This window comes from Cricetulus griseus, chromosome 5 (assembly GCF_003668045.3).
Source record: "Cricetulus griseus strain 17A/GY chromosome 5, alternate assembly CriGri-PICRH-1.0, whole genome shotgun sequence".
NCBI classification, from domain to species: domain Eukaryota; kingdom Metazoa; phylum Chordata; class Mammalia; order Rodentia; family Cricetidae; genus Cricetulus; species Cricetulus griseus.
The window spans coordinates 122,078,399-122,139,346 of record NC_048598.1 but is presented as its reverse complement, the minus strand read 5'-3'; the positions used below and the strand labels follow the sequence as shown (position 1 = coordinate 122,139,346).

At 39.5% G+C, this 60,948-nt stretch overlaps 2 protein-coding genes and 1 pseudogene across 2 annotated transcripts; 2 read left to right on the top strand and 1 right to left on the bottom strand.

Annotated features, from left to right (window-relative positions):
* The first annotated feature begins 8,737 nt into the window (after positions 1–8,737).
* Positions 8,738–11,126, top strand: LOC100763794 (disintegrin and metalloproteinase domain-containing protein 21). The gene has a single exon (XM_027418666.2). The coding sequence runs from the start codon at positions 8,738–8,740 to the stop codon at positions 10,973–10,975; it is 2,238 nt and encodes a 745-aa protein (XP_027274467.1). The 3' UTR covers positions 10,976–11,126.
* A 5,274-nt stretch (positions 11,127–16,400) lies between these two features.
* LOC100763508 lies at positions 16,401–17,356 on the top strand (annotated as a pseudogene).
* Positions 17,357–34,850: 17,494 nt separating this feature from the next.
* Med6 (mediator complex subunit 6) lies at positions 34,851–54,118 on the bottom strand. The gene is made up of 8 exons (XM_027418422.2): positions 53,977–54,118; positions 49,997–50,156; positions 49,259–49,350; positions 47,457–47,539; positions 46,469–46,577; positions 43,981–44,096; positions 35,677–35,704; positions 34,851–35,131 (listed from the first exon to the last, which is right to left on the bottom strand). The coding sequence occupies exons 1-8, from the start codon at positions 53,996–53,998 to the stop codon at positions 35,001–35,003; spliced, it is 741 nt and encodes a 246-aa protein (XP_027274223.1). The 5' UTR covers positions 53,999–54,118; the 3' UTR covers positions 34,851–35,000.
* Between the last annotated feature and the right edge of the window lie 6,830 nt (positions 54,119–60,948).

Sequence of the window (60,948 nt, the reverse complement as noted above, 5' to 3'; positions counted from 1 at the left end):
AAATAAATCCAAAACAAACAAGAATCAACAATCAATGGTCATTAACATCCCTCAATATCAATGGTCTTAACTTACCTATAAAAAGACACAAGCTAACAGAACAGATACAAAGACAGAATCCATCCTTCTGCTGAATACAAGAAACATACCTCACCTTCAAAGGCAGTCATTACCTCAGAGTTAAGGGTTGGGAAAAGATTTTCCAATCAAATGGCCCTAAGAAGCAAGCAGGTGTAGCTATCCTAATATCTAACAAATTAGACTTCAAACTAAAATTAATCAAAAGAGATGAAGAAGGTCATTTCATATTCACCACAGGAAAAATCCATCAGGATGAAGTCTCAATTCTGAACATCTATGCACCAAATACAAAGGCACCCACATTCATAAAAGAAACATTACTAAAACTCAAATCACACATTAAACCTCACACACTTACAGTGGTAGACTTCAACACCCCACTTTCACCACTAGACAGGACCACCAGATAGAAACTTAACAGATAAACAAAGGAACTAACAGAAGTTATGAACCAACTGGGTTTCACAGACATGTATAGAACATTCCATCCAAACACAAAAGAATATACCTTTTTCTCGGTGCCACATGGAACCTTCTCTAAAATTGACCACATACTGGGCAATAAAGCAAACCTCAACAGATACAAAAAATTGGAATAACCCCCTGTATCTTATCAGACAATCATGGCTTAAAATTAGAATTCAGCAACAACACAAATTGCAGAACTACAAACTACAAACTCATGGAAATTGAACAATGCTCAACTGCATCACTCCTGGGTAATGAAAGAAATAAAGAAAAAAATCAAAGATTTCCTAGAATTCAATTCAAATGAAGGGACAACATATGCAAACCTATGGGACACTCTGAAAGCAGTGCTAAGAGGAAAGTTCATAGCATTAAGTGCTCACATGAAAAATAGCCACACTAGAGAATTGACAGAACACCTGAAAGCTCTCAAACAAAAGAAAGCAAACTCACCCAGGAGGTGTAGATGCCAGGAAATAATCAAATTGGGAGCTGAAATCAATAAAGTAGAAACAAAGAAAACAATACAAAGAATTAATGAAACAAAGAGTTGGTTCTTTGAGAAAATCAAAGACAAACCTTTATCCAATCTAACCAAAAGACAGAGAGAGAGCATGCAAATTAACAAAATCAGAAATGAAAAGAGGGACATAACAACAGATACTAAGGAAATCCAGAGAATCATCAGGTCATACTTTGAAAACCTGTACTCCACAAAATTGGAAAACTTAAAGGAAGTGAACAATTTTCTGGATAGATTATCACTTACCAAAATTAAACCAAAAAAGATAAGCAATTTAAATAGACTCATAACTCCTAACAAAATAGAAGTAGTCATCAAAAGTCTCCCAAACAAATAAACAAACAAAAAAAGCCCAGGGCCAGATGTTTTCAGTGCAGAATTCTACCAGAAATTTAAAAAAGAGCTAATAACCAATACTCCTCAAATTGTTCCACACAATAGAAGCAGAAGGAACATTCCCAAACACTTTAAGAGGCTACAATTACCTTGACACAACTTGACAATTACAAAGACACAACTAAGATAGAGAACTGCAGATCAATAGCCTTCATGAACATTGATACAAAAATACTCGGAGAAATACTGGCAAACCGAATCCAAGAACACATCAGAATAATCATCCACCATGATCAACTAGGGTTCATCCCAGAGATGCAGGGATGGTTCAACATATGAAAATCCATCAGTGTAATCCACCACATAAGCAAACTGAAAAAAGAAAAAGAAAACCCACATGATCATCTCACTAGATGCTGAAAAAGCCTTCAACAAAATTCAACACACCTTCATGGACTTCATGATAAAGGTCTTGGAGAGATCAGAGATAACATGAACATACCTAAACATAATAAAGACAATATACATCAACCTGACAGCCAACATCTAACTAAATGGAGAGAAACCCCATGCAATTCCTCTAAAATCAGGAACAAGACAAGGTTGTCCACTCTCTCCATATATCTTCCATATTGGACTTGAAGTTCTTGTTAGAGCAATAAGACAACAGAAGGAGATCAAGGGGATAAAAATTGGAAAAGAAGAAGACCAACTTTCACTATTTGCAGATGATATGATAGTTTACATAAGTAACCCGAAGAATTCTACCAGGGAACTCCTACAGCTGATAAACACCTTCCTTCAGCAAAGTGGCAGGATACAAGATTAATTAAAAAAAATCAGTAGCATACCAGGCGTTTGTGGCGCACACATTTAATCCCAGCACAGGCAGAGGCAGGTGGATCTCTGTGAGTTCAAGGCCAGCCTGGTCTCCAGAGCGAGTGTCAGGATAGGCTCCAAAGCTACACAGAGAAACCCTGTCTCGAACCCCCCCCCAAAAAAAAAAAATCAGTAGCGCTACTATATATAGACAATAAAGGGGCTGAGAAAGAAATCAGAGAAATATCACCCTTCACAATAACCACAAACAACAAAAAATATCTTGGGGTAACTCTAACCAAACAGATGAAAGACCTGTATGATAAGAACTTTGAGTCAATAAAGAAAGAAATTAAAGAAGATATCAGAAAATTGAAAGATCTCCCATGCTCTTGGATAGGTAGGATCAACATGGTAAAAATGGCAATTTTACCAAAAGCAACCTACAGATTCAATGCAATCCCCATCAAAATCCCAGAACAATTCTTCACAGACCTTGAAAGGACAATATTCAAGTTTATATGAAAAAAAAAACAGGATAGCCAAAACAACACTGTACAATAAAGGAACTTCCACAGGTATCACCCTTGTGGAGACATCACCATCCCAGACTTGAAGCTTTACTATAGAGCTCTAGTGATGAAAACAGCTTGGTATTGTCACAAAAACAGACAGGTAGAGAAATTGAATTGAAATGAAGATCCTGATATTAGCCCACACATCTATGAACATCTGATCTTTGTTTGACAAAGAAGCTAAAAGTATACAATGGAAAAAAGAAAGCATCTTCAACAAATGGAGCTGGCATAACTGGATTCGGACATGTAGAAGATTGCAGATAGATCCTTGTCTATAGCCATGCACAAAACTTACGTCCAAATGGATCAAAGACCTCAACATAAATCCAGCCACACTGAACCTCTTAGAAAAGAAAGTAGGAGGTACCCTTTAATGAATTGGTACAGGAGAGCACTTCCTGAACATAATGTCAGCAGCACAGACACTGAGATAGACATTTAATAAATGGGACCTCTTGAAATTGAGAAGCTTCTGTAAGGCAAAATACATAGTCAACAAGACAAAACGGCAGCCCACAAAATGGGAAAAGATCTTCACCGACCCCACATCTGACAGAGGGCTGATTTCCAAAATATACAATGAACTCAAGAAGTTAGTCACCAAGACACCAAATAATTCAATTAAAGAGTGGGGTACAGAACTAAATAGAGAATTCACAATAGAGGAATCTAAAATGGCTGAAAGACACTTAAGAAATTGCTCAACATCCTTAGCCATCAGGGAAATGCAAATCAAAACAACTCTGAGATACCATCTTATACCCATCAGAATGGCTAAAATCAAAAACATCAATGACATTTTATGCTGGAAAGGATGTGGAGAAAGAGGAATGCTTCTCCATTGCTGGTGGGAGTACAAACTTGTACTGGAAGTTTGGAAATCAGTATGGTGGTTTCTCAGGAAAATAATAACCAGTCTACCTCAACATTCAGCAATTCTACTCTTAGGCATATAGCCAAAGGATGCACATTCACACAACAAGGACATCTGTTCAACTATGTTCATAGCAGCATTATCTGTAATAGCTGGAACCTGGAAGCAACATAGATGCCTCTCAACCGAAGAATAGATATAGAAAATGTGGTACATTTACACAATGGAGTACTACTCAGTGGATAAAAAGGAATGGAATATTGAAAATTGCAGGAAAATGGATGTAACTAGAAGAAACCATTCTATATGAGGTAACCCAGCCACAGAAAGATACACATGGTAGGTACTCACTCATATATGGATACTAGAAATAGAGAAAAGGATTACCAGCATACAATTCACACCTCCAGAGAAGCTAGGAAACAAGGAGGACTGTAAGAGAGACATACATGGTCTCCCAGTGAAGGGGAAAAGGACAAGAGCCCCTGAACAAATTGGGAGTGTGGTGGGGGGAATGCGGTACGAGAAAGAGGAGGGGAGAAGAGGAGGAGAGAGGAGAACATGAGAGATCAGGAAGATTGAGTGGGGAGAGGAATAGAGGAGAGCAAGAAAAGAGACACATCAATAGAGGGAACCACTATAGGTTTAAAGAGAAATTTGGCAAAAGAGAATTGTACAAAGCTCCACAAGGATGACCCGAACTAGGAATCTAAGGAATAGTGGAGAGGCTACCTTAAATGCTCTTCCCCTATAATGAGAATGATGACTACCTTAAATGCCATCCTAGAGCCTTCATCTAATAGTTGAGGGAAGCAGAAGCAGAGATCCACAGCTAAACATTGAACTGTACTCCTGGAATCCAGTTGCAGAGAGGGAGGAGTGATGAACAAAGGGGTCAAGACCATTCTGGGGAAACCCACAGAAATAACTGACCTGAGGAAGTGTAAACTCATTGTCCCCAGTCTGGCAGCTTGGGAACCAATATAGGACCAAACCAGGCCCACTGAATGTGGGTGTCAGCTAGGAGCACTAGGAAGTCTATGGGGCCTCTGACAGTGGAACCAGGATGAACCCCTAGTACACAAATGGATTGTGGGAGCCCATTTCCCATGGAGGGATACTCTCTTAGCCTAGATACACAGGAGAGGGCCTAGGCCACACTCCCAAGTGACTTGACAGATTTTGATGATCCTTTATGGAAGGCCCCACCCTCCCTGGGGTGTCTATGGAGGATGAGATGGAGGGTTTGTCGGAGGCATGGAAGGATGGGAGGGAGAGGGAACTGGGATTGATATGTAAAATAAGATTGGGATGAGATTTGTTGCAACAATGTAAAACAGAGGCTAAGATTCCTCCAATCTCAGAAACAAATGATAAAATGAAGAATGCTTCTGCAGAGATCTACAGCTAAGCTAAGCACTGAGCCAAACTTCTGGAATCCTCTAGTAGAGAGGGAGGAGTGATGAGGCCTCCTGGGATCAAGGCCATGCTGGGGAAACCTACAGAAACAGCTGACCCGAGCTAGTGGGAACTCATTGACTCCAGACTGACACCTGGGGAAGCTGCATAAGACTGAACTAGGCCCCCTGAATGTAGGTGTCAGCTAGGGGACTTGGGCAGTTTATGGGTCACTGGAAGTGGAATCAGTATTTATCCCTAGTATATGAAGTGGCTTTTTGGAGCCCATTCCTTATGGAGGGATACTCTCTCAGCCTGCATACAGGGGTGAGGGCCTCAGTTCTACCCCAAATGATGTGACAGACTTTGATGATCCCTCATGGAAGGCCTTATCTTCTCTGAAGAGAGTATGAAGGGAGATGGTGAGGGGAATGGTGGGACAGGAAGGAGAGGGAACTGGGATTGGTCTATAAAAAAACATTGTTTTAAAAAGAAAAAAAAAACAGCTATAAATAAGGCGAATCAGCCAATGGGCTCTTTACAGCCTGGAATTCCCCTGCCTTCTTTATTAGCTAATGAATGGTCTAGTAAAGTGATTTATTTAAAAAGCTGCTGTTTTACTATACCTTTACATGGACGGAATAAAGAAAAATTTGCCTTCAAACTGTCTAATTATAATAATGCTAAACCTGTTCAAAGGTATCACTGGAAAATTCTTCCACAATCAATGTTAAACAACCCCACCCTGTGTCAATGCTGTACAACAGCTGTTAGAAATAATTTTTAAGCAGTTTCCTCCATCTAAAATTTATTATATAGATGACATCTTACTGGCTAATTTACCTTAGGAAAAATATTTGATGAAATAAAGAGAATTTTGGGTTGCTGGGAATTAGAAATTGCTCATAAAAATACAAAGAGGAGATTCTATCAATTATCTAGAACATAAGATAGGTTTACAGAAAATCTGACCACAGAAATCAGGACCACAAATAAGGAGAGATCAATTACAAACTCTTAATGATTTTCAAAAAATGCTGGGAGATATTAACGAGCTATGGCTCACAATTAATTTAACTATTCAAGAGTTAAATAATTTATTTAAAAACTTTACAAGGTGACAAGGGCTTAAATAGTCCAAGAATATTATCAACTAAGCGTCAGAGGCCTATAAAGATGGCTCTACTTCATCCTGACTAAAGAAAGGTCAGAGAGTTCAAAACTGTCCTTAGTAAGTAATAAGACCCAAAGGACAAAAGTGTGGCTACAGTAGGGTGTTTGATCTTGGCCTTGAGTGTATGAACCCAAGTTTGAACCATGGGCAAGCTGGCTGGCTACAACTGCAGCCCCAAAAAGACAGCTTCCCACAACTAAGGCTGAGAGACAATTGGCTCTGGTAGAAAAAATTACACGACGCACATGTGGATTGTTTGGGTCCAAAGTTTGACTATATTTTAGTTATTTTGCCTCCACTCATTATCCCACAGTATTCTTTTCAAGAAAATACTGTTTTTATTTTAAATTTTTTGTTCATGTTGCATACCAACCACAGTTCCCCTTCTCTCCCCTTATCCCATTTCTTACCCCACTTCTCCTCTATCCCCTCCACAGAAAGGGTAAGGCCTCCCAGGTGAAGTCAATGATGTTTGGTACATCAAATAGAGGCAGGACCAAGCCCCTGCTCCCTTGCATCAAGGCTGAGCAAGGCACTCCACTTTGAGTTTTGTTCATGGCAACAGATAGAGACATATTTGCGTTCTTCTACATGTTGACATCCAGTTATGACAGCTCCTATATTTTATAATGATGCAAATGAATCAAGAAAGGCAGGTTATAAGTCAGGAAAAATAAGTAAATTAGTTCAAAACCCTTATGATTCAGTTCAATAATCAGAATTATATGCTATTCCCATGGCATTATTAGATTTTCCAGAACCCCTTAAAATTTTTACTGAGTCTAAATATGTAGAAAGAGTTGTTTTACATATTGAAACCACTGGACTTGTTCCAGATGATTCAGAATTAATGTCATTGTTTTCAACTATAACAAGTAATCAGAAATAGAAATCATGCATTGTATATAACACATTATCAGATCCTACCCCCATCTACTGGGCCCTCTATCACAAGGTAATGATGAAATTGATCAGCTATTAATACAAAATGTTCTAAAAGACCCAGATTTTCACTTACAAAAAAAAAACCCAGTGTGTTCATAGCAAAATTTGAAGAAAGATACTTCATTCACTTGTCAACTTACAAGGAATTGTCCTGCTTGTTCCTTGTATAATAAAATCCCATTGCCTATAGGAAGTCACCCAAAAGGTATTCAAAGAAAGGACATTGGGTAAATGGATGTGTTTCATTTGCAGTTTGGGAAATTAAAGTATTTGTATCATACCATAGATATATATTTGGGATTTCAATGGGCAACTGCTTTAAGTTCTGAAAAGGCTGATTCTGCAATTACATATTTATTAGGCTATTAAGGGAAGACCTGTATAAATTAAGACTGACAATTCTCTGGTATATGTCCCTAGAAAAATCAAACCATTTTTTGAATATTACAACAAAAAGCATATTGCAGGTATACCACAAAATAGTACAGAAACAGCAGTGATAGAGAGATCTAATCACACTTTAGAAGTCTTGCTTAATGAACAAAAAGGGGTAATAAATATCACAAGAGATAAATTACACAGTGCTTTTTTAACTTTACATTTTTTAATGGTAAAGAGAAATGAACAACCTGAAAGAGTAAGAGGGAGATAGAAAAATGGATAGAGACACACACAGGAAGTAAAAAGAACGGACATTTCAGTTTGAAGAGACTTGTTTGAGATGGTAAGAAAGAACAGAAGCTTTGGAGAGGGCTGAAAAGACAAAGGTCAGCCGGGGACTTTCTCTGCCCCTCTGAGCTGGCAGGCTTCACCTCAGCATATGGCTCCCGAGTCTTTTTTGGTAAAATGGAACAATTGAGATTTTGATAAAAAAAAAAAATTTGACACTCCAATGCATGGCACAACCACATGGACAGAGAAATCATGCCAGCTGTAGACAAACTGAGAAGCCATCAGATTTGGTAAGACACCTTGAATGTCCTCACCAAGAGAGTTAAGTAATAGTAAAAGGAAAAGTCTTCCCTGTGTTAAGGATGGAAAATATAATACAAGGTGTAAGGGCCCAGTATAGTGCTGCTTTAAATGAAGATAGAAGCAGAGAATGAAATGATAAATGACTTAACAGAGAATGACACAATACCAATTATAATTACTATCAGTCTGGTAATTCATATTTTTATCTTTAATAGACAGAGTGGTTTTTGGACCAAATATGAAAAGTTGATTGATAATTGTGCCAAATATGAAAAATGGATAGGTAAGATACAAGCCTTAGAAAGACTTATAAATGTTTTACCATAAATACATAGTAATTTCTCCAAGTGCCTCCCACTTTTTGCTCTTCCCTAGGGCTTCTACCACAGGCTCTCCAGATCACTGAGCACACAATGCTTGGATGGGCACAGCATTGTTATGTAACAGCCTCTCCCTTTGCTTATCAGAGGTTGTGAGCCTCTTGCCTCACTCTGCTCTCATGCCATGGTGTGAACTTTGAGGTCTTAGTCTTGTCTACCTCCCGGTGGACTAGTTTGCTGTGGTCCATGGCCCCCTTCCTCCGGGCATCTACATGGACTCAGGTCCTCCTGGGAGGTTCTCTCTGGCTATCTGTGCTCTGGGTACTGTTGTGCCCTGTCTGCTGTTCCCGTGGTCCACCAAAATGGCGCTTTGCTACCTCTGAAGTTGTGATTCCCAGGAAGGTTCCTCAGAGAATGGGTGGAAGCGATATGCCGGACCAGATGACCTACAGCATGCGCTTCAGGGGACAAAGACACGTGGTCCATATGAAACTCAAGAAGAATATGATTCCTGAAAACGTTCCTGTGTACACTACTAATGACCAAGGAGCCGAGCAGGAAGACTACCCATTTGTTCCCCGAGACTGTTACTTCTACAGCTACCTGGAAGGGGTCCCTGGGTCCCAAGCTACACTAGACACCTGCCATGGAGGTCTGAATGGCATGCTGCAGGTAGATGACTTCACTTATGAAATCAAACCATTGGCATCTTCTTCCAAATTTGAGCATGTAATTTCTCTGCTTGTGATGGAAATGTCACATAAGTCTAAAAAGTGTAGAAATGAAGAGAATGTGGCGGAGGCAGATGAATCCCTTGAAGAGACGAGGCTTTCTGGAAGTCCCAGAGCAGCTCCAGTGTATTTGTGGCGTGTGCACGTGAAATTACTCCGAGTGCACTATACGATGAGTTCTTCATTAGCTAAAAGCATCAACAACTTTACCGCCTCACTTGAGATGATATTGATCATAAACAGCATAACAGATAGCATTTATAAACTATCTGGATTGACTATCTTTACAAGTGCTATATGGATTTGGGAAAATTCAGACTTGGTGAACTTACACGATGATTTCGGAAGGATTTCGGAAAATTTTTCCGTACATAGACTCCGACTATATAATTCAATCAAGGTTTCCAGTTCAGTTCTTTTAACAGGACATATAATTGGAGATTTGGATTACTCAGCCCCTCAGCATGGAGTGTGCAAACACAAATTGGGAATAGTATATGTACATGTTGCAAATCGTCATGCATTTCTGGGGGCAACTCTTCTGGCTCATGTGCTAGGTCACAGTCTGGGTTTAGACCATGATCAACCGGGCTGTGTTTGTTTCAGAAGAAGCAGTTGTGTCATGAACGAATTTCCCTCTCTTATGGATATGATGAGCAATTGTTCCCAAGCTGGGATACATGATAGGATCCATGGATGGGACGAATGCCTGAGTTTCGATCGTCAGCAGTATGACAACTTTAAATACATAGTTCCTCGGTGTGGAGATAAGAGGGTGGATGAAAATGAGCAGTGTGACTGTGGCTCCTTTAAAGAGTGTTTCCTTAACAAGTGTTGCGGCATCAATTGTGAGTTTTCTCAGGACAGTGATTGCGATACAGGAGGTTGCTGTAGGGACTGTTTATTTATAACTGCTGGATCTGTGTGCAGACACAAACTTGGTATTTGTGATCTGCCAGAATACTGTGATGGGACCTCAGAGAAGTGCCCAGAAGATATGCACATCCAGGATGGAACTCCTTGCTCACCACTAGCAGTTTGCATGTCAGGAAACTGCAGTGATCGCAATATGCAGTGTCAAGCTCTTTTTGGATATGAAGTAAAGGATGCTTCGCCAATATGCTATAAAGAATTAAATCCCAAAGGTGACCGATTTGGAAACTGTGGGATGAAGTTACAAAGAGGAGGAAGCCAACCTCTCGCATGTCAAGACGACGGTATTTTTTGTGGACTGCTGCATTGTGATGGTGTCATTCGTATTCCTGGTGGAGGTGAGCACACTACATTTCATCACATAAAGGTACAAGGTATTAAAGAAGAACAGTGCTTTGGGTATGATGCACACCATGGGACAGAAATTCCATACATGGGGCTTGTAGTGGATGGTGCAACCTGTGGCCCAGGGAAATACTGTAAACAACAATCCTGTGTTTTTCATCAACATTTGAATTTTAAATGCAACGTCAGCCATTGTAATTTCAGAGGGGTATGTAACAACAAAGGCAATTGTCACTGTGTGCAAGGCTGGCAACCACCATATTGTGAAAAGAAAGGACAAGGTGGTAGTACAGACAGTGGCCCTACGACTTTGACTAAGGATATGTTTCGAGCCAAAATACGTGTGCATATAAACAAGGTACTACTTGTTTTATTTACTCGTATTGCTCTTATCTTGGTTTCACTTATTTTGGGTGCATTTACAAAAGCAATAATGATTGTAGACCTCAGACATGAACATTCTATGATAAGATAGAATTGATTCCATTCCATACTAACTGGAGCCACACAATGAACAACCCATGTCAATCACTACAAGAAATTTCCATTGATTTCCCCTGACAGCTGTGTAACCTGTCCAAGTCTGAGATTTCCATCTTGAAATAAAATCACTGGGGAATTAAAATTGTGCCTCTATGTTTAAATTTGCTTTTATAATTATTTCTTGAAATCTCTCTTTCTTATCTTATCTGTCTCATCTTCTCTCCCTCCCTCCCGCTGTCCTTTCCCTTCCCCCTTCTCTCACTCCATTTGTAAATGTGAGAGCAGATGCTGGTGAAGGCCAGCATCAGAGTCCCTGGAGCTGGAGTTACAGGTGGTTGTGGGGCGTCCATCATGGATGCTGAGATCTGATGATTCTCTGGATATCCTCAGTGTCTGTTGTTATGTTCCCCTTTTTGTTTCTGATTTGTTAATTTGGATTAGATCATACTTCATAAACCTGTTCTCCATAAAATTTGAATATCTAAAAGAAATGAACAATTTTCTGGGTAGGTACCAAATACCAAAATTAAATCAAGAACAGATAAGCAATTTAAATAGACCTATAACCCCCTAAGGAAATAGAGGCAGACATTAAGTCTCCCATCCCCTCAAAAAAAAAAAAAAAGCCCCAGGCTAGATGGTCTCAGTGCAAAATTCTACCAGAATTACAAAGAGGAGCCAATATCAATACTCCTCAAATTGTTCCATACAATAGAAACAGAAGGAATATTGCCAAACTTTTTATGAGGTTACCGTTACTCTGATACCCAAACATTCAAAGATGCAACAAAGAGAATTACAGACCAAACTCCCTCATGAACATTGATGCAAAAATACTCAATAAAATACTGGAAAACCAAATCCAAGAACACATCAAAGTAATCATCCATCATAACTAAGTAGACTTCATCCCAGAGATGTAGGGATGGTTTAACATATGAAAATCAGTCAATGTAATGCACTATATAAACAAAATGAAAGGAAAACCATATTATTATGTATAGGTGTGTGTATGAGTATGTGAGTACATCCAAGGGAGTACAAGTGACCTAGAGGTCACAGGCATTAGATTCTTTAGAGATGGAGTTACAGACGATTGTGAACAGCCTGATGTGGGTGTTGGGAACTGAACTCTGGTCCTCTGGGAGAGTAGCCTGTGTTCTTATCCACTGAGCCAGCTCTCCAGGGCCCATACCAACTATTCATAACTTGTTCCACAAACTAGAAAGCAAAGGAATACTACCAAAATCATCCTATGAAGCCAGGATTATTCTGATACTCAAACTAGGTAAAGGCATAGCAAAAATAAAACTGTGAATCAAGTTCTTTGATGAACATAAACCAAAAAAAAAATCCCAATGAAGTACTTGTGAACTGAATTCAGGAATACATTAACAAGATTATGCTTTACAACCAAGGGAACTTAAACCCAGAAAGGCAAGGGTGACTCAACATATGTGAACCAATAGTTTGTAATATTACATATTTAAGGACAGAACCACATAACCATTTTGATCGATGCTCAAAATGCAGTGGTGATGCACACCTTTAATCCCTGCACTCAGGAGGCAGAGGTGGGCAGATCTCTGTAAGTTTGAGACCAGCCTGGGAGGCCCAGAACAGCCAAGGCTAAATAGAGAACCCCTCTCTTGAGAACAAATAAATAAACAAAAGCACTTGACAAAGTTCTGGAGAACTAAGGAATGATACTCAACACTTGAAATTGAACATTTTGGTGTGAAGTTTTGTGGTTATTGCAATTCTAAGACTGCCTTTTGGAAATTTAGATTGATAACCCATTGGTCACCCTAGACAAAGAGCCATTAGGATAAATCATTGGCAAGAAAGTGTTCCCCCATCCATAACAATTTTTTTAAGACAGATTGCCCAACTAGACAATTTCTAAGTTGATTGGTAACTCTAACTTGCCAGACCTGGGACTGGCAAGAAGACTCAGTGGATAAGTATATTTGTTGAGGACCCAGGTTCAGTTTCCAGCACCTAGATGGTAGCTCACAACCATCCAGATTCCAGTTCAAAGAGACTTGACACCTTTTGACCTCCAAGGGCACCAGACATGAATGTGGTGCTCATATGTACACACAAGCAAAACACTGATATACATAAAATAACAAATCTATGATCTAAGAAACAGAATCCAGATTCCACACCTCAATTACACTATCTCCACAAGCATGTAAGCTTCTCATGTGCCTGTTTGTCACCTTACTATGAGAAAATGATTGCCACATCTCCCAGGTCTTTTTTTTTTAAGATTTTATTAATTTGTTATGTATAAAACATTCTGCTTCCATGTATATCTGCACACCAGAAGAGGGCACCAGATCTCATTACAGATGGTGTGAGCCACCATGTAGTTGCTGGGAATTGAACTCAGGACCTCTGGAAGAGCAGTCAGTGCTCTGAACCTCTGAGCCATCTCTCCAGCCCCACAGTTCTAGGTCTTAAGACTTCACATGACATTCCACAAAGAAAGGGAGGCAATGGAAAACTTTCATGTTCATCAGGAAAGGAAAAAACCCTTGGATTTTCCTTATGCTCATGGCAGAAACTGAATGTCACAACCATGCCTAAATGTGAGATGAAAAGGCAAACATCCAGCCAAGGGGGCAGAGTGTAGGCTTTCACAACTACCTTAGGCAAATCACAGTTTATGTTCATTCCTACCATTTTGACGTCATTTTGAAACATACCCTCTTAAGCACATGCAAAAGAAAGGGGAAGTGTTTATCTGGCAAGTACCATTTCCTGTCACTCATGTGATGTGGTGTGTCATCTTCAGAGCTCTGACGAGCACTAACAGGCAATAAACTTCTGGTGCACTGTAATTAGGGCTGGCCAAGAAGTGGGTGAGGTCTGTATGTAGCTCCTGTTTTTGTCTTGGTCACAGAATGAAACAGATAACAAAGATACCCAAGCTATAGGACTATAGAAAGCTGATAAAAATTTTCTATAGGATGATTCATTACAAACACCATTACGATGATGAGACTGGCTAAAAATAGAGAGACAGAAAATATCACATTTCTGATAAGCTCTTTGGGTGAAAGAAGTTACCCTTACCCTTTAAGACAAACAAGCAAAAACAAATCAACCAAGTCCCTCTAGGAAGACTAATGTAATAGGTCAAAGGTCAGGAAGCATGTCCTTTTTAAAAAAATTTCCTGTACGTGTGTTCCTTAACATGCACCAGGCATGAGAGTAAGTCTGACCACTGCATGCCAAAATTAATAATTTACTTTAAATCCAGACTCTGACAGCTCCTGCCCCATCCTTATGGTTGAGATCTTATGAATTGGGGAGGGAAATGAAGAAACTGACTTAACTGTAGCACAGTGGTGTTTAATCTGGAAAACAGCCAAAGAGGACCTAATGTGAGTCTTTTATGATCACAGTTCCTCTCTGGGCTCAATTCTTTGGTGCCACTGAAGCCTAGAGGCCAATTGGTGACATTACAAAGTAGGTCAGTGTGAAGACAATTCCTACGTGTGTACTAGTCAATATAAAGAAATACTCCACAGAGCCTACTTATGAAGTAAAGAACTCCACCTAGTGTGCAGGTGACTGGACTCCCTGGAGACAGGGAGTCCAGGGGCTGTAGTGTTATGGCTTGGATGTGGTTTGTGTCAGAGTTAAAGAGTCACATAGTGGATGCTTGGTCTTTAGTAGGTATGACTGGGAACCGTTGAGAGGTGGGGCCTAGTGAGAGTGCCATAACACTGTGAAATGCTGAATTGAAAATAAAGACACAAAGTGATTGCCTGTGAATGGTATCAGGCACACTAAATTTATTTATGCATAATTAACTGAACTTAGAAGCCCCAATAATAATTTTCTCCCAGGTGGTAGTATTTGGATTTTTTTAAATGAATTTTATTTAAATTAGAAATGATCTTATTATACATATCAATCCCAGTCCCCTCTCGCCGGCATCCTCCCACGCCCCCACTGACCTCCCATCCCATCCCCCATTCATGCCCCAGGGAGGGTGAGGCCTTCCATGAGGGATCATAAAAATCTGTCAAGTCATTTGGGGCAGAGCCTAGACCCTCCCCTGTGTATCTAAGCTAAAAGAGGATCCATCCATGGGAAATGGGCTCCCAGAGTTCATTTGTGCACTAGGGATACATCCTGGTTCCACTGCCAGAGGCCCCATAGACTGCCCAGCGCTCCTAGCTGACACCCACATTCAGGGGGCCTGGTTTTATGTTGGTTCCCCAGCTGTCAGACTGGGGTCCATGAATTCCCAATAACAGGAGCCCCCAAATTCTATAATGATGCAAATAAATCAGGAAAGGCAGGTTACAAATCAGAAAATTTAAGTAGAATGGATAAAAGCCCATATGATGCTGTCAAAAAGTCTGGAATTGTATGCTAGGCTCATTGGTATTAATGGATTTTATAAAACCTCTCATCATAGTGATTCAAAATACGGAGAAAGTTATTTTGCATATCGAAACTGCTGAATTTATATATGAGATCCTATGATTTCAAACATGAGAAGGTTCATGAAGTACTTAAATAATTGAAAATTATAGCTGCTGATTCCTCGGGTGCTGTCTTAACAGTAAAGATATCAAAGAGTGAGCATGAAATAGCCCACATTTAGCACAATCCAAGAATGAGAATGAGAAGGTAGACTAGAAGCTAGTTTGTATCCAGTCGCTAGAATGTTCCATCATTTTCTTATGCACTGTCTTCAATTTTAGAACATGTAACCAAAGTATATTTCATCTAGGAATAATGGATATAGTCCCTCAAAGGCCTGAAAATATGACTATAGATAGTTACACAGCAAGGTTAAGAACTACTATGGAAATTCCAGATGCCTAGAACACAAAAGCATTTATGCAAAAGCGTTTATGCGTCTACCTACATCGCTGGCATGTGTCCTTTTTTTTTTTTTTTTTTTCTTTTCAATGCTTGGCACTTCTTTACAACAGTAAAATGGGCAAGTATGAAATTCTAATAAAGTCAATTTTAAAAACACCATGACAATATTAATATTGGTGCATGTTAATACTTTTGAAATTTAGGGCAGGAATATTTGGAAACCGGGAGTGCTGGCCTCTTAGAATGTTTTCAGTTCCTCTTGTGACTTTGAAAGCCCTGTTTCATATATAGGCACATAGAGAGCACGGCCAGGCATTGGAGTACAGCCCAGGGCAGTACAATAGAAGACAAGCAACCAGAACAAAGAAAACAGAATAACCTTCAGAAACTATGCTTTAGAAGAGTTTAAACATAGAAGCCCATTTTAAAATTCTGTCATGAATTTGCTTCAAGATGAAAACCTCAGGCTTCCTGGAGAATATAAAATTGTCCGAGGGATCACATATGACTCCTTCCTGTAGTTGAGTGATTTCCTTCATGTAAAAAGAATTACAACGTTCGAAATGCAAGAGGAACCGCGGAGGGAAGGCCAGCATCGCATCACGATCCGGGATGTCGAAGAACATGGTGTCTCGGCCTGCTTCCGGAAGGTGGACGTGGACGAATATGATGAGAACAAGTTCGTGGACGAGGAGGATGGCGGCGATGGCCAGGCCGGGCCCGACAAGGGCGAGGTGGACTCAGGCCTGCGGCAAGGAAACATGACAGCTGCACTCCGGGCGGCTCTGAAGAACCCCCATCAACACAAAGAGTCAGGCAGTGAAGGACCGGACAGGCAGCATTGTTTTGAAAGTGCTCATCTCTTAAAGCTAATGATATTGAAAAGGCTGTTCAGTCTCTGGATAAGAATGGTGTGGACCTCCTAATGAAGTATATTTATGAAGGCTTTGAGAGCCCCTCTGACAATAGCAGTGCAATGTTACTATAGTGGCATAAAAAGGCACTTGCTGCTGGAGGGGTAGGGTCCATTGTTTGTGTTTTGACTGCAAGAAAAACTGTGTAGTCCAGCTGGAACTGGACATCACTCACAGAAGTGGGAGTTGCTGGTACAAAGACCAAAACAACCAAATGGCACCGCTGCCCTGTGGGTAGCAGCTGTTTCTCTCAGCTTTGCCTTGCTTCCTTTTTCATACTTATAAAGAAGAAAATTACATATTAGTTTCCTTAATAAAAATTGAGATAATGTGGAGAAAATTTTGTTTCAATGGGGGTGTTTGATCCTTTCATAACCATGTCAATAATATGTATACCATTCTGTAATTTATATTCAAGTTTGATTGTGCAATTTTTACTCTTTGGCTGGTTTAAGGGTTTTACTTTATTTTTAACCAATAGTGAGAGATCTGATCAAATTTGAGGCCAGTTTCCTAACTCATTGCTAGTCAGGAAGTGATCTTTATTTTTAAAAATGAGAGACTGGCAGCTATTAACATTGCAAAACTGGACCACACTTCCCTTATTTATGCAAAATGTTTTTCCAGAGCTAGTAGTGGGTGAGCCCCACTACCGATTTCCAGCTTTATTTCTGCTTGCCTCCAGATAATGGTGTGAGTGTAAGTGTGCTACTTGCTGTTAGCATCCAGTTATCATGGCCTCAATCTCTTTGTGGTGACCCAGGGTCCAGAGCAAGGAGTCTTGCTCTATATAAATGTATTTACAAAATACAAGCACCTCTTTGGCACAAACATCACATTTTCCTTCTGATAATAAGGCTGTCTGGGGAAACTAACCCAATTCAGAGAAAAGTCATTGAAACTGATGTAATTCAAACTCTAGCAGCCTCTGAATGAAATACTGCTTTCTTCCGAAATAAGGTAGCTGCCTTAGACATTTACGAAAGTATTCACTGTAACATTTCATATGCCCAATGAAGTCTTCAGTGTTCTTCGGGTAATGGGGATCTCAGAAAATTTGGTTCTGATCCAAACAAATACATATTCTGTGTTTCAGCTCAGTGTTTTTTAAGAAAGAAAATGTCACACAGTGAAAAAAAAATGTGTTTACTTTGTTGGACGAACCAAATTGGTTCTCAAAAAAATGACCGGTGCTTGTAAAAAATTATTATTATGAAGTAGTTCCAAAACAATCACGTGAATGCACAAAGCCAAGAGGGAATCAGCCTGGTTAGTCTTTGCATAAGATGCCAGTTCCAGAGTCACTGACTGAGGTGAGAACCAGTGCAGAAATTCTGTAAACTGCTGTTTTTGATACCTGCATTTTGATTTGTTCTGTTTTGTAAAATTATGATAAACTTCAGAAAATAAAAAAAAAGAATTACAACTTTCAAGTTCTCCTTTAGATGTTTTGCCCTCCTGGCAAAGCCCCCTTTCCCTGAGTCTGGAAACACCTCACTCTTCCTTCCTCCTCTGACAGCCCAACCTCTACTTAGTGAGGAGACTACCAGGAGAGGCAAGACCATCCAAAGCTACAGACACTGAAGTCTTGGCCCACACACACCAATGAGTGACAAGAGGAGATAGAGAGACGCCACCTGCACCCACTGGAAGAAGAAGTGGGAAGACGACAGAATAAGAACACACTCAACCACAGAAAGACAAATATGACATCACCAGAATCTAGGGACTCCACAGCAGCAAGATCTGAAAAGCCCAACACAGAGGATGAAGAAGAGATGGACCTCAAAAATTATCTTAGGAAGATGATAGAGACCTTTAAAGAGGAAACGAGAAAATCCCTTAAATAGAAGAAAAAACAAGCAAAAATTACATGAAATGGAGGAAAAGACAAACCAAAACATTCAAGAAATAAACTAATCTCTTAAAGAATCTAAAGAAAGCCAAGAAAAAAACAACCAAACAAGTGAAGGAAGCACTCGAAACAGTTCAAGGCATGCAAGCTGAAATAGAAACAATAAAGAAAACGCAGAATGAGGGGATGGTGGAAATAGAAAGGCTGGATAAACATCAGGAACTAAAAATGTGAGTATAACCAATAGAATTCAAGAGATGGAAGAGAGAATCTCAGTTGTTGAAGACTTGCTCTAGAGGATATAGAGTCATCGACCAAAGAAAATCTCAAGTCCAAAAAATCCCTAACACAAAGTATCCAGGAAATATGGGACACCGTGAAAAGGCCAAACCTAAGAATAATAGTTATAGAAGAAGGTGGAGAAATACAGCTCAAAGGTACAGAAAACATATTCAGCAAAATTATAGAAGAAAACTTCCCCAACCTAGCGAAGGATAGGTCTATGAAAGTACAAGAAGCTTACAAGAACACCAAACAGACTGGACCACAAAAATGTCCCCTCACCACATAATAATCAAAACACCAAACTTACAGAATAAAGAGAGAATATTAAGAGCAGCATAGGAAAAAGGCTAAGTAACATATAAAGGCAGACCTATCAGAATCACACCCGAATTCTAAATGGAAACTTTGAAAGCCAGAAGATCCTGGATAGATATCCTACAAACACTAGGGGAGCATGGATGCCAACCCAGACTACTGCACCCAGCAAAACTTTCAATCACTATAGATGGAGAAAACAAGATATTCCATGACAAAACCAGACTTAAACAATACATATCCACAAATCCAGCACTACAGAAAGTTCTGGAAGAAAAACTCCAACCCAACGAAGATAACTACACTCACAAAAACACAGGCAATAGATAATCCAAACATGAAAAGAAACAGGAGGGCAAAATGCACACACAATGACACCACCAACAATAAATCCAAAGCAAACAAGAACCAACAATCAATGGACGTTAATATCCCTCAACGTCAATGGTCTTAACCTGACTATAAAAAGATACAGGCTAACAGAATGGATACAAAGACAGAATCCATCCTGCTGTATACAAGAAACACACCTCAACTTCAAAGACAGGCGATACCTTAGAGTAAAGGGTTGGGGAAAGATTTTCCAATCAAATGGGCCCAAGAAACAAGCTGGTGTAGCAATCCTAATATCTAATAAATTAGACTTCAAACTAAAATTAATCAAAAGAGATGAAGAAGGGCATTTCATACTCATCACAGGAAAAGTCCATCAAGATGAAGTCTCAGTCCTGAACATCTATGCTCCAAATACAAAGGCACCTACATTTGTAAAAGAAACATTACTAAAGCTCAAACCACACATAAAACCACACACACTTATAGTAGGAGACTTCAACACACCACTTTCACCACTAGACAGGACCACCAGACAGAAACGTAACAAAGAAACAAAGGGTCTGACAGAAGTTATGACCCAACTGGGTTTAAAATATCTATAGAACATTCCATCCAAACACAAAAGAATATACCTTCTTCTCAGCACCACATGGAACCTTCTCAAAAACTGACCACATAGTTGACAGCAAAGCAAACTTCCACAGTTACAAAAGAATTGAAATAACCCCCTGTATCTTACCAGACCACCATGCATTAAAGCTAGAATTCAATAGCAATACGAATTGCAGAAAACCTACATTCTCGTGGAAAATGAGTAACACCCAATTGCACCATTCCTGGTTGAGGAAGAAATAAAAAAAGAAATTAAAGACTTCCTAGAATTTAATGAGAATGTAGATACAACATACCCAAACTTATGGGAAACTCTGAAAGCAGTGCTAAGAGGAAAGTTCCTAGCACTAAATGCCCACATGAAGAAACTGGAGAATAGTCACACTAGAGAATTGACAGAACAACTGAAAGCTTTAGAGCAAAAAGAAGCAAATTCACCATGGAGGAGTAGACACCAGGAAATAATCAGAGGGCTGAAATCAATAAAGTAGAAACTAGGAAAACATTACAAAGAATCACTGAAACAAAGAGTTGGTTCTTTGAGAAGATCAACAAGATAGACAAACCTCTATCCAAACTAACCAAAAGGCAGAGAGAGAGCATACTAATTAACAAAATCAGAAATGAAAAGTGGGATATAAAAACAGACACTGTGGAAACCCAGAGAATCATCAGGTCATACTTTGAAAACCTGTACTACACAAAATTTGAAAATCTAAAGAAAATGGATGATTTTCTGGATAGATATCACTTACAAAAATTAAACCAAGAACAGATAAGCAGTTTAAATTGACCTGTAACCCCTAATGAAATAGAAGAAGTCATCAAAAGTCTCCCAACCAAAAAAAGCCCAGGGCCAGACAGCTTCACTGCAGAATTCTACCAGAAATTCAAACAAGACATAATACCAGTACTCCTCAAATTGTTCCACACAATAGAAGCAGAAGGAACTTTGTCAAACTCTTTTTACGAGGCTACAATCACTTTGATACCCATGCCACACAAAGATACAACTAAAAAAGAGAACTACAGACCAATATCCCTCATGAACATCAATGCAAAAATACTCAACAAAATATTGGCCAATCGAATCCAAGAACACATCAGTAAAATCATCCACCATGATCAAGTAGGCTTCATCCCTGGGATGCAAGGATGGTTCAACATACAAAAATCCATCAATGTAATCCACCATATAAACAAACTGAAAAAGAAAAACCACAAGATCATCTCACTAGATGCTGAAAAAGCCTTTGACAAAATCCAACATCACTTCATGACAAAGATCTTGGAGAGAACAGGAATAACAGGAACATATCTAAACATGATAAAAGCAATATACACCAAACCAACAGCCAACCTCAAACTAAATGGAGAGAAACTCAAAGCGATTCCTCTAAAATCAGGAACAAGTCAAGGCTTTCCACTCTCTCTAGCTTATAGCTAGAATAATAAGACAAGAAAAAGGGGATCAAAGGGATACAAATTGGAAAGGAAGAAGTTAAACTTTCACTATTTGCAGATGATATGATAGTCTACATTAGTGACCCGAAAAATTCTACCAGGGAACTCCTACAGCTGATAAACACCTTCAGCAAAGTAGCAGGTTACAAAATTAACTCAAAAAAATCAGTAGTCCTACTATATACAGATGATAAATGCAATGAGAAAGACATCAGAGAAACATCACCCTTCACAATATCCACAAGCAACATAAAGTATCTTGGGGTAACGCTAAGCAAAAAAGTGAAAGACCTGTACAGTAAAAACTTTGAGTCTTTAAAGAAAGAAATTAAAGAAGATACCAGAAAATGGAAAGATCTCCCATGCTCTTGGATAGGTAGAATCATCATAGTAAAAAGGCAATCTTGCCAAAAGCAATCTACAGATTCAATGCAATCCCCATCAAAATCCCAACACAGTTCTTCAAAGACCTTGAAAGAAAAATACTCAACTTTATATGGAAAAACAAAAACAGCACAGGTTAGCCAAAACAACTCTGTACAATAAAGGATCTTCTGGAGGCACCACCATCCCTGACTTCAAGCTCTATTATAGAGCCATAGTTCTGAAAACAGTTTGGTATTGGCACAAAAATAGGCAGATAGACCAATGGAATCAAATTAAAAACCTGATATTAACCCACACATGTATGAACACCTGATTTTTGACAAAGAAGCTAAATCTATACAATGGGAAAAAAGAAAGCATCTTCAACAAATGGTGCTGGTACAACTGGATTGTGACATGCAGACGATTGCAGATAGGTCCATTTCTGTCACTATGCACAAAACCTAAGTCCAAATGGATCAAAGATCTCAACATAAATCCAGCCACACTGAATCTTCTAGAAGAGAAAGTGGGAGATACCCTTGAACGAATTGGTACAGGAGACTGCTTCCTTACACCAGTAGCACAGACACTGAGATCCGCAATTAATAAATGGGACCTCCTGAAACTGAGAAGCTTCTGTAAGGCAAAGGACACAGTCAGTAAGACAAATCGACAGCCCACAGAATGGGAAAAGATCTTCACCAACCCCACATCTGACAGAGGGCTGATTTCCAAAATATACAATGAACTCAAGAAGCTAGCCACCAAAACACCAAACAATGAAATTAAAAAGTGGGGTATAGAACTAAATAGAGAATTCTCAACAGAGGACTCTGAAATGGCTGAAAGACACTTAAGAAAGTGCTCAAAATCCTTGGCCATCAGAGAAATGCAACTCAAAACAACTCTGAGATACCATCTTACACCGGCCAGAATGGCTAAAATCAAAAACACCAATGACAATCTATGCTGGAGAGGATGTGGAGAAAAAGGAACACTCCTCCATTGCTGGTGGGAGTGTGAACTTGTAAGACCACTCTGGAAATCAGTATGGCGGTTGCTCAGAAAAATGGGAATCAGTTTACCTCAAGATCCAGCCATTCCTCTTTTGGGCATGTACCCAAATAATGCACATTCATACAACAAGGACATATGTTCAACCATGTTCATAGCAGCATTATTTGTAATAGCCAGAACCTGGAAGCAACCTAGATGCCCCTCAACTGAAGAATGGATAGAGAAAATGTGGTACATTTATACAATCTACTCAGTAGAAAAAAGCAATGGAATCTTGAAATTCTCAGGCAAATGGATGGAACTAGAAGAAACCATCCTGAGTGAGGTAGCCCAGTCACAAAAAGACAAACATGGTATGTACTCACTCATATATGAATTTTAGACATAGAGCAAAGGATTACCAGCCTACAATGGAGTCTTCTCTCCACCTGGAAGGACTCTAAGAGAAAAATGCATGGACCCTGGAGAATAGGAAGGGCAGGAACTCCTGACCTAACTGGGAGCATGAGGGTAGGGGAGAGGGAGCTGGCAAAATGAGAGCAGAAGAAGAGGAGGGGAGAGGAGGAAATAGAGTAGCAGAAATGTTGAGTTGGGGGAAGAATAGAGGAGATCAGAATGAGAGATACCACAACAGAGGGAGCCATTATAGGTCCGAGGAGAGATCTGGCACCAGTGAGATTTCCAGAGATCTACAAGGATGACATGAGCTGACAATGTAGGCAATGGTGGAAAGGATACCCTAAATGCCCTTCCCCTATAATGAAACTGATGACTACTTTATATGCCTTCCTAGAGCCCTCATCCAGTGGCTGATGGAAGCAGAGGCAGACACCCATAGATATACACTGAACTGAACTCTGGAACCCAGTTGCAGAGAGAGAGGAAAGAAGATCAAAGGGGTTGGGACCAGGCTGGTGAAACCCACAGAAACAGCTGGCCTGAACAAAGGGGAGCACATGGACCCCAGACTGCTGTCTGGGAGGCCAGCATGGGACTGATCTAGACCCCTGAACATGGATGTCATTTAGGAGGCCTCTGCACTCTATGGGGCCCCTTGTAGTGGATCAGTCGTTTTCCCTGGTGTAAGAAGGGACTTTGAGAGCCTATCCTACATGAAGGGATGCTCTCTCAGCCTGGACACAGGGGGGAGGGCCTAGGCCTAGCCCAGGATGATATGGTGGACTTTGGGGAGCCCTCCCCATTGAGGGCCCTGCCCTCCCTGGAGAGTGGAGGAGGAATGGAGTGGGAGGCAGGTGGGGGGTTGGGGAGAGGGGAGGGGGAGGGAGAAGGGATTGACATGAGAAGCAAGCTTATTCCTAATTTGAACTAATAAAAAATGAAAAATAAAAAAACATAATAAACATAATCTTTATGTACAGCTCAAAAAAAGTATCAGAGTAAGTGCCTGATTGACATGCATGGATAGCCTGGCTCACAGACCTTTAGTCTATAAGGGGAGGGCCTCCATCTTCACTACTACCCCCTCCTCTCTGATCACATGTTGGTGGTTTCCAACCACACATACAATGACAATGCCTGTTCTTGTTACACACTCCCCCGCAACTACAGTTCTTGTACATTGTACAACCAAAGATAATGGTAGAAGCTAGTGTGTGTATTCAGCACCTAAAACACTCCAGAATTATTGTAGGCACTTGCATCGATTTCGATACTTTTGGAGAAGTATAACTCATCTTGGCACGCTGAGTGTAATCACTGGTATTTGAAAAAACAAAAACAAAGAGTTTTCCCATTGTCACATAGTAAAGTTCAACACCACTACTGAAACTCTGATATCTATGACATGAATGTTCCTTTCATTCATGTATCCATATAATTCACAAATGTTCCCTACTGATGCTAAGTTTACATTAACAGTAAAATAGACGACAATCTAATACAATTGCAAACAGACCATGGCAAAAGTTAACAGTAGAATATACTAATGCAGCCCAAATTTGATACAGATGTATCTAGAGAACACAGACATCATAAATATGTTTTGTTTTCATGAAAAAAAGATCTGAAAGATGGATTTGCACATAGGAATATAAAGAATGTGACCAAATGTTGGGGTACAGTAGAGTGTTGGGGCTGGGTTCTTGGCTATGCTGCTTAGCACCACAAAACAGAGCAAGAAAAAAACTGAAATCAAAACAAAACCTCAGACGTGATAAATTATGTGATATTAAGACACCGAAGTCAAGAGTGTTTGCTGCTCTTGCAGAGACCGGGGTTAGGTTCTCAGCATCCATGATGGATGCCCCACAACCACCTGTAACTCCAGCTCCAGGGACTCTGATGCTGGCCTTCACCAGCATCTGCTCTCACATTTACAAATGGAGAGAGAGAAGGGGGAAGGGAAAGGACAGCGGGAGGGAGGGAGAGAAGATGAGACAGATAAGAAAGAGAGATTTCAAGAAATAATTATAAAAGCAAATTTAAACATAGAGGCACAATTTTAATTCCCCAGTGATTTTATTTCAAGATGGAAATCTCAGACTTGGACAGGTTACACAGCTGTCAGGGGAAATCAATGGAAATTTCTTGTAGTGATTGACATGGGTTGTTCATTGTGTGGCTCCAGTTAGTATGGAATGGAATCAATTCTATCTTATCATAGAATGTTCATGTCTGAGGTCTACAATCATTATTGCTTTTGTAAATGCACCCAAAATAAGTGAAACCAAGATAAGAGCAATACGAGTAAATAAAACAAGTAGTATCCTGTTTATATGCACATGTATTTTGGCTTGAAACATATCCTTAGTCAAAGTCATAGGGCCACTGTCTGTACTACCACCTAGTCCTTTCTTTTCACAGTATGGTGGTTGCCAGCCTTGCACACAGTGACAATTGCCTTTGTTGTTACATACCCCTCTGAAATTACAATGGCTGACGTTGCATTTAAAATTCAAATGTTGATGAAAAACACAGGATTGCTGTTTACAGTATTTCCCTAGGCCACAGGTTGCACCATCCACTACAAGCCCCATGTATGGAATTTCTGTCCCATGGTGTACATCATACCCAAAGCACTGCCCATTATGATAACTACCATCACCTTGCCTCTGGTAATTCAGTGCTGCCACCTAGCCCCTGCTACCTCGGGACCCAATTAAACACATTGCATTTAATTCATCCAATTGAGCAGCAGCATCTCCAACCCTAAGGTCAGTCACAAGGAAAAGGGCAACAACAAAACTCTTCGAATGTGCTGTGGTCCCTCTTACCATTTTGCACCTTATAAGATTAGTGTAGGGCATAGCTCCTGGGTCTTCCCATTGTGGAGGATTAGGTTTTACACAGCATACCCACTCTAGCATTGCAGTTTCCCTGAGCCTTAAAATCCCTTCATCAGCACTAAGCCAAGGAATATCAGGCATCTCAAACTCCTTTTCAGTAGGCCCATCTTTTGATAAACACTTCAGCTAATCATTCAAGCAAACTTTAACACGTTTTTAAACTATGTGAGCTTCCATATTAAACCTAGAATCTCCACTCAGGGTGTCCATATCAATAAACTCAGCCTGATATAGTTCTACGTTCCTTCCACCATTATCCCACACCCTTAAAATCCATTCCCACACATATTCCCCAGACTTCTATTTGAATGAATTAGCAAAACCATTAATCTCCTTAGCAGTGTAGTACTGTAATTCAACCAACCTTATAATGAGGGCTTCAGTCTGATTTTCCACAACCAAGCTCTGCTGGATACCATGGCCTAATGCAGCCTCTGGACCTAAACCACATAAAAGTTTCAAAATATTAAGTTCCAGTTTGGCAAACAAAGCTATAAAACAAAGCCTTGGAGCATAATGGTCATGAGCCAGGGAAACTAGAACAAAAAGGGGTTAGGCTTCTAAGCAATCTCCCTGCTTTGACTTTTCCACCCTGCCAAGCTTCCTGGTGGCTAACATGCTATGTTCTCAGACTCCCTCCCTACATTCTGCCCCGAGAACTATATAACTGCCTGAGAGAACAAATAAAATGTGTCACCTTGATCAGAAAGCCTGTCTTGCTGTCCGTTCCTTGTGCCTCTTTGTCTCTTCATTCTAGGTCCTTTGTTGCTGCAGCATTTTGGGGTCTTGAGCTCGTGTTCTCGCCCCGCAGGCTGGGGCAGACCTCTGCAGCTGCTAGAGAGAAGATTCTCTTCTGGGGCACACTTAGAAACTTTTAGGTTGTTTATTTGCATCTGGAGATAGTTTTTCAGTAAGTTCATTGTTGTCTGTCACTGTATTCTGAAGTTAGTAATTTTATCATAGAGCTCATTTCTTTCCTTTATCAATTTATCCAGAGATATCAACAGTAACCAACCAAAGTTTCACTAAATCCATTGCTACTCAATATTGATAAATCAAGATAACCAAAGGCATTTATCTTTTTAGGTTTGAAATATAGTTTTCACCATGGACTTCCAGTGCTTTCCAAGCTCCCAGTAGGAAAGTGACTGGAAAGGCTTCAGAGGCAGAAGGTGCTGGTGAATTTGAAGGTGTTGGTAAATTATAAAGCTAGTTCCAGACACTTCAAAGATTCATCCTTATACTTCTGTTTCTCTGGTACCAAAATCTTAGTCAGGGTTCTCTAGAGTCACAGAACCTATAGCTTATAGACTGAATTTCTCTCTCTCTCTCTCTCTCCCTCTCTCTCTCTCTCTCTATATATATATATATATATATATATGTATACATATGCATATATATGTATATGGGAAGTATATAGGAACTCATTGGAATGACATATAGGCTGCAGTCCAACAATGACTAGCTGTGAATGGAAAGTCCAATAATTTAGAGTTGCTCAGACCCCCAAGTCTGTGTGTCTCAGCTGATCTTCCATATGTGCTGGAATCCCAAAGAAGTAGGTTCCAATGCCAGTGAAGCAATGGATGGATGTGCTGACAAGGTATGAGCAAGCAGGTGAAAAACAAAGGAAGCTCTCCTTCTTCCATTGTCCTTATATAGGCTTCCAGCAGAAGATGTGGCCCAGATGAAAGGTGTGCCGTCTAGCCTCAAGATTCAGATCGCAAGTGTCTCCTTCATTTCTGGATTATAGTTCATTCCAGATAGAGTCAAGTTGACAACCAAGAGTAGCCATCACATCTCCAAACTAAAACACCAAAACCAGCTTAACCAAGTTGGACTATGATATAAATAAATAAATAAATAAATAAATAAACAAACAAACAAATGACACGCTCAAGGAATGGAGGCTGAATCTGCGAGAACACACATGGCTTCTCAAAGTGCTGAGAATAAATGACAGCATCCATCAACACATTTAAACTGTTCCCTCTAAGGCTACGGAAACATCACAGAAGATGAGAAGGGCAGTAAAACACTATTTTCTGGGCATGATGCAACCATGATTTCATAGCATCTGTGGCTGCCTGCAATGGGTCTACATAAGACTGTGTCTGCCAACAGTCAATTATAGATCTGGAAGGGGCTCCCAAGGCCCTACCCCTATCTGCTGAAGGATTGGGTATTATTGGATTCTGGGGCAAGCAAAGATATTTTCTTCAGTCACACACCCACCCATAGGCCTACCAGGTTTTTAAAAAATGACTAGTTAAAAACCTATTCTCAGAAAGGGCCCTGGTTGAATTCAGCAAGTCCCAAAGCAGAAGTCATAAATGTGGGAAAGGGAAATGTGAAGGAGGAGAAAGTAGACAGGTCAGAAAGGGTAGTGGGTGGCAGTAATTAGAATGCACTATATACTTGGATGAAATTGCCAACAAACAATAAAAATGAAAAAGAAACTATGATATCTAATTAAACTATAAGACAGCTAATTAAACTTTAAGAGTGAAAGAAAAAACAAATAGAACAAAATATATAAAAACCTAATTTTAAGGCTGGGCTCATGATGTTACACCTTTAATCCCAGCAGGAGATCTCTGAGTTCCAGGACAGCCTGGTCTTCATAATGAGACCCTGTCTCAAAAAACAAACACATTTAAAGAAAATCATAAAAGAAAATAATCATGGCCCATCATAAAGAAAACAATTGAAAACACCAAAACTACTTACCAAAAACTAAATTCAGGCGCTGGAGATGAGGCTCAGTGGTAAAGTTCTTGCTTGCTTTTGCTTAGCATGCATAAGGCCCTAGGTTTAATCACAAGTTAAATTAATAAATAATTTAATTAATCAACAAGAATTAAAATCATAAGGTATCACAGAGAAAGAGAAGAGAAAAATATAAAAATTAATTCAATAATTAATTAAAACAATGACTGAGTACTTCCCTAATCTTGAAAATGGTACTGACATGCAGGTCCACCAAACCCAGGTTGATGTGACCAGAGCCTCAACCTATGGAGCCATAGCAAACCAGCTGAACATGTACAACAGAGAGACAGAGAATTCTTACAACAAGGATGCCACCCACATTTAAGGCAATTGCCACTACACTAACAGCAAATCTCTCAGCAGACACTTGGACCATGGAGGAATGGATGACATATGTAAAACTCTGAAACAACTAAGTAAAAACCTGACTAATCCAAAATATTGTACACCTAACAACTATTGTAAAGAACTGAAGAAACATTTTCAAAATAGCCTTTCTGCATCTAATAAGATGATCCATTGGTTTCTGTTTAATCTGTTTATGTGGTGGAATACATTTCTTGACTTATGTATGCTGACCCATATCTTCATCATTGGAATGAAGCTGAGTTGATCATGGTGAATCTTGTTGATGTGTTCTTGGATTCTGTTGGCAAACATTTTATTGAGATTTTTGTATCTATGTTCATTGGAGATATTGGTGTATAATTTTCTTGAGTTGGGATGAGAGCAGGTCTTTTTCTGGTTTTGCTATCAGGCTAACACTATTGGCCAAGCCTTTACATATAGGACTTTGGGAGAACATGCATCCTGATATGGTTGGTTTTAATATCAAGTCATCAAAAATTAGCATCACCTGAGTAGGGAGCCTCACCTGAAGAACTGTCCTGGATACTTAGATTGACCTGGGGAGGTTCACCTTCTGGTAGCAGCCCAGATCAAAAGGGTGTGTCAGGAGACTGACCATCTTTTATTCATGTGGCTTTCCTACTTGCTATGAAGTTAATTTGTCTTGTTGCTATGCTGCTGCTCATTCCATCACTGACAGAGCAGGCACTTCCAAGCTTTCATCATGGACTATCGATCAGCAGCTCTCCAGGAAGCTTCCAGGCTCTGATGCCAGATTAGGACTACTGAAGCACCCCACCTTGTGGATTGAGTCACCTATTGTCACCCCCAACCCCCAGTGAGACACAGGTAGTCTGGGACTACTCTGACTGTGGATGCACCAACCTCAAGGACCAAGTAACTAACTACAGGTTTCTGCTTTCTCAATGATTTAGCTGTGATCATTTTAAAGCAGACAATACATATATGTGTGTGTATAGTATATATATATATATATATATATATATATATATATATATATATCCTCTAGAGAACCCTGACTAAAAACACGCTAATTACAAGAAATTACAAGATTTACTCTTAGGTCAGTAGGGCTGAGGTAGAAGGACAGAAATGAATGCATGAGAAAGGAAACAAGTGTGGTAAAATCTCTTCTGGACAGTTCTGACATTTAGAACTATGTTGATATTCCACACACAAACTCCAAAACAAAACAAGATAGAAATCTGTAAGAATGAATGAGAGAAGGGGAAAAACTAACCCAGTGTTTTAAGTCTCTGTACTTGACCAGCTGTGGGTCTTTGTATGCATCTCCATCTACTATAAAAAGAAGCTTCATTGTTGAGGGTTGGGACATCCACTAATCTATGGACAAAGAAAAAAATTATAGGAAAGTTTATTACTATGTCCACTTAGTAGAATAATAGTATTCGGTTCTTCTCTAGGGCCTATGGCCTAGCTAGTCATGGGTTTTGACCCAATTAGTGGTTCCAGGCATGAGTTCTATCTTGTGGAGTAGGTTTTAAATCCACATATGAAATTGTGAAGCAAAAGAGGAGGGGGATGGGGAGTAGGGGAGGACTTGGAAGGAAGAAATGAAGGGTGCATTTGATCAAAACATGCAGGTATGGAATTCTTAAACAAAAAAAATTTAAAAAATTTGGGCAATTAATTAACCCAGATAGATTTCTTCACACAGCACTGAACTATGCTAAAGAACAAAATCACCTTAAACCAACAGTGAATTCCAGTTAGAGGCTTTTTACAGAGGTACAGGTTACTGGCTGTAAAAACCTCCTAGGGTTAAGCAAATAAACATATCATACTTCAAGACAGCCAGAGCTCTCATCAATACAAAAGAGAGGCAGGGACAGGGCAGACTCATTTAGTGTGTTTGCCTAACATCACAGCCCAGGGTGCAATCTGCAGCACCACATACACTGGCTGTGGTGTAATCCCAACACCTAGGAGGTACAGGGAGGAGGACCAAAAACTTGAGGTCATCTTTAGCTAGTCTGAAGCCAGCCTGTTATGCATGAGGCATTGTTTCAAAAAACAAAAACAGAATACAAGAGAGCAGAGAAAGCCTTGAGACAATGTACTAAATCTGGGAGTTGTCAGTGTGAACTGGTGAAAGTTAATACACACTGAATAGACAGATACCAATGTATGTGGAAATATGCTTTTTAAAAAACGTGTCTCATATTGTGGGCATGTGTTGTCATCTGTCAGTTGATGCATAAAAGCAGTGACACCCCAGTAGCAACAAACATACATTGTGATCTCCAAATGCTATTCTCCAAACAGAATATATATCCTTAGAGAAATGAATGTTCTCCAGGTTGGGATAAATCAAAAATAAACATCTTACTGTTCTAAAATTTGAAGTTCCCAGTGGGAACTTGCACAGCAAAAATATCAGGGATCAACTCCCAGTGGCTAAACTGATGCAACTTTAGCAGCAATGTATGGGCTCCAAAAGATCCCCAATGATAAAATAGCACAGAGCTGAAGGAGCTACTTATAGCAGAAAATCAATAAAGAACAACAGAAATACAAAGTCATTTAGGTACCATCCTAGTAACACAGATAAGAACTTCCATTGGAAGCTATCTAGTGGCTAAATGTTTGAGGAATAGCAAGAATTATTTACAAAACCTTTCAATATAATTTAAAGGGGTTGGAAAGATGGCTCTGTGGATAGAACACTTGTTTAGCAACTATGAGGCCTGAGTTCAAACCCCTAGCACCCACATAAAAGTTAGGTTATGGCTGTACATGCTGGACCTGTAACCCCCATCATTGAGGGAAAAGGGTAGGGGTGGTGTAGGGGACAGTAAGCCTCGCCTGTTAGAGGCTGGCTACAGGTGTGCCTGACCACGACTATCAGGGCATGGTCAAGGTGAAGTCAGGATAGGTTCTTAAGGGACAGCAAGCACATGGGAGGCCCCTTCACTCTGGCCTCCCTGCCTTGCTGCTCCTCGAATGCTCTGGCTTGTATTTGGCTGGTGTTTATCTGAATAAAAATATCTTGACCTTACGGACTACGGATCATTTTTGTTCTTGTTATAGGGTGGTAGTTCCTGAAGCTTGAGGTCAGTCAGTCTAGCCAGAACGGCCAGCAAGCTTTCAGTTCAGTGAGAGACCATGACGAAGAACAGTAGAGAAGACAGCCTGTTTTGCACATGGGTGCACTTACTTTAACACACAAGTACAGACACCAACAAACTACACACAAATTCAAACATAAACAATGTATACATGGTAACATTGTTTCTGATCTAATAAAGCCACTGGAGATCAGTTTGCAAAGCCAGCCTATAGAAACTATGCAGTGGTGGCACACACCTTTAATCCCAGGACTCAGGATTAAGATGAAGACGGATCTCTGTTAGTTCAAGGCCACCCAGGGCTACATTAGATTGAATCAGTCTAAAAGAGTAACAGAGCTCATGCCTTTAATCCCAGCACTAGGGAGGTATACAAAACAGGGACAGGATCTCAGAGAAGGCATTCAGTCTGAGAGTTAGTCTCTAGCCACATTGAGGAGAGCATAGCAGTCTGAGTGAATCTGAGGAGCAGTGAAGTCGGGAGCATTCTGAGGAGCATCCTTTGATCTGAGCTGAGGTAGAGGTAAGAGCTAGTGGCTAGCTGCTTTTTCTGATCCACAGCTTGAAATTTGAACCCCAATATCAGTCTCTGAGTCTTTTATTGTGCTATATGTATAAATGGAGTGGAGTAACCTGATTAGCACACCCTTATATAAGTGATCAACATTATTATGAAACAGATTGGTGGCATATGGCATAAAGCATCCTTCCTGTGGAATTTCTATAAACCAGGCATGAACAATAGGAATATACTAAACATAGTGACATTCACCAAAATAATTGGCCTGTACTCTTTAAATATCGAGCTCATGAAAAACGAAACTTAGGACTGGGAAGTAGACAGTGGCAGAGTGCTTATCCACCCTTCAGGAGATTCTAGGCCCAATCCCCTCACCACTGATTTATAGTAAAGGAAGAAAAGTAAAGCTTAAAAGATGAGTCAAGGTGGAAGGAGTAGGCAATTAAAGAGCTATGGTAATTAAATCAGGATTTTGTTTTGCTGTAAATAGCATTACTGGTGCTGTGGGCAAGATCAAAATAAGATCTACAGACCAGAGAGCTGAATTTGTTAACATTAATTTAATTTTCATAATTTTGTACTATTGCCACATAAAATATTGATTTTAAGAAACATAGAGTACTTATAGAAATGGGCATATATGTTTGCACTAGCTATCACTCTACCTCAGATTGAAAGGTGATCCTGGCTCCACCAAACCTCAGGCTGTAACCTCTCCTCATCATGGCTGGAGAATCCTGAGACTTCAATGTCTTCCTATCCTCAATGTGGCTAGAGAATGAATGTCTGAGACTGAGACCTTGCTCCTGTCTTATATACCTCTCATGAGTCCTGGGAGTAAAAGTGTGAGCCCTAATTCTCTTTTAGACTGATTCACTCTAATGTATCCCTGGATGGCCTTGGACTCACAGAGACTTGTGTGCCTTTTTCTCCTGAGTGCTAGGATTAAAAGTGTATGTAATCACCTCCTGGCCTCTACAGCTTGTGGCTGACTTAACTTTCTGAATCCTCAGGCAAGCTTTAATAAATCATAAATAACATATCACCACAAAATTTGTCTTGCCATTTTAAATAATAAAACACTTTCTGCTGCTTAACTAACAGTAGTAGAACATAGAAGTGACAAACTTGGTGACAGAGATTCTGAAGAAAACAGTACTTCACACTTTGCACTTAAATGATGAACTAGAGTCCCACCGTTGGAGGAAACAACCTGACAATACAGAGTAGGAGCCCTAAGGATGTGGAGGCTACAGTGACCCAGCCCTACAGACCATGCATATGGCACTATACAAAAATGAGATCACTGCAGCCTTATTTAAAATACAGCAAGCTGGGAAAATTCCAAAATAACATAGGCAGTATTTAAGAAAACTGAGCTAAAAATCTCTGTAATTATATTCCATACACTAGTAAACGCCAGCAAGTTCTCACAACAGACTAACATGATAAAAGAAAAAAATGTGGGAAGAATTACTTCAAAAAGAAAACAAAGCAAACTGACAAGAGTCCATAGGATGATGATATCAATGAGAGTTTTCCTTTACCTTTCAATTATTCAATAAATGTATTATTATAATACAGAGGAATATCCAAATACTACAAGGCATGCTTAGTTACTGCATTAACATTTACCCTCTCAGAGACAAGGAAAAGACATGATGAGTAATATATACAAATAACTTTATTGTTTTTAAAGATATATACTAGTGTATCTGTGAGTTAGGTGCACTACCCATGTCCAGTAGAGGAAAGGTTACAAAAGATATGTAAGAAATATGCACACAGAAATTATGGTAGGGAGAATGTCCTTTTGTAAATAACAAGTGCATTCCATATAAATGAGAGGGCTTCCATAGTATTTTAAGATTCAAGAACCTCCCATGGTGCTGAGGTATAGTGACGGACAAGGAATGTGCCAGCTTCTTTCTTGTCCACTATTCACTGAAGTCTCATTCGTTTTTCAGGGGGACCTTTGGTGCTCACAGTCTGCTGAACATTCTTTGCACTCTCCTTCTCCTCAGATTTCACAGTTTCTGGGAGAGGTTCTGCCTCTTTCTTTGTCTGATCCACTAGACATCAAAAGCAGGTATTTTGACAAAACAAATGAAGGTGGAAGGAAGACATAAATTTAAACAGTGGTTAGTATCAATGGTTTACTATTTAAATTCATTTTTAATTGTTTATCAAGTTGAATAGTTACTTGTTTCACCACACAAACATATTTTAAAATTCATTTATAAACCTAAAAATTCATTAGCTCAAAGACATTTATAATGCTAGGCTAACATGTGGTATTAAAATAAGACATCAAGTGTGAACAAGCCACAAAAATTGATTCTATGGCAACTTACCAGACAGTTAACATTAAGTCACTGTGGCTTCTTTGCTCTTCCCATTATTTCTACCTAAACTCTACTTTTTAATGCTAGTCTTGATACCACAAAAACACTAAGTGTTGGCAATTCAAGAGTTCAAAGGTTAGGGGTGACAAACTATAATGGGACAGCCTAAAAGAATAAAATAACCACAGCTCATTTCACATGCCGCTGCTGTTAGGACATTACAAGCTGCTTGATCTTACTTCAAGTTTACTAAGAACAGCAGATGACCATACCTGGGACAGGCTTTTCTCCAGACTTTTGCTAGGATTTGAAAAATAAAAAATGGGGGAGGGAAAAGGAAAAGTCAAGTTAATAGTGTTTCTTCTGGATCTTATAGTTTTAAATGACACACTTATGTAACTGCATTGTAAAATGACTTCATAAAGGCCAATTACCATTCATGTACCATAAAAAGTAAGTTTGTCATTTTTTATTCTTTATACCCTTCATTTCAGAAAAGACACAAATCTAAAACCAGAAGTCAGCCATAAAAATGATGTGAACCTAACAAGCTGTGTGCCCTCCCAAAAAGACTAGAGTAAAAAGAGTAGTCACATAGAATCCAATGAAAAGAAATAAAAGAGCCACCAAACCTTCTGAGACTTACCTGCTCAGAGGATATGAACTAAAAGAAAGGATAATGAAGCCAGGAGTGGTTTAATCCCAACACTTGGGAGGCAGAGGCAGGTGAACCTCTGTGAGTTTGAGGCCAGCCTGGTTTACAGAGTGAGTTCTGTAGATAAAGTCTTTGATTTTTTAAGTATGGCAGGCATGGAAACAAAGACAGGAAAAGATTTCTCTCCCCCAAAGATTTATTTTTATATGTATGGGTATTTTGCTGCATATTTGTCTAAGTACCTTGTGTATGCCTGGTGCCCACGGAGCCAGAAGAGGAGGTCAAACCCTTTGGAACTAGAGTTACAGATGGTTGTGAGCTGTTTTAAGTGGGTGATGGGAACAAAACCTAGATCCTCTAAAAAGCAGCTGAGCCATCTCTCCAACCCAGCTGGATCAGTAGTTTAAGATCATGTACTGCTCTTGCAGAGGAACTAAATTTGGTTCCAGCACCGGCATAGGGCAGCTTATAACTGTGGACTTCCAGCTCAAGCGGATCAGGTGCCCTGTTTTGGCTCCTGTAAGTACTGTATTCACATACACATAATTTAAAAAAATAACTTAAAAAATGATCTTAAGAAGTACATTAAAATGAAACTTTAGGGGCCTGGGAGATGACTTAGCAGGTAAAGGCACTTGCCACCAAAGTCTGACTATCTACTACCTGAGTTTGATCCCTAAGAACCCACATTGTGGAACATAGCCACACTAAAATAAACAATTCTTGCCCTCAACATGGAACAAAAATTTCCACATAAAACCTGACAAAAAGAGTATTTTAAAAACAAAAGAACAAAGTCAAGCACAGCTTCTTGGTAGCAGCATTTTCTCAGGTGGGCACTGTTTGCTAGGGGCAAGCAGAGGCTCGTGGATCCTTTAAGAGAGGCTTCCTGACTCAGCATTAGTGGCAAAAACTGTACCAAACAATTAAATGATGTTTATGAGCAGCTGGCGGGCATGCTTCTTGGTGGAGGCATGGATCTAGAAATTCCACAGAGTTGTGGCAATAAGCATGCTCCCACCAGTACTCCACCTTGAAGCAACTCTCAGAAAGACAAGGAATAGGGTGGGGCCAGCCGCTTTAATCTTAGCCATGATGTTTAACAGATAAAAGACTCGTGGCCAGAAAACGGTAGAGATATACAGTAAAGACAGATTCAAAGGGAAAAAGAAAAACCTCTAAACAGTTTACAGTGTGTTTAAAAATATATGTAGGCTTGGGAAAGAAAAGAAAAGGGATAGAGAAAGTCCTAAAAAAGAAATAGAGTAGCTGTGTGTGGTGGCACACACCTTTAATCCAAATACTCTGGAGGCAGAAGCAGGCAGATCTCTGTGATTTCAAGGCCAGCCTGGTTTACAGAGTGAATTCCAGGACAACGAAAGTTACACAGGAAAACCCTGTCTTAAAAAAACAAAACGTAAAAGAATAGAGTAATAAAAAAAAAAGCCATATTTATCTGGAAAATATACAGAGAGTCTGGACACTGTATGTTATTGTGTTGTCTTTAAATTGTTTGATTGCTGAGAAAAGAGCAACAGCTGCTAAAAGACATTTGATTATAAATGCTGCTGGATTAATCCAACATATATTTTGAAAATACCGTGACTTCAAAATGTAAGTCTAAGGACAGGTAACTCTGAAAATGAAGTTCTGCTTTTGTTTCCACAGAAAATGAAAAGTTGTGGATTCCTTCCAGACTAATATGGTTTGGTCAAGCAAGACCCCTGAAGCAGTGGCCCAGGTGATCCAACATCCAAAACAGCTGAAAGATGTAGCCTCAAACTACTACAGCCAGGATTTGGCCAGGTTTCTGGGTTTTCTCAGGATCCCCTTGCTACTGACAGCACCCCAAACAGCAGGAAGCAGTTTGGAGAGAACTACTCCCAAATTCCCAAATATTGTTTAATAAGGTTTGCTTTCATTTAAACGGGGTTGGTTAGAAATGGTTAATGATCACTGTCAATTTCTTTTTAAAGGAAAAAAAAAAAGGATTATGATATTGAAATGTATACTTTGCATTAGTATGGATTTTGGTTTATTGATACAAATTTAAAGTCAATTTTGTTTTATGTATATTTCTACTCTTGTTTAGATATTATGTTTATACAGCTCTTTTAAAAAGCGTATAATTAAGTACAGATTATAGTCATCTATAATAGTCAAAACTCATAGTTACATTGGTTAGGTTTTCTAGATATACAGAAATATATTTCAAATGAGCAAGGATTCTTCAAAACCTTTCAAAGACCTACACAATATGGCATTTAAAATGGCTTATTAGGGTTTTTCATGACAGTGAGACACAACTGCTCCTGGCAACACCAATTGAGCCAGAGAAGAAGATGGGCATTGAAGAAACTCATTACGGAATTTGCCTTCGACACAGCAAGACTAACCATTTGGGCAACAAATTGCTCTTCCCTGGACTGTTTGACTATATGCTGTATAAACTAGACATGCAGGACCCACAGGAAAGTGACTGCTGAACTTAGCAAAACAAGATGGAACAGTTCTTCCAGGTTCGTGCTTCATGGAAGAGTATGCCAGACATTCTGCAGGACACAGAGAAGAACGGCAAACTGCCAATACAGGTGGTCTGCAGGACACAGAGAAGAATGGCAAACTGCCAATACAGGTGGGGATAGTTTCAAATTTCCTTTGTCAATGAGAGTCTACCAGACACTCTAGGTCTGTAGGCTGAAGATGGATACTGCAACATTACAGAACTTTGGCAGCAAGATGTCTCTGTCAATGCTTACGGTTTTTCTTAGTTATGGTAAAAGATAAGTTACACATAAAACTTTAGACTTACAAAGATAGGATAGATGACAGAATATTTTAAATTCTGCCAAATGTTAATGGACTAATTATTGTTTAACTATAGTTCTTGCTTGATAACTGTTGTTATATATAATTTTACTATGTTAAAGTTAAAACATTTCTTTCTATTTAGACAGAAAAGAGATGATGGGGTATGTTCTTCTGCATATATGTTTCTCTTACTAGTTGATGAATAAAACACTGATTGGCCAGTAGCCAGGCAGCAAGTATAGGCGGGAATACCAGATGAGGAGAATTCTGGGGAGAGGATGCAGAGAGAGACCACCAGGGAAATGCCATGTAGTGACCAAAATGAGTAACATGCTGGAGCATTACCGGTAAGCCACAGCCTCATGGCAATACATAGTTTAATAGAAATGGGTTAATAATTAAGAGAGAGCTGGCCAATAAGAAGCCTGAGCCATTGGCCAAACAGCTTATAATTATTATAAGTCTCTGTATGTTTATTTGGGGCTAAATGGCTGTGGTACTAGGTGAGAAAGAAATAAACAAATGAAACTGCAAGAAAGAGTGTTGGGAACATTAAAAATCAAAGGCATTGTCAGGTCCTCTACAACAGTGAACAGTGGGGCTTTTTTTGTTTTTGTTTTTGTTTTTTTGATAGGGCTTTGTCATTTTCCCTGTCCTATTACTAAATTAAATGCTCCAAAACACCTTCTCCCTCAAAGCTCACAGTCAACTCCTTATTCTCAACCAAGGTCTCTGCATGCTAAGTTAAAATAGACCAACAAAACAATAGGACACTAATACTAATCCAATATACTTCTAGATATATCTTGGCATTCTTCTATAGACACACATACATTTAAAGTATCTATGCATATCTGTTATCCCAGAAGAAAAAGTATCCTCCTCATCCTAATGATACACAGTCATTTTTTCTAATTTAATAAGATTTTGTGTAGCAGTGTTTTGTTTGCATGTATGTCTGTTATCACATGTATGCACGGTATCCACCAAGGCCAGAAGAGGGCCTCAATATCCTGGAACTGGAGTTATAAATGGCTGTGAGCCACAATGTGAGTGCTGTAGATTGAGCCCAAGTACTATGGAAGGGCAGCCAGTAGCTCTTAATCCCTTAGCCAACTCTCCTGGCCCTGTCATGTATTTTCCAAATGTCCTTCTGAACAAAGGTACCTTCCTTAAGCCTTCTTACCTATCCACTCTACAAAAGACAAGTTTTTCTGGAATCAACTGCTCCACATTCGAACTGTCAATTGCACACTTACATACTCCACCTTCAAGTACTGTGAAAAGTTTACATTCAACAAGACCAATCAGGGCTCTTTATTATTCACTGTGCAGAAAATGGTTATTACAGAAAGCCTGACATTGCCATCCTCAGAAAGGCTTTTTTGCAGTGGTTGTGGTGATGTGGGTCTGTGATCCCAGCTACTCAGTTGAGGCAGGAGGATCACATGTTCATAATCTACCTGTGCTGGCCACCCTGGGAGACTTAGTGAGATCACATCACAAAAATAAAGAATTCAGAGGGCCAATAAAACTGCTAAGTGAGTAAAGTAAAATGCACCTACCACCAAGCCTGACCTGAGTTTGAACCCTGGAACCTACATGAGAGAGGGAGAAAATCTACTCCCGAAAGTTGTCCTACAACCTCCATTTCCCTGTATCATGACATATGCATGTCCCCTCCCCCAAGAACTACCTTACCAATAAGTTAATGTTATTTTTTTTTTTTTTTTAGGAAAAAAAAAATGGGGGGGGGGTTGCTGAGGATGTAGCTCTTCCAAGGCCTTGGGTTCAACCCACAACACTGAAAAAAAGTTACAACACAAAAAGGCCTATTTCCAAGGCTGACCCTTGGCTGGTATATATAAAGCTGAATTGTGGGAAGATTCTCCCACAATTCAAGTGGTAACACTGGTTCACTATCCATAGGCTACACACATAATGTAGTTTATGCCAAAGATCTGCTTTCTTTCAGAGACTGTGGGATTTTGTTATGTGCTTGACAGAAGCATCAATATATGATTTAGTTCTAAGTTTCTAAAAATTTTCCCAGGCAGAAATATTCATGTTGGTGCATCTTTTTTGTTGGAGAAAAAATTCATGCTCTATAGCCTGTTAAAATGAAGGGAAAAAGACAAGGAAACCTGCATACAGAACACAGACCCCTCCAGACTTTATTGTGCCTTTTCCCCTAGGACCTGACTATATATTCTTCTTTTTTAATGCATAGCAGGGTTTTGCTTGAATGTATGTCTTTGCACTGCATGTACACCTGATGCCTGCAGAAGCAAAAAGAGGGCATTGGAGCCCTCTGGAACTAGAGTTACACAAAGTTGTGACCTGCCACTTGAGTGCTGGGAATTCAACCTGGACCCTCTGTGAGAGGAGCAGGTTCACTTAACCACTGAGCTACCTCTCCAATCCTTGGCTGTATATTCTCATTATATCACACTGTAATAAATTTCTACCAAGTAAAACCACATGAATATCTTTCTAACAAATTACCATATATGGGGGTAGTCACAGACACCCCACAAACTGCCACATATCATGAACATATCAAGATTTAAATATATCTGAAATAATTATTTTTTATTTTTCAACAGGAAAAGGAACAGACAGGGTAACATTGAAGGCAATGAAAATTTTGAGATTTTTGTACTGCTAGTTCTGAACCCACTTGAACTGATATCCTAGGTTCCAGCACACACTGACTAATCTTTCCTAGTAAATACTGCCAATCAACTAACAGACTATGCTATGAGAAGGGTAAACAAAATAGGAATGCCTTTAATCAAATGTAACCAGTCTTAAATCTAATGGGAGGCATATCCTATAATACCCTAGCAGCTTCCAGATCAAAACCAAAAACCGCTGAAAAGAAATTCATCATAAAAGACATAAGGACCTGAACCCCCATCCTCACATTAGTATCAGTGTAACATCCAGTAGTACCAAGAATTAAGACATGGAAAGGAGGCTTCAAAGATTGATGAAGACACCTCACACATTCACCTGTGCTAACAGTACTATAGAAAAACCACACTTAGGCATCAGAAGTCCAACTGTTCAATACCATGTCTAAGTAGGAGCATACCGGGAGCTCCAAGCCGCTGGGCAACTCTGGATAGCATCTACTCCTATAGGCCCAAGAAGGAAGAATCCTAGCAGTTCCAGAGAAGCCATCTTTTCCTGCATCTATTACAGAGGTGGATGTACTGGCTTCACTATTTAGCTTTTGGCTCTTGGGTGGCTAAAACAAATACTGGATTCAAAAAACAGCAATTCTCATGTATCTATTGCTACCTTTAAAAGAAAAACCTAATTGAAATGCTATGAAAGGTATAGTTGGTTTAATCACATAACAGGGAGTTAGAAGATACAAAAGATGAGCACTGGGATCATAATGTGTTTACTTTTAAACTAGTCCCTCTATTTTTATGTATTTATTTTAATTGCTATAACTCTGTACAAGATAAAGCTTTTCTTGTATTAAGAGTCAAGGCTGTCTTTACGTTTCTCCAATGTCTAGCCTCTCTCACTAGATGGCTTAGCAGCTATGAGCACTGGCTGATCTTACAAACAACCTGGGTTTGGTCCCCAGCACCCAGATAGAGGCTCACAACAGTCTGTTCAAGAGCATTCAATGCCCTCTTCTGTCCTCCAAAGGCACCACATACACATGTGATGCACAAGCAAAACTATACACACCAAACAAACAAACAAACAAACAATTTTGAGGGGGACCCTCCAGGCTTCTCTAAAAACTATGTAACAGATACTTTAAAATTTAATCTTACTTTTTTTTGGTGCAAGGGTTTTTTTTTGTTTATATGTGTATGTTTTGTTTATATGTATGTCTATGCAGAGGCCAAAAGAGAGTCTCAGATGTTTGTAAGCTGCCACATGGGTGCTGGGATCGATCCCAGGTCCTTTGGAAGATCAGGCAGTACTCTTGTATGTACATGTGTAGATACCCATGGAGGTCAGAAGACAGTATCTGACCCCATGGAACTGGAGTTACAGGTGGTTATGATGTGGTGCTAGAAACTAAGCTTAGGTCATCTGAAAGAGAATCATGTCTGTCTAATGGTTAATGTGCCGGACAGCACAGATCTAGATGTTCTTCCCCCAGGCTATGCAGTAGAGATGGTGAACTCACAGAATAAATGATAATACACCTCACCTCAAACAGCCCAGAGCAGTTTTCCAGCACGTATCACACACATCTAACTCATGTTTCCCCTTGTTCTACCTTCAAGAACAGTTCATGAAATTTCTTTAAGCTAGCTTTCTGATCTCATATTCCAAGCTGTGTCTCTTCACTACCACATAACCATTATAGTAACATCCTTCACTATTTCAGAGTCAGACAGGGAAAAGGGGGCTTGTTCTTAAGTCATTTTATGGTGTTTAAAAAAAAAAGTACTCAACTTAAAACTACCTTTAAGATTCCCTCAAATCCTTTGTAACAACAATAAACATGCCTGTGAGAGTACACATTTCTGTAAAGGTCCAGAATAACTGACACTAATCATGACGCTAACATGGTCACACACTGCATTTCTCAGCTGCTTCACTTCAAAAGCTCACGTGGTAGAATGGCAGGTGGATCTGCTGCTAGACTACTTCTAAATCATTAGGTGGCATTACAAATCTTTAACATAGTTACAAGAGAACTATTACTACCTCTGCTTCCTCTCTCCATCATGCCAAGCACTCTACTACTTTCTACTCCTTCTGCTAAGTCTTCACCCACTAACCATTTAAGAGCCTACATATGTTATATATCAGGCTGGAAATGCAGCATGTAGAAGAGAAAGCATAAGCTTCATATTCTAGGTTTGTTACAACCTGTTATGCTTTCAGCAACCTTATGAATGAGAAAATTATCTAAACACAGACCTCAATGCTCCTACAGATTCAATAGGGAACAGAGAACAATGCTGAATCCATTCCTTTTAGTCATTACCTCCACTAAGTCCTTTTAAACTTTTCCTCTCATTCAGGGGTAATTTTTTAGCTAATAAGGAAAACCAATATTTTTAAATTACACCTAAAAGACTTTCTATTTAAGAGTGTGTCAAATCAAAATTCACATTCTCATTACCTGAACAAATTTGGGTGGGAATTTTTGTCTGAGGTCAACAAGTAAAGCATCCACACGCTGTCTCTGAAAAATAGAGCTTGGTTCTTCTTTCCTTTTGGCTTTAGGTTTGACTTTATCTATTAAAATATAAAATCCAAATCAACATACTGAACATACTCAAACCATTATTTTAATGACATCTTTACTAAGAAAATTCTTCAATTATAACACAACAAATACATAAAAGGAGTTCCTAACTCTCCTTTACAAAGGATGTTAAATTCTAACATTTCAAAAGATGACACACCCGTCTCTTAAAGATATTTCGGTTTCAGTGTGTAACCCTGATGGACAAACAGTTCTGAGTCTAACATTCTTCATAATTGCCTAAATCATAATACATGTTTTTCGACTGAAATTACTTTTGAGTATTTTAAGTGCAACTCAATGGTCCTTTCTGTACAAGCTACTGAGGACAAATAGAAAAGACAAGTTTTAGTTACTATGCACTGTTAGAAAGACAGTAATTAAACCAGGCAAGAGAATCAGGAGTTCAAGATCATCCTTGGCTATGTAGCAAGCTCAAGGTTGACCCACCTAGACTACACAAGATCTGTCTCAAAAGACTGCAATTAGCCAAGGATGGTGCTCCATATCTCTGTTCATCTTAGCACCTGGGAGGAGAAGGCCAGGAGAATTACAGGCTCAAGGACAGCCTTGGCTCCAGATGGAAAGATTCTCTAAAACACATTCATTTATTCATTCCCATTCTCTCTCTAAGAAAAAAGCTAAAATTTGTGTTGAGGGGAAGAATTACAAAACAAGATCATGCAAGCATAAAAAAGTATATGAAAGAAATTCTGAAGTTACTCACATATGGGATTTGCTTTGGGAGGGGGAACAGAGGTAGGGGATGGATGTAGGTACTGTCTCTACTGGAAGGATTCCAAGTGACATGCTCTAGACATCATAAGGAGGGTACACTTGCCCCTGGGTCAGCTTTACTCCACTAAAGCACACTTTCCTACATCAAAAGTACTGCCTGCACCTAATATTTAGAATCAAAGTAACTTATCTGAAAGGCTACTAGACAGTTGTGAATTCTATATAAAGGCCATTTTTCCTACACTTTAATTATTCTCAAAAAAAAGAAAATACACTGATATAGACACAATTCTGGACATAGGTTTTTTGTAAAAACATGCCAAAAAAAACAGCCATCAATAATAGCATCCATGGGAACTAAAGGACCTAGTGACATGACAGGTGCTAACATCAAAGAATCAAAGTGACCTAGGGTCAGTGAGAGGTACAGTGGACAAGGCACTGGCCATACAAGCCTAGAAACCTGAGTTTAATCCCCAAAACACACATTAAAGGTAGATGTAGCACCAATTCTAATTGGTTTTAATAATAAAAACCCAGAGTCAGATACATCGGTAAATGCTGAAAATCAGAGAAGCAGAGCAGCCAGCCATTCACTAGTTCTTACCTCAGATCAAATGAGGGATCCTGTCCCTAGGCATCCTCAGGCTGAATACTGTTTCTAAGAAACTTCAGACTGAATGCTCTGAGCCCCTGTCTCGTCCTGTCTTGTATTCCTCTCTCTGCCCACCCATATCATTCCTGTCTCCACCTCCCTAGTGTGAGAATTAAAAACATGGGATCCAAAGTGCTGGGATCAAAGGTGTGAGCTCTGTTTCTCTTTGAGACTGGATCAATCTAGTGTATCCCAGGGTGGCCTTGAACTCACAGAGATCCTTCTGCCTCTGTCTCCCAAGTGCTGAGATTAAAGGTGTGTGCCAACACTGCCTGGCCTCTATGGCTAACTAGTGGCTTATCTCCACACTTTGATCTTCAGGCAAGCTTTATTTGTTAGATCACAAACAAAATATCACCACAGATGGATGCAGAAAACCAACTCGAGAGTTGTCTTCTGACATCACACACACACACACACACACACACACACACACACACACACACACACACACAAAATGTCAAAAGACAGCCAGCAAAGAACCTAATCAACTAGGGATATAACTTGGGAGTAAAGTGCTTGCCTAGCATGCCTAAGGCCCTGCGTTTAATCCTTAACATGGGGAGGGGGGGGAGGAAACCACAGCCTGGCCATCTGAAAAAAGGGCACCAAGAGTAGTATCTCATCTCCTAACTTTAAAGACTACAGAGCTGAACAGCTTCAAATTCCAAGCCAAGCCAAGATGAAAAAAAAAAAAAAAAACCTTTGATCATTCATCACCAAGGTTTCTCCTCTTTATGTTCCAAATAATTTAAAACTTTTGTATCTTCTTTACAAAACTTATGGACATGTGACCTCATGGGCAAAACAACTGTTCTGATGTTACTATTACTGCACCCATGACAAGAACACAGCGGCAGTGATACTATCATATGAGAAACTAAAACTTATCTCAGTAACATCACAAGCCCTGGAGCTGCATCTTCAGAGTATCAGACTGTTTTGGGAGAGCCTAGGCCCTCTACTTACCTTGCTCTTCATGATCTTTAAAGTGCCACCAATACCCTTTGGAAGGATGATATCGACAGTATGACATAGCTTCATCAAAAGCTGACTGAATACCATGCACTGCAGTAAGCTTGTAAAACAAAACAAAAATCAACAAATTCTAAATCTCTCATGAGGTAAAATGTCCTAAGGAAATATAAATTATTATATATGCAAAGATAAAAATTTCCTGGTCTCAGAATCTACATTACCATTTGACTGGAGTTGTAATCACCCCGGTATTTGCAAGGGATTAGTTTCACACTCACACCCCTTATATAAATTAGCATTTTTGTGTAAACTATGAATTCTCTCCAATATTCCTTAAATCATCTTTAGATTACTTACAAGACCTAACATAATATAAGCACTATACAGACAGCTGTTACAATGTATTATTTAGGGAATAATAAAAAGGGCAACAAAAGCATAATACAGATGCATTTCTTTTTCCAAGGGTTTTATCCATATTACTAATGATGTGGAGCCTGTAGCTCTTCAGAATCTATATATTAGCACTGACTTGACACAGAGTATCAGTGCTCAAAATCCTCCAACAGTCAACATTTTATACCAGCTTAAACAAAACAGAAGAGCTCCTACTTGAGTCTCAGAGCAGGATATCTCAATTAAGTCTGCTTTAATGTTCAAAGAATGTAAAATAAATAAATAAATAAATAAATAAATAAATAAATAAATAAATAAATAAACAAATAAACAAACAAAAAAACTAGGCGTGCTGGCACATATCTGGAATCTCAGGACTTGGGAGATGGAAGCAGGAGTACCAGGGTTTGAGGTCATCTTCAGATACAAGAGTCCAAGGCTACTGTCTTAAGATATAAAAAAAAAAAAGGAAGAAGTGGGAGGAGAGGGGAAGGAGAGGGGAGGGAAGGGAAGAAGGGAGGAAGGAAGGGAGGGAGGGAGGGAAGGAAGAAGGGAGGGTATGAAGGAGGGTGTAAACACATACCACTCTGGAGTTTATAACAGATCCCAAGTCTGGTGCCTGATAGATGACTCCAGCAATGATATAGTAATCAGCCAATGGGATAACTAAAACAGGAGAAAATGCTTATAAACACATCTTGGACACAAATGTTAAAAAAATATTTTTTTCATACAATAAACAACTAAACTCAGGCACTTCATATGTGGAACTTTAAGGGAAGGTCTGGAAATTTCTCTACAAGTAACCAGTATAGGAAAGCAGTCACACTGTTTGTTTATATGTTACCTAGGTTGTTAACAGTTGAGTAGTTCTATCCACAAAGCCTAAAGTTTTCTCTCTGCCCTTTGCAGAAAATGTACACCAGTTCTTACCCAAAGCAGGGCAGAGCTTCTCAAACCCCAGGCAGATCTGAATCAAGTTTAATGAGTTCAGTGCATCTTAAGATTACTTAAATGTGAGTCTAACTAGGTCCATATATAGGTATACATAGCATATTTCAATGTACTAAGCAATGCCAATGCTGTCACTCAACCAAACTAAAATGTAAAACTGAAGAACATGAGAGGTTTGGAGAACAGAGTGAAGATATCTGATGCACTACACTTACCTTTGAGTTCCAGGACTGAGCCCTAAGGACAAAGATAACTACTACCATCTTTTGTCATTACTATATCCTAAATGTTCTCAAGTAGCCTTGCTTATTATCTACAGTTCTCTTTTTCTCTATAGAGACTCTAGACCTCTCATTGTGAAATAAGATTTGGATTCTAAATTGTAACAATCTTTGGCAAGTGATTCTCTGATATTGAAAGGATCCAAGGAAAAGGATGTTCCCCAAGTAACTTTATGTAGAGCACCTACTAGAGAGATGTCTCTCAGCAAAACCACCCTAGCTTCTACTTTGAATAATCTCTTCTTCAATGAGACACTTCGCAAAATCTTGGCTTGATCCCAAGGTGTCTTGAAGTGCCAGTCATTGCTAAAGTACATGCCTTAGCTCTCTAGTTCAAAAATCAAATCTGTACCTATGACAGGAACACAGGGGCAGTAATACAAAACCCCAGTAAGATTTGTGGTTGAATGTGTCACTTAAAGATACTCAGTGAACCCTCTATGAATTTAATAAAACTATATAGGCCATGTATTTTATAAAGTATTAACTCAGAGACCAAGAGATGAAAGTTATTCAGGAGGCTCAAGTGGGAACTCAACTATGCTCACAGGAAGAGGTGAACTATCTATCTGATTTCCAGAGTTTTTAATATACTTCTTAATTGTAGCTATACCTGCCTGCCCAACCAAAATATACACCATGAATACAGGGGAAAACTGGTTCCTACTGAAAGTCCTCAATTCTAGTGGGCAGAAAATCCCTAGGTGACCAGTCCTCAAAAATATCCTTACGTTCAGAATTTCAAATGGCTTCCTGGAGTAGAAATATGTATGTATGTATGTATGTATGTATGTATGTATGATGGGTTCATCTCATGCTGACTAGAAGGCACATTTAGTATAGATCCTCAGAAGATGTCAAGTCCTACAAATGTCTTTTCCTGTGATTTGTCTGTCTATGTATCCTTACTGGGCAGCTTCTGGCCATGAGTACAATAGATGCTCAGTCTGATGAGTACACCCCTAACAAGTACTGGACATATATGTAGTTTATGGAACCTAGAGAAACAGAACTCGATGCAAACAAACAAACAAACAAACAAGGAGTAACATACCAGTTCCTAAATGGTATGCCAAAACCCCTTATTTAAAAACAGAATAAAGCACACAGGTCAGGAAGTAAATGAATTATGGTGTTTTGTACATTTTACCTTGAGCAGGAGACTGCCGCTGTTGCTTTCTAATGATGAAAAGAATGGGCTCTTGAGCATGTAAAAGGATGTATTCAACTCCAACCATCTGACTGAAATGGAGACATACAGAGATCTATGAATGATTCCCAAAACTCTGCAGGACACTTAAATTACCAAATAAATTGCAACAGCAGTATAAAAGGGGAACAAAAACTGCTTATGGTTAACATTAAAAGTTGGCTATTGAATAAAACCAGCTATTTTTCCAGACATTTGGTATATAGATTAAAATGTGGTTTTTAAACAAATTTATACATTCATAAAATTTATAAAAATTCACGAATTTAAATTTGGTCTAGTAAGATTATGCTTAAAACTACAGTAAGTTAGCCGTTGGTGGCGCACGCCTTTAATCCCAGCACTTGGGAGGCAGAGGCAGGCGGATCTCTGTGAGTTCGAGGCCAGCCTGATCTACAGAGAGTGCCAGGATAGGCTCCAAAGCTACACAGAGAAACCCTGTCTTGAAAAACCAAAAAAAAAAAAAAAAGGAAAAAAAAAACTACAATAAATTACCTTTAACAGTTATAGTTACCTCATAGCAAAAGCTATTTAAAATACAGAAACTAAACTCTATAAAACCACTGAGCCTAAAACTTTTGGTTTTCCTTCCAAACGTCAACTGTGATGGTCACAGGCAAAAGGACAGATCATTGCAAAATCTCTACTTGGCAAAGATGCTACCTTCTTAAAACTTACTTCAAGTGCTCTAATGTTAGCCTCTGCATCTTGACCACTTCATTATTACATGTCCTGTCATAAAAAGGATTGCTTCTTTCTGAAAAGTAATCCAGGACACTACCACTGTTCAAAATGGGAATCCAAGAGCTGTCAACCCAAGAGATTCCCAACAGATTATCTATAGGAAAGAAATAAAAGAATTAGGAACAGTAAATAACCTAATCCAGTAAATATATACTATATACTGTGAAGTAATGACATAGATTCTGCCCTAAGTACTCTTATATTTTTGGTTGTGAGCCTAGCTTTAACAGCTGAGCCATCTTCTCTCCACCCCAGGCCTATGTACTCTTAACGGAAGAGAGAAATATGAAAAAGGAACACAGTAAGGACTATAGTAACGTTAGGGATAAATTAATCACAAAAGCACAAATAGGGGAACAAAACACTTTACAGAAGAAATATAAATTATTTTTCATGAGGCAGAAGGTGGTTTTTGCAGTGTGTTAAAGAAGGCGGCTCACCGTGAAGAAAAGAAGGGTAAACTATTTCCCAGCAGAAAAAACTCATACAAAAAGGTACAAAAAGATAAAATATATTGTTTATATTTTTTAATTTTGAATAGTTTGATTGGATAAAGAACCGTTAAGATTTGAGATCTAGACAGATCTTTTTAAAGACTAGAAATCCAAAGTTTTTAAATGCTGACAACTGATACAAAATTTTACAAATACACCCACAACCACGGTTTACAGATCCTTCCATTGGAAGGCAAAGAATGCTAGGGAGACTCTACTATAGACAGGAGGTTAATGATGTAAAAGCTAAGGGGCAAATGGTGAGTAACATCCCCTTTTTACAGCCATACCAGTTCAGACTCAGGGTCTAATTAAATCTTAATTTTTAAGAAGACATGGTTAGGGACTGGAGAGATGGCTCAGAGGTTAAGAGCACTGGCTGCTCTTCCAGAGGTCCTGAGTTCAATTCCCAGCAACCACATGGTGGCTCACAACCATTTATAATAGGATCTGATTTCCTCTTCTGGCCTGCAGGCACACATGTGGACAGTGTACTCGTACCTAAAAAAAATAATTAAATCAAACAAAAAAAAGGGAATCTTCATTTCAAAAAAAAAATAAAAAGACATGGCTAGATCCAAAAATAGTGATGAGGACCTTCAGGCCATAGCACTCTGGGAGGCTAAGACAGGAGGATCAACAGATTGAGGCCAGCTTGAGCTACATATGATCCTGTCTCAAAAGACATGGTGAATTAGTTTTCTACAACTAATGAGTTTTATTTTTGTGATGATGTTTAAGTCTGTGATGATGATGTTTAAGATCAGCGCCTACTAAAGTTAAACACCACTAGAGTTAAATTATAACCATCATCATGCTTATGTGATACTGGCTGTAAAGCTTCACCTCTTCTATACAGCTACTCTGGGCATCTCTGAAGAAGTCAGATCTAATTCAAGGTGACAAGTAATTCCATGAAAAATCAATCAAATGCAAAAAAAGTTGCTACATGTAAAATAAAATAAAAAATAATAAATTGTGCTTTATGCGTTCTAAAATAAAGGAGACAAACCGATGAAGTATGTTAACAAAAATAATACCAACCCTCTCTCTCCCTCTCCATATATATGTGTATATACATATATATATATACATATATATATATATATGTGATGTATGTATGTATGTATGTATATATGGATAAAGTCATAGCCAAAATTACAAAAACAGAAAATAATGTTTTCAGGAAAAGATATCTTTTCTAATGAAAAGCAGCAAAGGGGAATCTCTAGTTCTACTAACAATTTTATTTACTGTAAAACATTCATTTTTTAGCTATTTTAGGAAATTGACTTTTTTTTCTTTAAAAAAAAAGTTTCTAACTCCTTATCTTTATATCATTTACCAGGCATAATCATTTCATGCTCATATCTATTAACTAACAGTAGGTAGGTAAGATCTTAAATTACACATACAACAATGCAACATTATGTGTGTTAAATGCCTGGCACACTGTAACTCAATAAATGTTAACTGTGACAGTGGGAGAGGTGGTCTTTTCTCCTCTCTCATGGCAATTTTAATATACTGTTATTAATAATTCTCATATCATAACCATAAACACAGAAATGTGCTCCGATTAAGTTGTGAGTTTTTATTCATCAGGAAAATACTCATCAAATGCTTACAATTCATGACTTAAGACCAAGGCAAGTATGATTTACTCTATTAATCACAGATCTTTATCAATCAGTTTAAACAGCCTCGTGTATCCAAAAGCATTTATCTACAAAATATTTAACTGGAATGAAAAGTAGTCTCTGGCTGGAAAAAAAAAAAAGTGTATTTGTCCCACTTCAAGATAACCTGTGGTCACACATTATAAATAGAACTACTAACAAATCAAGCAGATTCAACCACTTCTCACTAATGCAGTTATCACCTTTTTCCAAGGTATCTACAATTTTCATCCATTCCAGAAAAGTCATCCTGGTTTTTGAAACTCTACCCTTGTCTCCCTACACTACTCTCAGCAGTGAAAAATGATCTAAAAAACAAATATATAAATTAAAAGAAAGACAGAACATGCCATCCCCATTGACCAAAACTCTACAGTAGCTTTCTGTCTTACTCAGAGGAGGTAAACCTTACCCTAGCCTATAATACTTCTCTAATTTATCTTTCCACATCTTCTCACTCACTTCTGGCTACCCCAGAATCTCTGTTATTCTGCTAAATGTCAAACACATTACAATGATGCTAACAAATCCAAACGAGTAAAACACTGAAAATTGTCAAATAAATCAAATACGGTATCACAAACTAAATTTTTCTCTTTTAATTTAATAACAAGACAGCGTGGTGAACAGCTGTCAGTGTAGCACTCAGCAATCTCAACTGATGAACTTAGAAATTTGAAACTCTCCACAATGGAAGACAAACAGGTAAAAATGTGATCCAGGGCCAGGCGTTGGTGGTGAACGCCTTTAATCCCAGCACTCGGGAGGCAGAGGCAGGTGGATCTCTGTGAGTTCAAGGCCAGCCTGGTCTCCAGAGCGAGTGCCAGGATAGGCTCCAAAGCTACACAGTGAAACCCTGTCTCGAAAAAAACAAAAAACAAAACAAAAAACAAAAGAAGAATTAGAAGAAGAAGAAGAAGAAGAAGAAGAAGAAGAAGAAGAAGAAGAAGAAGAAGAAGAAGAAGAAGAAGTGATCCAGATATACTGACGACTATACACAAGCTAGCTGGAACCTCAGTTCACCTAAGATAGCAAAAGATATCTCGAACACTTAAAAGAAAAAATGAAACATGCTCATTCAAGTAGCCCTAATTAACTAAACTCAACACACACACACACACACACACACGTATGTGATGAAATGGTTGGGAAAACAAAAGAGGGTAATTGGTGGTGCATATGATCAAAACACATTATATGCTTGTATAAAATTGTCAAGAAGAAAAACGAAATACATACAAACAAAACAAACATGCTACCCGAGAACAAGAAGCATGAAGAGGTTGCATCTCAATTTACTTATTCTCTGACTCAACGAAAATGACAATACCGCTACAGTTATCGCCAAAGATAACTACTGAAAGATAAATGAAAGGTGTAACAAGCTAAAAATTAAAGCATTAGTACGAAGACTGAGGATTTTGTCAGGGCACCAGTAGGATAGGATGAGTCCTTATTTCATTCCACTTCTCTCTTCCCAAAAGCTATCCCTTCGCCCCGATATAACGCCCCAGCAGTGCGGTAGAAAAGGCCAAAACTGCTTCTAACTCTTCCGTTACGATTCCTCGTCACAATACGGGAAAACTAGACAACTATTCGTCCAATTAAAGCCTTAGGTTGTCCAGAAGCCGCTCAAAAGAACTTGAGAGACCTCACAAAAGGGTATGAAGCTGACCTCGGCGAGCTATAAACACCCAGCAAACCATAATCTGGGGGTGAGTAAGAGCGTAACATAAATTACCTCGGATATCTACCGCCGCCATAATTCCAAAAGCGCTCCAAGAGCTTCCTTCCGGCGCACAGAAAAGGTATTGACTACCGCGACGGATCAGCGGTTGCCGTCCGTACGGGAAGCAAGGAGGGCAAAAGTATTCTCGCGAAATGCGGAGGCGGGGCCGGGTGGGGAAAGATAAAGTAGGAGGAGCCTGGAGTAAGGAAAGGGCGGGACCTGTAGACCGGTGGAGTAAGAGAAAAGAGGGCAGCCTCGCAGTGGGCGCCAAAGCTGCAACTGACTGCGTCTGGAGGGACAGAGCCAGACCAAAATGTAGGCAAAGCATCAGGGCAGAACAGTGGGGAAAGCTAATTCTATTTACAGGTAAAGAGGTTGAGCAGAGTCCCGCCTCAGGCACGCCACTGATATTCCAAAATTCTCCTCTAAATCGACTTTAAGGGCTCTCACTTGTCATCCCAGGTCTCAGGAGGCAGAGCCAAGTGGATTACACAGACAGTATTTTCAAAATAATAAAAACACCTCATACAAATGAGCCGATATTTAGCAAAGAATTCAAAAGTCTTTGGCTTGCCCTGACGGCTGAGCCCATTAAAAACCTAAACCAATTAAAAACTTGAATTAGTTTATGACTAAATTTCACAAAATAGGAAGCGCTTCTGAGGTAAACTTAATACAAGATTAAGAGAAAAGGAACTCTCTGAGTAGTGTCCTAGTGCCTGCCTTCCAGGTGGTCTGGAACAGGCAGACTACAGATAGGGAACAATTCTGTGGTGTGGAGAAGGTGTAGAAAACAACAGAAGGAGTTTCTGTGTCTAGTTTGTCTTTGTAAAAGCAAAATGATGGAGACGCCTGCAAACAAGACACCCCCCCCCCAAACACTGAAGGAAGGAGCCTATATTCTCAAAACTAAATACTACCCAGCCCCCACCCCCAGCATTTAACCATAACCAACTCCTACGGGGGGAGGACCACTCATTTAATTGGGGTTTTTCCACTCATAGTCCAAAGAATAGAACATTTTAAATCTCAGTGTAATAAAAGCATACTGATTATTTACTTCAATTTTCTAACTAGGCTTTTATAGCTGAAATGATGTGGATAAAAGAAATGTTTGCAAAGAACTAGATCTTGTAGAGCAGGCTGGTCTCAAACTCACAGAGATCTGCCTACCTCTGCCTCTGGAGGGCTGGGATTAAAGGCGTGTGCTACCACTGCCCAGCTACTAAACCAGGTTTTTAAATGCAGTTTCAGCAGGAATCAGCAAGCTTTCTGTTTTGTTTCACCGGCCTTGTTTCCTTGTTTCCTTGTTTCCTTAGAAGCAGATTGGGAGAGGCTGTGAGAGAACACAAGGCAAGTATGATAAACCAGATGCATGTTAACTCAGACTAGGGAAGTCCACTGGATTTTGCAGGTAACAGGAGAAATGTGATTGAACTTTCGGTTTTAGAAAGTTGCTTTAAGGAGGATGAGTTGGAAGTATTCATAAGACTCAAATCAGGGAGTGTTTTTAGGAGGTCATTGGAAACTAAATGATGTCTCCACTAATAAAAATGATTGAACCGGGACGGAAGATAAAAAAATATTTAGGTGACAGAATTAAAGAGCAAAAGCCTGCTGAGGGAGAGGAATTAAAAGTGAGTCTTAGCATACTGATTGATAAAACGAGATGTGATTGATCCACTCAGAAATAACAACAGTGAGAAGATGAAAATGAAGAACTGTTTATTTTGTGCATTGGTTGTATTGCACATGGTATTACCTGAAAGGCATCCAATAGACCAGGGTTTCTTAGGCTTTTTGCTGTTGAGGTTTAGAGCCAATGAGCTCTTCTCCTGAAATAACAGGGAGCTGTCCTATTAATTGCTTAGTACCCAACAGAGTCTCCTTTGCAGTAGGTGCTCGGCAATATTTGTTGATTGAGCTAATGCTTGAATGAATGAACAGGTGGTTTGACAGCCTTTCAGACAATAATAAACTCCTAGAATTCAACGGTAAATGGGAATGGATTTGTGGGAAGTCCATCTTAAGGAAACGCCTCAGCCCCTCATTAGCTGCAGCCCTCTGGAGAGCAGGCCCTGCACCTCGACTAGGCATAATAGAGCTGACCTTTTTGATGGGTTGCAGGTAGGCCAGCCCCAAGGGTGTGAGCATGGGAGAGCTGGCCCCACTACTTGTCTGTTGTAGGTCAGTGTGGGTGAGAGAGAGATGCCCCCCCCCTTACCCCTTATCCCTTGCCACCTTCAGCAGGTAGGAGAGCTGGCCCCTGGGTTATGGAGAGTGGAAGAGCTGGCCCTGCACTCACCAGCAGCAGCACTCAGGAGAGCAGACCTTGCACCACACCTAGGCAGCACAATAGAGCTGAACCTGTTGATGGAGGTGAATATGGCCAGAGATTGTAAGCATGGAGATCTGGCCTGCCCCTCATCTGCCATATGGAGAAACTGCTCTCTCCCCTACCCTCGCCCCTCACCACCCGTGGCAGGTGGGCGAGCTGGCCCTGAGGTTGTGAGAGCAGGAGAACTGGTCCTGCCCCTCACAAACCGCAGCACTCAGGATAGTGACCTCTGCAACACAGTAGAGCTGACCCTGGTGGTGTAGGTGTGGGAGAGCCAGCCCTGGGGGCGTGAAAGCAGGAGAACCTGCCTCACCCCTTGCTGATTGCTGCACAGAAAGAACTAGCCAGCAAAGTGCTGGAGAGCTTGCCCTGGTGGTGAGGACAGAAGTGGTGAGCTGCCAGAACCAGTGCTATGAGTTGGCTACCCCAACATCCATCCTAGCTATGACCTGCTGGAGCAGGTGAAGGGGTCAGTCCTGCATATATCCAAAACTGTGGGAACTCCACAACACAGGACAATAACAGGATAACCAAGAGGAATCCCAGTTGAAGGCCCAGTATCAATAGTGTAGCAGAATCCAGAGGCCTCAAACCAGACCAATGACTCATTGCGATGAGCACTTACAAATAAAGATATATAGACTAAAATATATAGTTTGTGACTCACTGTGTCACACTATAGATTCTTCAGCAACATTTTTCTTTTTTTCTTTTCTTTCCTTTTTTTGTTCTTTTCTCTTAAATTTTACTTCATTTTATTGGGGGGGTAGTGGTAGAGTGTGGATGTTGTGGAGGAGGAAGATGGGTAGGTTCAAGATGCATGGTGTGAAAGCCACAAGGAATCAGTGAAAACTTTTAAAAAAGAAAAAAAAAAAAACTCCTAAGATCTCCCCTGTCTAGAGAACAACACAAAACACAGAATAAAAATTCATGCTAATGTTCTAAATAAAAACAAAATCACACGACTGTGTTCCACATGATATCCTTTAGAAAGTGTTCTAGAAAATAAGAAGTCTGTGTGAAATGTTTTCTTCTCCTCTTATGATAAGGAAATTCAGGTATTTTGTAATATAAATGAGGGTATAAAATAGCATCAGGATTGCAGAGGCAACACCTCTGAAAAGTCATTCTGGAATCTCTCCAGTGGCCCAGGGAGAGACCAAGTATCAAGATGGTTTGTGTGTTTGTTAAAAGAAAATACATCATTCATATGGCATGGAGTATAGGACATTACTTTTGAAAACAGCTGTTCACCTAGGGGAAGTAGCTGGAATTGTAAAATAACCCAATCACTAGGTTTAACCCTACGATCCCAAACAGATAAGCCCAGTCCAGAAGAAACAGAATCACCAGCACCTAATGGGTGTCAGTATTCTTCTCACTACACAACATTCATTAAGGGTCTGTGAGGTTGAAATTCAAAGACCCTGATGAGGCAACCAAAAGCACCAACAATGACAAACTAGGTGATCAGAATCTCACATCACAGTAGACAATCCCTAACCACCATCATGTTCTTTGGGATTAAGGTCCCCGGGTTGCTTAACAAATTCTGGAGTGTCAAGTGGGAGCCCAAAGTCAAATAGCTGTGTGTCAAGTGACAATCACAGAAAATAGCAACAACATGCAAAACTGCTGATGAACCCTTCTCACGGACCTATTAATAGAGGATTAGGCAGTTTCCTGAATAAGACTAACAATGAAGGGGGTACAGCTGTGGTGATATATTATTCATGACTTATTAAAGCTTGCCTGAGGATTCAGAAAAGCAAACTCATCCTCAAGCTATAGATATCAGGCAGTGGTGATACACACTGTTAATCCCAGCAGCCACGGAGCTAGGAGGTGGTGGTACACACCTTTAATCCTAGGACTCAGGATTAAGAAGTATATGGATCTCTGTCAGTCCAGAGCCACCCAGATCTACATAAGACTGATCCAGTCCTAAAGAGAAACAGCTCACACAGATGATCTCAGCACCTGGGATCACATGCCTTTAATCCCAGCACTTGAGGGGTATAAAAGATAGGATCTTCAGTAGTCAGTATCAGTCATCCATTCTCCAGCCACACTGAAGACAGGATGGCAAATCATTCTCCAGCCACATTGAGGATAGGAAGACATTGAAGTCTCAGGATTCTCCAGCCACGCTGAGGAAAGGCTTCAGTCTGGGGTTTGAGGTAGAGTGAGAGCTAGTGCCCAGCTGCTTTGTTTTTCTGGACTTCAGCTTGAAGTTTGAACCCCAATATCAGTCTCTGGGTCTTTTATTTACCATGCAACATGAGCTCAGTGGTAGGTGCTTCCCTAGTGTGGACAAGACCCTGGGCTGCATCTCTAGCATTCAAAAGAAGTTGTAGCCACATGTGGTGGCACACATTTGTAATCCCAGCACTTGTGAGACAAAGGCAGGAAGGTCCCTGCAAATTCGAGATGAGTCTGCTCTAGAGAGTGAGTTCCAGGCCAGCCAGGGCTACACACTGAGATACTGTACCATCAACCCCCTTCCAAAAAGCTGCCTAGATTTTATTAATAATAGAATCAATTGAGCCTGGTATTCTTGTTGCCATTTTAATCTGGGCCTTTTCTACATGTGGCTCTCACTGTTAGTCATATTTATTTCATGATTAAAAGCACCAAAGATTTATCTAATTTGATCGTATGTGTTTAAAAAGTCAACTCTCACCTTAATGAATTCTAGTGTCTTTTAATCTTTCATTTATTTCTGCTCTTTTTTTTGTTTTGTTTGTTTGTTTGTTTGTTTGTTTTGTTTTTCAAGACAGGGTTTCTCTGTAGCTTTGGAGGCTGTCCTGGAACTTGTTCTGTAGAGCAGGCTGGTCTCTAACTCACAGAGATCCACCTTCCTCTGCCTCTCGAGTTCTGGGATTAAAGGCATGCGCCAAGCCTATTTCTGCTCTTGATCCTGTTCTTTCTACTTCTTGTGTCTTTTCCCCCTAATTTAAAAAATTAACTTAATCTCATTAATGCTCTTTTAATCATTTAGTGCTATAAATTTTCTTTAAGGAAACACTTTCCATTGTATTCCTTGAGTTTGGTGCACAGTGTTTTCATTTTATTCTGAGTTTTTTTGTTTTTTTTTTAAGTCTTGATTATTTTTTAACCCTGGGTTACTTGCATTTTTTTTAATTTATAAATGTGTGTAACTTTTAGTTTTATCTTTTTGTTTTTATACTTGCCATACTCTCAGAAAAATGTCTTCTACAAAACACCTATTCTTAATATTTGTAAAGTTTGCTTTGCCCCCTACATGATTATGTTACAACTGTGTTTTGAAATAAGTTCTTGCTGTATAGCTCAGGCTTACCTCAAACTGGCTGTGTGGACCACTTTGACATGGAGCTGGCTCAGCCTCCCCACCACACCCCGGCAATGTGTTGTGCCATACACTGAGACATCTAAACTTCACTGAGTGCCTTTTTCTTCTCCACATTCACAGATGTAGCCCAGTACACGAGAGAGCAAATGTGTGTGGGAGCGATTAGGCAGGCAGACAGGAAGGCAGGTGAGCATGCGCACACGCACACTCGCGCACACACACACACACACACACACACAGAGAGAGAGAGAGAGAGAGAGAGAGAGAGAGAGAGAGAGAGAGAGAGAGAAACCAAGAACACTTACCTAGAATAGTCTACTCATGTGTAAGCAAGGTTAAAACAAAGGACCAAAGTTGAAACAAAACAGTTTACAAGTCTGCAGATGCTGACTGTAATAAATGTGACTTTAGTCAGAAAATACTCCATGGGTAGTAAGAAAGCAGGAAACAATGGCTGGGGACAGATGCTCCCTTTAGCATCTCTCCGCTGATATGTGAGGAAATAATAGTATGCTCATTCCCACCACTTCTTAGAAGTGGAAAAGGCCAGGCATTTCGGTGACTAGATGATTCTATCTTCCAACCCATTTTCTTGTTACTTTATTTCAGGCTTGGTTGCCTGGTAACTCTGGTCCCAGGCTTGCCTTCCTTGTAATTACATTTTTGTGTTCTCCAATCACTACTTCCTGCTGAGTTTTCCTGCAGTTCTCACTTTGTTTCTAAATCAAGTTTGGGTAGATGTAAGGAAATCACTTTCTGTTCTCAGAACCATGCATGGACTATGTTGTTATAAGAATATTTACCAAGTAATTACTGATAGAAGGAAACCTCTGGATTCATATTCAATTTCCCACTGCTGGAAGCAGCCCATTTCCCCCACTGATGTCTGTCTCTATGAATGTGGCTTTATGTGGGCATGACAAAAAATGTAAACTCATTTAGTATTTTCTAATAGCTGTCAAGGGTAAGACTAAATGTTACTTCACAGATTTTAGTTAAAATAAGATTGACTCTTAATAACAGAAGAAAAGGGTGTTGAAATGACAGACTTTGTAATAGAGTACATTTTCTCATCCATCCACCTCACACATTATTTCCATGTTAGATGCAGATACAGAGTATCGATTTATATAATTTTCAGATAGCTAGTGTACTACGTAAAATGGAAAACCATACTCTGTATGTGCTATTACAAGCTGAGAATGCCCATCTGATTCATGGCCTAATCACTGAAAAAACAAAGTTCCCTTCCTTGGTCTTTCTTTATTCTCTAAGCTGTTTAGTTGTATAAAATGGTCATGTAAAAAATATT

Bases quoted from the DNA above. Each gene is read 5' to 3' on its own strand.
- LOC100763794 (XM_027418666.2), top strand. From the start codon at position 8,738: ATGGCCCCCTTCCTCCGGGCATCTACATGGACTCAGGTCCTCCTGGGA.
- Med6 (XM_027418422.2), bottom strand. From the start codon at position 53,998: ATGGCGGCGGTAGATATCCGAG. The intron at 47,540-49,258 runs GTAAAATGTACA...CTCCTGTTTTAG, and splicing joins GCGGCAGTCTCCTGCTCAAG to TTATCCCATTGGCTGATTAC. The intron at 46,578-47,456 runs GTATGTGTTTAC...TTGTTTTACAAG, and splicing joins CTGTTATAAACTCCAGAGTG to CTTACTGCAGTGCATGGTAT.